The sequence below is a fragment of the Vulpes vulpes genome, chromosome 8 (genome assembly GCF_048418805.1).
Source record: "Vulpes vulpes isolate BD-2025 chromosome 8, VulVul3, whole genome shotgun sequence".
In the NCBI taxonomy this organism is placed as follows: Eukaryota; Metazoa; Chordata; class Mammalia; order Carnivora; family Canidae; genus Vulpes; species Vulpes vulpes.
In genome coordinates, this window is record NC_132787.1 from 57,922,611 (window position 1) to 57,994,142 (window position 71,532).

The window sequence follows — 71,532 nt, forward strand, 5'->3', positions numbered from 1 at the left end:
GGGGTGATTTTGTTGCTACACAAATCCTACCGTGTAGTAAGGGGCCTGTTCCATCTACAGAGTGACTTTGGGTGGGAAGACCTAGTATATAACAAGAAAATAAGATGTAAACATAAAAGCATGTAAATGAAGGAGCAGATCTGCCCACTGCAGGAAATCCACAGATGTTCTCTAACACCATATAAGTCTCATTGATCAGAGAAGGCAGAGAAAGCCTATCCACATAGAGTGATCTGAAAAGAGCCCATAGTCCATCTCTATGCTTAGACTTCTGGGTGATCTAGGTGAGGCTAAAGACCTGAGTTCTAGTTTTTGCTCTGCTGCTTTCCAGCCCAGAAGCTCAGTGATCTAATCTAGGCCTATGATTTTCAAACTTTGTCCTCAGAGCTCGAGCCCCTTAGATGTGGGATAGACACAGGACTTGGGCTTCAATCTGAACAGCTCCACTTTAACCTGCCTTGGATATTGGATGCCTGCGGTTTCCTATTGAAAAAAAGAAAACGTTTTTCTGCTAAAAGAAAGCTTGAAAATCATTGCTAGAGACAAACCCCACACCCTCTTCTACAGACCAAATCTTCAGACTTATTATTTCACTCCAAAATGTAAGTTATAGAGAAATAGTAGAATATTTGTCCTTAGAGAGCAGCATCAAGACAAGACCAGTGCAGCATCAAGACAATGTCCCAGTCCATTCAGGCTGCTATAACCAAGTATCATAAACTGGCTGGCTTATAAACAACAGAAATGTATTTCTACAGTGCTGGAGAATGAACCTACCTGGATCGAGGTGCCAACATGGTTGGGTGCTGGTGAGGGTTCCCTTCCAGGTCACAGATCAACTTCTATCCTCACATGGCAGAAAGAGGGTGAGATAGCTCTCTGGAGTCCCTTTTTTAAGAACACTAACCTTATTCATGAGGCCTCCAACAACAATGACCTAATTATCTCCCAAAGACCCCCAACTCCTAATACCATTACATTAGGAGTTCAACTTATAAGAATTTTAGGGAGACACAGTCTATAACTAGGACCAAGGGTAATTTGTGTGATAAGTTGTACCAGTGGCTTCCTCTTTGTCATTGCTGTTGAGTTCTGCCTCCCTGGTAAGTGACCCTTTGGGATTGCTAAGGAAGGGGAATTGCCTAGTGTATGAGTTCCCTTATGGCTGCTGTCGACAAATTACTCTAAAGTCAATAGCTTAGAACTATATAAATGTATTTATAATTTTGGGGATCCCTGGGTGTCGCAGCGGTTTGGCGCCTGCCTTTGGCCCAGGGCGCGATCCTGGAGACCCGGGATCGAATCCCACGTCAGGCTCCCGGTGCATGGAGCCTGCTTCTCCCTCTGCCTGTGTCTCTGCCTCTCTCTCTCTCTCTCTGTGACTATCATAAATAAAAAAAAAAAATTAAAAAAATGTATTTATAATTTTGTTGTCTAGAAATCTGATATGGGCTTTTCTGGCTTAAAATTAAGGTGTTGGCATGGCTACATCTCTTTCTGGAGTCTGTAGGGGACAATATATTTCCTTACCTTTTCCAGTTTCTGGGGGCCACCTATATTCCTTGGCTTGTAGCCCCTTCCTTCAAAGCTAACATTGGGTGAAATGAATACCTTTCACATTACATTTCTCTGATCGTTTTCCATAGCCACACCTCTCTGACCCTCTTCCTCTGCCTCCTCCTTCCACTTTTAAGGATCTGTGTGATGACATTGAGCCTGGTAAGATAATCCAGTATAATCTTCCAGATAATTCCAGTATAATCAAGTATAATCGTTATTTGAATATCAATCTTAATTCCTCTTTGTCCTGTAATTATGTAGTCACAGATTCCAGGTATTAGGATACAGACCTCTGTGGGGACCAAACCTGGACATAGGTGTCATAGTGGGACAGGTCTTGTGAGGGTAAGAAGGAGAAGTGATACAAAAGTAACCACAGAGCTGTAAATCAGCCTATTCTGAGTTATGGCTTATCCCCATATTATTGCTAGATGATGTCTATTACACAAGGGACCCAGAGAGTAGCAAGCGAGTATTTCATGGGGGATTGAGGTCACAGGTCGGACTCCCCTAGATGACAGAGGTTTCCACGAAGGTTATTTATTATAGAGTGCTTTGGGGATCAACATCTTTGGAAGGAAAGGGAAGTGAGAAAGATGTTTTGGGCAGAGAGAGAAGTTGGTTTGCAAAACAGTCTCAACAAAGGCCTCAGCTAATCTTCTAGGTAAGTCTGCTAGTTCTGGGGGGGGGGGGGGATTTGGGTGGTATATCACAATGCCCACTATGGCTAGACTGAGGACTCTATCTAGTGTGGGGTGGTTATCAGTGAACCAGAAGAGACTCTCCAAGGCCTGAGAATAGGGAGAGTGCGTGTAGGAAGAAATATAGGGATTTGCCCAGCCAGGCACAGAATCAATTCAGAAGGGATGTTTCTCATTGCCTTTCCACACCCCTATTTCTCTAAGACCCTTAGGCTCCCTGCCCACTGAGGGACAGCTTGTCTGCTAGTCACCTCCAGTTCCACTGGAGATAGATAGAACAAGTGGTGGTGACATTGGTCTGAATATTCTGAGCAATGAGTAGATTTTTTACAGAGTAAACAAGAAGCTTCCCTGACCTTTGGCTTGATTTCTCACTCCAGAGACCCACACACTGACACCAGAGTCAACTCAGCAATATTTATGTGCCTTAGCAGCTGGTGCACATGGTGGCTGTTTGGGGGCATTATCCCATGATCACACGTTATTACTCTCTGTTATCTTGTCATCTGTAAGAGGAAGGATGTGGTTATTGATAGTTTGTGGATCTGTGAATTATTTCACTTCTCCCAAAGTGAACTGTCTCCCATAGACCTTGTGACCCTTGGACTCCATCAGAACTCTCTGCAGTGGCTAGGAGTCAAGATTAGCATTAGGCATAGGCAGGATAGGTGGCCACCTACTCAAGGTCACCAGAGAAACTCTCTTATCCCCAGAGAGCTTCCCTAACTTGCCTTTGGATGCCTAAGGCCCAACGTTAGGCCTTTTCATTTCAAACTCTGGTCCTGGTTTAAGTGTAGATGCTCTCAGAAAGGGTAACTAGGGGTGCCTGGGTGGCTCAGTGGTTGAGCATCTGCCTTCGGTTCAGGTCATGATCCTGGAGTCCTGAGATCTTCTCCCTCTGCCTATGTCTCTGCCTCTCTCTCTGTCTCTCATGAATGAATAAATAAAATCTCTTTTAAAAAAAGAGGGGGGTAACTACGTCTCAGTAGAAGCACATTTCAGAAGTTTTCCTGAAAGAAAATCCTGGGATGTAAGTGGTACTGTTCCAAGTATCAAAACCCAAGCTGTAGCATTCCAAGTGCTAAAACGCTCCCATGTAAAGCTATTTGGCAGTAGCACTAAAAGCCCTTATAAACATTCACACCCTTTGACCTAGTAACTCTATTCCTGTGCATATAACCTAAAGAAATTGGTCTAAATACCAATAGGACTTTGTACACAAGAATGTTTGTCACAGAATAATTTATAATGGTGTAAGTTTGTGAATGTTAACCTTAAAAGTCAGTTATTTCGCCAGCAAAAATGGGTTTATTCAGGATCAAGAGAGCATTGCAATTCAGGACATGCAAGCTATGATAAAATGATAGGCAAATCCAACAAAGGAAAGAAACAGTTGTTTTATGGAGAAGAGGAGGAAGTTGGGAGGGGTTATTCTGAAGAAAAGTCCACTCCAGGAAAGCACAAGTCCTGATGACAGTTTCTCACTGCCCGAGTTTCAGGGCAGTTCAGCTCTTGCAGAGACACAACCCACACCTCTTCCTGCTGGGACCTGTAATGGATGGCTCTTTCCTGCAGACAGTTCTTCTATGGGAGTCTATAATTGACAAGTCTTCCTGTAACTGACCTGAGTGGTACCCACTCCGCCTTCCAGCCTCCCCTTCTCCGCTCCACCCTCCCCTTTAATGAAGATGCCTTTAATTACATTTCAGAGGAACCACCTGAATACTAAACTTTTGAAAATGCCCTGGTAAATACTAGTGTATCTACACAGTGCAAAAAATATCCTGTCATTAAAAATGGTAGGGAGTTTGTATGTCAGAAACATGTGTTATAAAACTCAACTGAGGGACACCTGGGTGGCTCAGCTGTTGAGCGTCTGCCTTTGGCTCAGGGTGTGATCCTGGGGTCCTGGGATCAAGTCCTGCATCCGGCTCCCTGCAAAAAGCTGCTTCTCCCTCTACCTGTGTCTCTGCCTCTCCCCTCTCTGTGTGTCTCTCATAAATAAATAAATAAAAATCTTTTTAAAAAATTAAGAAATAAAACCCAATTGCATTCACATTCGTATGTGCATTTTATCATATAGCTTTGTAAAAATAAATCCCTATGCATACAAAAGGAATGAAACCCAATATATGCAAATAGTAATAGTGATTGCTCGGTGGTAAAACTAGAGTTCCTAAAGTCATTTTATCGTCCTCAAGATTTTCAAAACTCCCTGGATCCAACCCCGCATTGGTCTCCTCGGGGAGCCTGCTTCTCCCTCTGCCTCTGTCTCTGCCTCTGTCTCCGTGTCTCTCACGAATAAATAACATAAAATAAAGTAAAATAAAATAAAATAAATAAAATAAAATATATAATATTTTCAAAACATGTGATGACTCTGTAATGCTTCTTCCGTAAGGCACTGGGGTTTTAAGCAGGGTCGGAGCGGGTGGCCACGGGCTCCCAGCAGGACTCCCAGCCGCAGATCTAGGGCGGGAGGCCGCGGTCAGGGGCCGGCCCAGTGCCGGGAGCGCAGGGTGCGGCCCGCGCGGAAGATCCCGGGCTTTGCGTGCCCGCGGGGCCTCGGAGCCTCGATGCACCTGAAGGCCGACCTAGGCTTCGCGAAGCTCCGCCGGAGGACCCGCCGCGAAGCGCACGGCCCTGGACCCTCGGCGGCCGCCGTAGCGCGGGACAAGCCGCGCGTCTGGAGCGTCCTCCCTCAGGGCCTGAGGAGCTCGGCTCCCTCACCTGTGAGGGGGCTCCCGCCCCGCCCCCGCGCCCGCCCCCGCGCCCGGGCGTGTGAGGACCCTGTGGGGCCTGCGTCGGCAGCGATAAGGGGCTCGGCGTCGCCGGACGCAGCCCCGGTGTGGGCAGCCAGCTCAAGGAGGAGGTGTTTTTTGCTTGTTTGTTTGAAGATAGATTTTATTTATTTATTTGTTTGTTTGTTTGTTTGTTTGTTTGTTTATGAGAGACACACACACAGAGAGAGAGAGAGAGACACCGGCAGAGGGAGAAGCAGGCTCCGTGCGGGGAGCCCGACGTGGGACTCGATGCGGGACCCCGGGGTCACGCCCCGGGCCACCCAGTGCCCCCCAAGGAGGAGTTCTTAGCTGCGCTTCATTAGGCCTCGGGAAGTGGTAGCAGTTCCTTCCTCGCTGCGGTGAGCCATCCACAAGCTGCACCTCCGGACACGCACACCTGCTGCCTGGGGTGCTGGTGGGCAGGGTGGGGAGCCCGAGGGAGCCCTCAGGCCCAGGCAGGCAGCGCCGGGCCGCGGGCGGCCTGTCAGCACCCTGGCCCGCCTGCTGTTTCGGGCCGCAGTTCCCGCAGTTGCGGCACCCGCGCCCTGAGGCCAGACCGCAAGGACGGCCTGTCCTGACAGCAAAGGCAGCGCAGCACACACTCCTAGCAGTGTCCCCGCAGCCCGCAGGTGGAAGGTCCTGCAGCCTCCAGGCCAGTGAGGCCCTCCGGGGTAGCTTCTGGGGAAGAGCCGATTCAGGGGCCTGCCCAGGCCCTCCCGCCCTCCGGTCTTCAGTAAACCAGGCCTTCCACAGTACTGCAGAAAAGCAAGTTGGCATGCCTTCATCCCGTTGTCCAGAGGAAGGTGTTTCACCTGCATTTGAAGTGAATCGTACCGGCTCTGTTTATACAGCTCTTTCACTTTACACTCATTGTACTAAGTGCTCTGTAATCTCACTTAATCCAGGCAGCCAACCTCAGGATGTTCTGTCCACTTTGCCTTTGGGAAAGCTAGGACTCAGAGTTTGAGAGGCTTGTAAGTCACCGCGAGAAAGCAGCAGAGCCAGAATTGTGAATCTGGGTTGATCTTGACTTCAAACAGTAAGCTCTTAATAACGACACTACGTTGGAGGTGAAAATAAAGATCTTTTATCTCTTCAAAAAAAATAATAATGACTACATGACACTAGATATTTGTATTTTCTGCTTTAAGTAAAATGCTTTCTGGCCCTTAATTTTCAGGGCCTGTAATAAAGCGTTTCTCAGAGCACATTTTCGGTTCGCCTCCCCTCCCCCTCAACCAGGCTTCCTTCACTAACCTCTTATTCACTGTAAGCACATCATAAATGTGGGCTGACTTTGTAAGCTCAGCAGTGGGCTTAGCCGACTTTGCGTAGGGAAGTCAGCTGAAAGCCACTTGCTGCCCGGCCAGACTCTCAGAGCAAAATCCAAGGGTGCGAGGACCTTGGATGTGCCGTAGTAGTGGCTTCATGATATGGCCTCCTTGGGTCTTGCCTCAGAGACCTTTCCATCCACCTGTTCTAATGAATGCACTTCCCCTTCCCTGCAAGTTATTGGGACAGAACGTCCTATGCTTTCACCTTTCTGTGGCTTCAGATGTTTGATTTAATTAACAAAAATTCTGCAGCAGAAATGTGGCTATGAGTCAGGGATGTGTACGTGTGTGCTCGCCTGTGTGTGAAGCCAGTCTCTCAGCACCAGCTAAAAATGTGAAGCAGCCAGTCAGTGCCGGGAATTGAGGACACCATATGCTGGCATTTCTAGGTCTTCCTAAGAGTTACATAACTGCCCCCAAAGCCAGGGGGCAGGAGCCCGGCCAGCCGTGGGAGATGTTTCCAAAGAGGAATGCTGAGGAAGGTCTGACCTTGAGAAGACAGGGAGCTCGCCAGGCTGTGGAATGTTCCCAGCCTCGGGGCTCAAACAAAAACTGTATTCAGAGAGTGAGTGCTCTGTTGAGAACAAGCCTGGTCTGTCTCCCCGCTTTGTCTTGGGGGTTTATCAAGGTGAGCCCTTACCCTGTGGGCCACTGGATATTGAATTTAGAGCTGGGCACAGCTGCCAGACCAGGGCCCTGGTAATCCTCCCAGCCATCTCTAATTAGCAGGCTTTGGGGCCCAAGCATCTTGAGGGCCAGGCAAAGGTGAGATAAGAGCTCTAACCTCATCTGTTCACAGAATATGGCTCCAGAGAGGCATTGTTGAGAGAGAACTGTGGGAGGGGACAGCCAGTCAGCAAGGGTTTATCACAGGTTCGCTCCGTGGTCATCTTTGGGGGAGGGAGGTATCTGATTGGCCCCTTGCCTCCTAGAGCACTCTCCTCACCACCCTCCCTGCCCCCTGTCTTGCTTGACTAAAGCTTATTTTTCTTTCAGACTTCAATTCGGAGGTCTGAGACCTAGAGCAGCATTTTTCAGACTGGGGGTCATGACCATTAGTAGCTTGTGTCATCCATGTAGTAGCTCACACCCAGCATTTAAAAAAAAGGATGAAGAATAAAGTAGTTTATTCAAGCATATCAGATATGATAAAGTACGTGTTGTTTCACTTATGTGTATGAGATTAATTCTTCTTGGTGATCGTGGTTAAAAAAAAAAAAAAAAAAAGGAAAGCTTCTGGTTTAGAAGCTAACTCTGTCCCTGTTCTTCTTTATTACAGCATCAGAAACCCTTGCTCAGTCTATTTTAGACAGGAAGGGCGTTTATTTTATCACATAAAAGGAAGTTTAGAGATGGAGCAGGCCCCAGGGTCATTGATACAGGCTTCACCATGCTGCCAAGGAGACCAGGCCTTTGTGATGGGTTTTAGCCTCAGGCTGGTAGCAAGGTGGCTGTAGAAGCTCCACCTGGCATCCAAAGAACATCCACAGAGAGGAGAGACTGGCTGTCTTGTGTCTCTAAAGAGTGAGGAAATCCTTTCTATAAGCCCTCCGGCTGCCTTCTCTCTGTCAATGGAGAATCATTCACAACTCTAGTCTCAGACCCATCACTGACAAGGATGGGAGTCCACAAATAGATGAGACTGAGCAGGATATCCCGCTAGAGCTGGGGCCGGGAGGGAAGGAGGCATATTTGATCAGAAATAGGGTTCTGGCCATGTACTAGAAGGCTGAATGGGAGACGATAATTTCAATGTCTAAAACTGACAAGTGACTGAGGGCTAGAATACCCAAGAAATTCCTATGAGTCAAGAAAAAGAGAGCAACCCCAACAGAAAAATAGGCAAAAGATATGCAATATTTATGGAAGAGTTAATCCTAAAAGCTAACAAGCTTGACAAGATACCCAGTCATTATTAATCACCAAAGAAATGTGATTTAAATGGGGCTGTACACTCATTAGATTAACAATTAGAAAACGGGGTAACTCCAGTTGTTGGCAACCCAAACACATTGCTCATGAGAAGGTGATTGGTATAGCCATTCTGGAGGGCAGTCTGGTCTTGTCAAGTGGTGCAAATGCATATACTATGTGACCAGTGATTCTGCTCCCAGGGAAGTTCTGCTCCCAGGGAAGTTCTAACAAAGGCCACATGGGACATGATGTTCCCTGAAGCTTTATCTGTGGTGGAGAGGTGTTGTCCACAGCTCTGCTCTCCATCACTGAGAAGGAAAAGGTCAGATGTGATGGATACACCAACAAAGCACTATGCATCACCTAGAGGTGATCTATTAGAAGTACCCATGGCAACATGGATGGATCTTAAAAACCAAGTGTTTTTTTTTTTGTTGTTTTTTTTTTTAATTTTTATTTATTTATGATAGTCACACAGAGAGAGAGAGGCAGAGACATAGGCAGAGGGAGAAGCAGGCTCCATGCACCGGGAGCCCGATGTGGGATTCGATCCCGGGTCTCCAGGATCGCGCCCTGGGCCAAAGGCAAGCGCCAAACCACTGCGCCACCCAGGGATCCCTCAAGTGTTTTTTTTTTTTTTAAAGAATCTACTTAGTTATGAATTTTTTAAAGGTTGTTTTTTTTGTTGTTGTAGACACAAACTGTAGCATTTCTGGGTGAAATGACATGATGTCTGGAATTTGTGTTAAAATATTCCTGAAAGAAGTAGTTGAGCATGAAGAAGGGAGATTAGAGGAAACAAATTTGATGAATGTTTGTAATTGTTCAAGCCTGGTGGTGGCTATGTGGATCTTTGCTATATTGTCTCTACTTTTTCGTACCTTACAGATTTTTCATGACAAAAGCTTAAAACAACACTCTGAGGGCAATGCCTTTGCTGTAAGAACATATTGAAATAAAAACATGCACATTAAAGTGGTACCCATAAAGTAGAACAACACAATGGAAGATGGTTATGGCAAATAAAAGGGAAAAAAGAGAAAATCTTTGATGTCCCATGTGGAAGGCTAAGAAGACTCAGGATGGCTATCGGCCTCCCTTGGACCATGGGATGAAGAAGCACACAGCATTTGTAGGCCATTGAGATCTGCTCAGTGCCCACCTTTATTTCCTCCAGGAGCCTCCTTCTGATCCTCAGGGCTTGGTTAGGCTCCTCTAGTTGCTTTCTGCAGCACTGGGGCTCTCTGATTCTGGCATTTACTTCACAGTGTCTTACCACACCATCTTCCCCACCAGATGTAAGTAACAGGGCCTGGGACTGTGTGTTGTGTTTTGCGCAACAGTGTATCCCCAGGGTGTGGCACAGTGTCCACCACATTGGATGCACTCTGTAAAATCTGTTTAATGGAAAGCAGTAGCCAAGGCTTATTGAGCATTATCTCATTTTATTCCCACAACTCTGTGAGGTGGGAAGTAGTACTTTCCCCATTTGATCAGGAAGGCAGTGGAGGCTCAGAGAGGTTAAGAGACTTGTTCAAAGTCACACAGCTAAAGCATGGCAGAGCCAGGATCCAGTCAGACGTTCTGCCGTGAGAACCCAAATGCTCAGTCACTGTACTATACTGTCCTGAGGAAGGGATTGCAGCCCCCAATGTCAAGAGGAGAAGCTAACATACCTGAAGCATTTTGAGAGCATCAGCAGGTACTCCCAAACCCAGAGCCAAAGGGGGTGGTACAGGCTCTGGTGTTGAGAGCATGGTTGAGAAGGAAATGGTGTGATCAGGGAGATGGGAAACAAAGGAAAAGAGCTTGCTACAGACAGCCACAGGAGGCCAGCATGTGATGGAATCCAAGAACACTTTCCCTAAATTGTACAGGGCTAAAACTGGTGGCTGAGACCCAACCCTCCCCGATGGTTTCTGTCTTCCCTTCTAATAGTTTGCAATCTGTGGTTCTCACCCCCGGGGGTGGTTTTGCCCTCGGGGATCATTTGGCAATGTCCAGAGAGGGAAGGGGTGATGAATGGCATCTAGTGGGTAGAGGTCAAGGGTGCTGCTAAACATGCTACAATGCACACGGGACAACAAACCCGCACCCAAAACAAAGAATTATCCAGCCCCAAATGTCAACAGTGCCAAGAACGGGAAACCCTGCTTTAAACCTGTAAATTGCTCTTAGCCTGTAAGATACTTCTGACCATTCACCCCTTTTCTTCCTCCAGTCCTCCTCTCTCAGCTTCCAGAAGCACTAAATGTAAGGACTTGGCAAAGACTGCATGTTGTCAGAAGAAGCCTGAACACTGGCCGGGCCTTGGGAGTTTCGTGTGTTGGTGGCATCCTCTCCTCTGATTGTTCCTTAGAGTTCAGGACTGTCGCACCATGCTGCCTTCCCGCCCTCTGATTCTCGGGCCTGGTTAGTGTTTAACAACCACCTCTGGGAAAACAAGCCCCAGTTTCAGTGTTTGATCATTTCCATGCTGTCAATACTCCAACCCTGGCCAATTTCAAGCTACCTGTGGGAGGGCGGTTGGCTTGCAAAATACCTGAAAATTGAACAGACAAGCTGGCAGGAGCCGGCTCTCACACACCACTGCTTAGACCCACCTTCTGATCTTCCATATTCTGTCTTCACAATGTTTAACAAAAGTTTATTCCTCACCCTTCCAACATGGGTGTTTCTGATACAGCTCTCCTATGTGGCCCTCCAGGCAGCTCGGGACCCACGCTCCTTCTAACTTGTAGCTTACCTTCCTTTGGGGAAGCAGTGGCTCTCACCCTTCAGCATGCATCAGAATCTGCTAGAGGGTGGACACTCAATTCCCCAGGGCCCTGATTCAGCAGCTGGGAGGGGGTGATGAGGAGGGCTGGTAAATGGGCCTTTTCTCACAAGTCCCTAAGTGATGCTGGTGGACAGGGCACACCTGCTGAGAGCCACATTGGAATCATCTGGAGAGCTTTAGCAACTCCTGATGGCCGGGTTCCCTGTTCTGACATCCTGATCTAATTGATCTAGTAGGCAGCCCAGGCGTGGAGATAGATAGGAAGGTTCCCCGGGTGATCTCAATGTACAGCCAAGAAGGAGAACCACTGCCTTAAGGGCCTCACTATACCTTCTTGCATTCAGCAGATGGATGTAGAAAGCGAATGCAAACTTTATGGGGAAGGCTTATGGGCCAGGCCTGGAGATGATCTGTTTATCAGCTCACATCGTGTTGCATGGCTGCATCTCACAGCAGAAGGCCAGGAAATATGGTCTTCCTGGGCACTTGGGTGGAAAGGGGGCACAGTTTTTGTTGAACAACTAGCAAGTTGCTGCTATACTTATCCCTAACTATGACTTTGGAGCAGTTGTACCCAAGATGGATGCCCATGTGTGTGGTCACAGAAGTGTCAATGAGTCTATGTGAGTGTGTGGGAGTTGCTGGCTTTAGGGTGTGTGGAGTTAAAAAAAAAAAAACTAGCAGTGGCAACACATAGGGTGTATTTGAATCCCTAGAGGGAGGCAGCTTGATGTGGTGGGAAAAACCAAGGCTTGCAGATCTGTGCTCAACCTCTTCCTCCATTACCTTTTACAAATTACTAATCTCTCCAAGTCTCAGTTTCCCCTCTGTAAAGAGGGAATAATTTGTACTTTAAAAAAAAAAAAAAGATTTTATTTATTTATTCATGAGAGACATAGAGAGAGAGGCAGAGACAGGCAGAGGGAGAAGCAGGCTCCATGCAGGGAACCTGATGTGGGACTCAATCCCGGGTCTCCAGGATTATGCCCTGGGCTGAAGAAAGCGCTAAACGGCTGAGCCACCCAGGCTGCCCTAATTTCTACTTCTATCTACTTCATAGGAGTAAATGAAGTAAGCATGAGGCTGCAAAGAGAATGCTGTAGGCAGGCACACACAGTACATGTTGCACAAATGTCGGTTCCCTTTCCCTCAGAAGAAATTGCCCTGTTGGCACCAGAGCTCAGGGAACTGGAGCGGATGACCCACATAGACTCTAGGCTTCTCTCTTGGCACATGCATGAAGAGCCGAGTATGCTGGCTAAGGACTAGCTGGCTTTCAGTGTTCTGCTGTCTGTTCTTTGGGAGAGAAGGGACCCACACCTGGCCGATTCTCACTGTAGTAGAGGATGAAACTGTGTTTCTGGGACAATATTTAGTTGGCATTAACATCCTCAGATGTCTGTCATTTTAGGAAAAATTTAAGACCTTGCAACTAGTTTTAAATGGAGCAATTATTTATACTACAAGAAGATCCTTTACATTACTAAACTACTTCTTTCAATAATTCACTTTCCAATGCACAAATTACACCAAGACAGTCCTGACTGCAGGAGGTGGGGGAATCTTTGCTCCCTATAGAAGGCAGTGCCAGGAAGGACAGCGTTAGAATCCCTGGCCACTAAGAGCAGTCATTAACACTGAGGCTGCAGGAGGTAAGGGACTTGCTACCCTCCGGCTCACAGCCCTGCCACTGCCTGGGAAGCAGACCTGGGAAAACCACCACAGAGCTGGCCTGGATTAGAGCCACCAGCCTTCACGCTTCCCAGTTACACAAGCTACAGTTCGGTCACCCAGCAATTCCTGGGGGCAAATCCATTTGAATAACTGCTCAACAGCAGGTGCCTAATTTCCAAGAAAATTTCTGTGATCGTATGTTTTAACATACTCTAATCTTCCCTGTTGTTTTTCATAAAACCACTGCCTTTCTCTGATTCTTGACACCAATATTCACCCTCCACCGTTTTGCCAATGCTTCCCTGGCACTTGCTTGTAAGTACCAGGTACAAAGTTTGAGGAGCCTGGACTTGGAGCTCAACTGCCTGGGTCTGAGGCAGACTCCCCCATTTCTGCCACTTGCTAGCTGTGTGACTTCAGGCAAGTTACTTCACTTGGCTGAGCCTTGCTTTTCTCATTTGTAGAGGACTGTGGTTTAGGACATTGCTGGGCACAAATGGCTATTTCTGTGATGGGGGAACACTGTACGCTCTCCTAGGTTTATCTTCAGGGGACACTTGGAGCACAGCTGTGGTGGAGATGTGTGTAGAGATGGGTGTAAGAAGTGGGTCACCCGTTAATGAGCCCTTAGGAAGAGCCAGGCGCAACGCCAAGCCCTTTCCATGTTTGACTTCACTTAATCTTCACAGTACCTCATAAGGGAGGTATGGCAATCCCCTTCGTTTTGCAGACAGGCTTGGAGAATGTAAATGCCTTGCCCAGATTGCCTACCTATTAATCTGAGGAAGCAGCCTTCCCAGACCACTGCTGAGACGGCTGCTCTCCAGGCACATGAGGTGAGGGGGATTGAGGAGTGGAAATGGAACCCCATGCAGAAAACCCTGTGGGCCCACGCAGCCCTGCAGCAAGCCTGAGCCTGGCCAGGAGGCCCTCCACCCTGCAAGCCTCTGAAGCTCTGCACATAGGGGTCTGCCTCCAGGAGGGCAGGAAACAAAAGCCCTCAAAAAAACCAAATGATTTTATCGTCATTTTTTAAAAATTGAGGTATAATTGAATTACATATTAGTTTCAGGTGTACAACATTTATTTTTGTTTCAAAATCAGAAGTCTAGTTGATATCTCTCACCATATGTAGTTAATTTTTCTGATGAGGACTTTTAAGATTTACTCTCTGAGCCACTTTCAAATGTTCAGTGCAGTATTATTAATTGTCGTCACCATGCTGTACATTACATCCCCAGGGCTTATTTATTTTATAACTGGAAGCTTGCACCTCTTGAACTCCTTCACGCATTTTGCCCACCCCTTAACCCCTTCCTCAGGCAGCCACCAATATGTTCTCTGTATCTATGAGCTTATTTGTTTTAGAATCCTTGTATATGTCAGATCATACAGTATTTGTCTTTCTCTGACTTATGTCTTACAGAAATGCTCTCAAGTTCTATTTATGGGGTCACAAGTGGCAAGATCTCATTACTTTATGGCCAAATAATATTCCATCATACACCACATCATCTTTATTCATTCAGTCATTTGATGGACATTTAGGTGATTTCCATATTTTAGCTCTTATAAATAATGCTGTGATGACATGGGGGCACAGATAGCTTTTTAAGTTCTTGTTTTCATTTTGCTTAGATAAATACTCAGAACTGGGATGCCTAGATGGCTCAGTGGTTGAGTGTCTGCCTTTGGCTCAGGGCATGATCCCAGAGTCCTGGGATCGAGTCTTGCATCAGGCTGTCTGCATGGAGCCTGCTACTCCCTCTGCCTATGTCTCTGCCTCTCTCTCTCTCTCTGTCTCTCATGAATAAATAAATAAAATATTTTTAAAAAATAAATAAATAAATACTCAGAACTCAAATTGCTGGATCGTATGGTAGTTCTAGCTTTAGCTTTCCAAGGAACCTCCAAACTTTTCCAAAGTGGTTGAATCAATTTATAGTCTCACCAATAGCACACATGTTCTCTTTTCTTTACATCCTAGCCAACACTTGTCTTTGGGGTAATTGGCATTCTAACAGGTATGAGGTGATACCTCATTGTGATTTTGATTTGCATTTCTCTGATGATAAGTGATGTTGACCATCTTTTTTTATGTACCTTTTGGCCATTGTATGTATTCTTTGGAAAAATATTCAGATCTTCTGCTCATTTTTAAACCGGATTATTTATTTTTACTATTAAATTATGTGAGTTCTTTATATATTTTAGACATTAACTCCTTATCAGATATGTAATTTGAAAATACTTTTTCCCATTTTGTAGGTTACGTTTTTATTTTGCTGATGGCTTTCTTTGCTGTGTAGAAGCTTAGAGTTTAATATAGCCCCACTTCATTTTTGCTTTTGCTTCTTTTGCTTTTGGTGTCAAATCCAAAGAATCATCTTCAAGACTGATGTCAAGGAGCTTATTGCCTAGGTTTTCTTCTAGTTTTATGGTTTCAGGTCTTACATTCAAGTTTTTTTTTAATCTATTTTGAGTTCATTTTTGTGTGTAGTATAAGATAGTACTTCAGTTTCATTTTATAGGTGGCTGTCCTGTTTTCCCAACACCATTCATTGAGGAAACTGTCTCTATTGTATATTCTTGACTCCATTGTCATAAACTAACTGACCATATATACATGAATTTATTTCTTGGTTCTCTATTCTGTTCCATTGATCTCAATGTCTGTTTTATTTTATTTTTTTAATTGAAGTATAACAACGATGGTATATTAGTTTCAGGTATATGGCATACTGATTTGATAATTATATACATTAGTCAGTGCTCACCAGGAAAAGTGGAGCCCTCATCTGTCACTGTACAGTGCTCTTACAATATTTTTGCCTATATTCTGTGTGCCATACTTTTCATAACTGAGAGTTATTTCATAACAAACTGGCACCTCTTAATCCCCTTATTTTATTTTGCTCATCATCATCACCCACCTCCTGCTGGCAACTACCAGTGTATTCTCTGTATTTAAGAGTCTGATAATTTTGCTTTTTAGATTCCTTATATCAGTGAAAGCATATGGTGTTTGTCTTTCTCTCTCTGACTTATTTCACTTAGCATAATACCCTCTAGAACCACCCATGTTGTCACAAATGGCAAGATTTCACTCTTTTTTATGGCTGAGTAATGTTCCATTGTATATATACACTACATCTTCTTTATCCATTCATCTATTGATGGATACTTGGGTTGCTTCCATATCTTAGCTATTGTAAATAATTCTGTAACAAACATAGGGGTGCATATATCTTTTGGAATTAGCGTTTTCATTTAAAAATAACCGGTAGTGGAATTACTGGATCATATGGTAATTATATTTTTAATTTTTTGTGGAACCTCCATAGGTTTTGCACAGTAGGTTTACCAACTTATATTTCCATGAATAGTGCACAGGGTTCTTTTTTCTCCACATCCTCGCCATCACTTGCTATTTCTTATCTTTTTGATATTAACTGTTCTGACAAGTGTGAGGTGACATCTCATTGTAATTTTGATTTGCATGTCCCAAATGGTGAGTGATGTTGAGCATATTTTCATGTGTCTATTGGCCATCTGTATGTCTTTGGAAAACTGTCTATTCAGAAAAGGCAACTTATGGAATGGGCAAAGATATTTGCAAATGACAATATCCAATAAACAGTATCCAAAATATATAAAGAACTTATAAAACTCAATACCCAAAAAATAAATGATTCAATTAAATATGGACAGAAGACATGAATAGACATTTTCCAAAGAAGACATACAGATGGCTAACAGACACATGAAAGAAGATGCCCAACATCACTATCATCAGGGAAATGCAAATCAAAATTGCAATGAGACATCACCTCATATCTGTTAGAATAGCTAAAATCAACAACACAAGAAACAACAGGTGTTTCTGTGGATGTGGTGCAAGGATGTTGGTGGGAATGCAAATTGATGCAGCCACTGCAGAAAACAATATGGAGATCTCACATTTAGGTATTTAATCCATTTTGAGTTTACTTTTGTATATGGTGTAAGAAAAGTCCAGTTTCATTGTTTGCATGTTGCTATCCACTTTTCACAATACCATTTATTAAAAAGAATGTCTTTTCCTCATTGTATATTTTTGCTTTCTTTGTCATACATTTATTGACCATATCTGCATGGGTTTATTTCTGGGCTCTCTATCCTGTTCCATTGATCTGTATGTCTATTTTTGTGCCAGTACCATACTATTTTGATTACTACAGCTTTGTAGTATATCTTGAAATCTTTTTTTTTTTTTTTTTAATTTTTATTTATTTATTTATTTATGATAGTCATACAGAGAGAGAGAGAGAGAGAGGCAGAGACACAGGCAGAGGGAGAAACAGGCTCCATGCACCGGGAGCCTGACGTGGGATTCGATCCCGGGTCTCCAGGATCGCGCCCTGGGCCAAAGGCAGGCGCCAAACCGCTGCGCCACCCAGGGATCCCTATATCTTGAAATCTGGGATTGGTTTTCTCCAGCTTTGTTTTTATTTCTCAAGATTGTTTTGGCTATTTAGGATCTTCTAGTTACATAGAAATTTTAGGAATTTTGTTCTCATTCTGTGAAAAATGTTGTTGATATTTTGCTAGAGATTGTATTGAATCTGTAAATTGCTCTGGGTAGTGTGGACATTTTAATGATATTCTTCCAACCCATGAGCATAGAATATCTTTCCATTTGTTTGTGTCATTTTTAATTTCTTTCATCAGTGTTTTATAGTTTTCAGAGTACAGGTCTTTTACCTCCTTGGTCCTTGGTTAAGCTTATCCCTAGGTATTTTATTCTTTTCGGTGCAGTTGTGAATGGAATTGTTTTCTTAATTTCTCTTTCTGCTACTTCATCATTAGTATCTAGGAGCAATGCAACTGATTTCTGTATATTAATTTTATATCCTGCAACTTTACTGAATTCATTGATCCTAATAGTTTATTGCTGGAGCCCTTAGGGTTTTCTATGTATAGTCTTAGGTCATTTTCAAACAGTGACAATTTTCCTTCTTCCTTACCAGTTTGAATGACTTTCATTCCTTTCCCTTGGGTGATCTCTCTGGACAACACTTTCAGTATGATGGGTAAAAGTGGACATTCTTATTCCTGATCTTAGAGGAACAGCTTTCAGGATTTTATCATCAAGGATGATATTGGCTGTGAGTTTGTCAAATATGGCCTTTATTATGTTGGGTGTATGTTCCTTCTGAACCCACTTTATTGAGAGTTTTTATCATGAACAGATGTTGAATTTTGTCAAATGCTGTTTTTTGCATCTAATGAAATGATCCTATTATTTTTATCCTTCATTTTATTTATGTGGTGTATTGTATTGATTGATTTGTGGATATTGAGCCATCCTTGCATCCCCAGAATAAATCCCATTTGATTGTGTTGAATGGATCCTTTTAATGTTTTGTTAAATGCAGTTTGCTAATATTATGTTGAACAGTTTTGACACGATGTTCATAAAGAATCTTGATCTGTAGATTTATTTCTTTATAGTGTCTTTGTCTGGTTTTGGTATCAGGGTGATGCTGACTTCATAAAATGTATTTGGAAGCTTTCTGTCCTGTTCTATTTTTTTGAATAGTTTGAAGAGAATAGATATTAACTCTTCTTTAAATGTTAGGTAGAATTCTTCTGTGAATCCTTTTCATCATGGACTTCTGTTTGTTGGGAGTCTTTTGATAACTGATTCAATTTAATTGTTGGTAATTGGTCCATTTAGATTTTCTATTTCTTCCTGATTCAGTTTTGGGAGGTTATATATTTCTAGTAATTATCCATTTCTTCTATGTTATCCAATTTGTTGGCATATAATCTTTCATAGCAATCTCTTCTAATCTTTGTGTTTCTGTAGTGTTGTTACTTTTTCATTTCTGATTTTATTTATTTGGATCCTCTTTTTTTTTTCTTGAAGAGTCTGGCTAAAGATTTACCCATTTTGTTTATCTTTTCAAAGAACCAGCTCTTAGGTACTTGCATCTCCTATATTGTTTTTTTAAGTCTCTATTTCATTTATTTCCCCCTCGATCTTTATTATTTCCTTTTTTTCTACTATCTTTGGGCTTTGTTCTTCTTTTTCTAATTCCTTTACTTGTGAGGTCAGAGTGTTTATTTGAGATTTTTCTCAGTTCTTGAGGCAGACCTGAATTACTATAATTTTCACCCTTAGAACTGCCTCTGCTGTGTCCCAAGGATTTGGGACCATTATGTTGTCATTTTCATTTATCTTTTGTATGTTTTTATTTACTCTTTGATTTCATTGTTGACCCATTGGTTGTTTATTAGTATGTTGCTTAGCCTCCATGTGTTTCTGTTTTTTCCAGTTTTTTCTTCTCATAATTGATTTCTGGTTTTATATTGTTGTGTTCAGAAAAGATGCTTGATATGATTCCAATTTTCTTTAATTTATTGAGACTTGTTTTGTGGCTTAACCTGTGATTTATTCTAATGAATTTTCCATGTGCACTTGAAAAGAATATGTATTCTCTTGTTTTTGAATGACAGAATATTCTGTATGTATCCTTTAAGTCCACCTGGTCTAATGTATCATTCAAAGACACTTTCCGTATTGATTTTCTACCTGGATGATTGATCTATTGATGTAAGTGGGCTAGAAAAGTCACTGTTTTTGTACTCCTGTCAATTTCGCCCTTTCTGTCTGTTAATATTTGCTTTATGTATTTCAGTGCTCCAATGTTAGTTCCATACATATTTACAATATGTTGGATTGATCCTTTTACCATTATGTATATATGGCAGTGTACAGATAGCTCTTGGGTTTTTTTTATCCCAAGAAGAGGATAAGTCATCTATGTCTTCTGATTGGAGCATTTAGACTATTTACTTGTAAAGTAATTAATAGGATTTACTTATTGACATTTTATTAATTGTTTTCTGGTTGTTTTGGTAGTTCTTCTCTGTTCCTTTCTTGTTCTCTTTCCTTCTGAATGATGACTTTGAAGCTGTGCTTGGCTTTGCTTGGCTTTCTTTCTCTTTTTTTGTGTGTGTGTATCTATTATAGGTTTGTGATTGCCGTAAGAGTCATATATAACATCCTAGGTACATAGCAGTCCATATTATCACTGAAGTTAGAACACATTCTAGAAGAACTTTATTTTTATGCCCCCTCTACATTTTATGTATATATTATCATATTTTACATCTTTTATTTTGTGAGTTTAGTTAAATTTTTATATATAATTTTTACTTTTTAAAAATCTTTTTACTAGCTTATAAATGATTGCTCTGCTACCTTTACTCTGTGTTTGCTTTTACTCACGAACTTTTTTCCTTTCTAATTTACTTTCAGTTATGGTCTTTTCTACTTAAAGTAATGCTTTTTACATTTCTTATAAGTCCATTTTAATGGTGATGTACTTATTTAATGTTTGTTTGGAAGAATTCTTTATTTCTCCTTCAATTCTGAATGATAACTTTCCCAGGTAGAGTATTTTTGGTTGTGGGGTTCCCTCCTGCCCCTTTCAGTATTTCAACTATATCATGGCTCACCAAGTTTCTTTTTTTTTTTTTTAAGATTTTATTTATTTATTCATGAAAGACAGAGAGAGAGGCTGAGACATAGGCAGAGGGAGAAGCTGGCTCTCTGCAGGAGCCTGCCCAATCCAGGACCCTGGGATCATGCCCTGAGTCAAAGTCAGACACTCAACTGCTGAGCCATCCAAGTGTCCTGCTCACCAAGTTTCTGATTTAAAAAGAAAATCAGCTGAAAGCTTTATGGCATTTCCTTTGTATGTAACCACTTACCTTTATCTTGCTGCTTTAAAAATTCTCTTTATTTCTTGACATTTGACTTAGTATGTGTTATGGTACAGAACTCCTTAAGTTCATCTTTCTCGGTCCTCTCTGTACTTGCTGGACCTGGATGTCTTTCCTTCCCCAGGTTAGGGAAGTTTTCAGCTATTATTTCTTTTTTTATTATTAAAGATTTTTATTTATTTATTCATGAGACACACACACAGAGAGAGGAAGAGACACAGGTAGAAGGAGGAGCAGGTTCCATGCAGGGAACCTGATGTGTGTGGGACTCCATCCCCAGACTCTGGGATCACGCCGGCAAACGCTGAGCCACCCTCTGGTATTATTTATTCAAATAAGTCTTCTGTCCCTTTGTCTCTCTCTTCTCCTTCTGGGACTCCTATAATGTGAATATCTGCTTACTTGATGTTATCCAAGGGATCACTTAACTTATCCTCATTTTTTTAAAAATTCTTTTTTCTTTTTGCTGTTCAGTGTGAGTGCTCTCTGTTCCCTTGTTTTCCAAATCATTGAATAATTCTTCTGCATCCTATAATCTACTGTTGCTTCCTTCTGTTGTATTTTTCATTTCAGTTTTTGTATTATTCAACTCTGATTGGTTCTTTTTTTATATTTCTTATTTCTTTCTTGAAGTTGTGAGTTCTGAGTTCATCTACTCTTCTCTCCAGTCTGGTGAACATCAACTGCTTGAATTCTATTAGATAGATTGGTTATCTCCATTTCATTTAGTTCTTTTTCTGAGGTTTTGTCTTGTTCTTTCATTTGGAGCATAGCCCCCGGTCTCCTAATTTTGCTTGATTTTCTGGGTTTGTTTTTATGCGTTAGGTGGAACAGCTACTTCTTCTAAATTTGACGGAATGCTCCTATTGTGGTCATCCCCTGTATAGACTGTGTATGCCCAATGACTTTGGCTGGGTGGATGGGTAGAAATGTGGCTGGCATGGCCTGAGGGTCCTGCAGCACTGTGTTGGAGCTGCCCTGATGGGATGGCTGGAGCTGAAGTGGGCATGGGCCAGGGAAGTTCCAGGGCTCTGTGTAGGAGACACTCTGTCAGAATAGCTGAAGCTACAGTGGGTGCAAGCCAGGGGGCCCTGGGGTTCTCCACATAGGGGTACACTGGTGGGGCAGTTGGATCTGAGGCAGGTGTGAGCCAGGGGTTCCTGAGGCTCTCTATGCTTGGGGCTGCTCTGGCAAGTCATTTGGAGTTGAAGTGGTATAGGCCTTGGATGTTCCAGGGTGCTTTGTGTCTGTGTCACCTTGATGAGACAGCTGGAGCTGTAGTAAGCACTGAGAGGGATATCCTGGTGTGCACTGTACTGAGACCATCTTAGAGGTGGGACACCTGGGGCTTGTGTGGGCTAGGAACTGGGGCTCACTAAAGTGGCAGGCCAGCTAAGGTGCCTGAAACCTGCTCCTGTCCATGTAATCAAGGTGGAAGGGGAATATAGCCCATAGTGTTTGCCAGCCCCTCTGGCCCACAGGGAGTTCCAGGAGCTCCCCTACCATTTTTTGAGGTTCTAGGCTGATTTCTTTATATTCTAATTATACTTTTAAATGATGGCTTTTTTTCCTGTGCCCCAGAGTAGACAATTCTGCTCATGGTCCCTTGGTGTTATCCCTCCCCACTACAATTCACAGTGCTGGGGGTGGAAGTTCCTTTTGTTACCATGTCTCCATCTCTCTTGCCATTCTCTGTGTGGTCTCTCTATAGTTGTGCAGGAGCTGTTTGGTCAGCCTTCAGTTCTTTTTCAGGGGAATTGCTCTATAAGTATGTGTAGATTTGGTGTGTTTGTGGAGGAGGTGACTTCTGGGTCTTCTATGTCATCATCTTGGACTGGAATTAATCTTGCTTCTTTTTCTTAATTATTGTGGCCAGGACTTCAAATACTATGTTGAATAAAAGTGATGAGAGTGGGAATCCTTGTCTTGTTGCTGATCTTAGATGAAAAACTTTCATCTTTTCACCCAGTGTGGTATTTGCTGTGTGTTTGTCATATATGGCCTTTATCATGCCGAGGTATATTCTCTCTGTACCTGCTTGGTCAAGGGTTTTTTTAAAAAATCATAACTGGATGTTAAATTTTGTCAGATGCTTTTCTGTGTCTATTGAGATGGTCATAAGATATTTATCTGTTAATGTGGTGCATCATGCTGACTGATTTGTAGGTTTTATACCATCTTTACTTCCCTGGAATGAATCCCGTTTGACTATGGTATATGATCCTTTAATATATTTAATGTAATACATTCTATTTAACATATGTATATTAATTATTGTTTGCTAATATTTTGTTGATTTTTGTACCTATGTTCATTAGGAGTATTAACTTGTAAATTTCTTTTCCAGTGGCACCTCTGTTTGGTTTAGGTATCAGGGTATTGCTGGATTCATAAAATACATTTGGAAGCGTTCTCTCCCTTTCTGTTTTTTGGAAAGGTTTCAGAGGAATTAGCATTAATTCTTTTTTTTTAAATTTTTTATTATTTTTTTTAAATTTATTTATGATAGGCACACAGTGAGAGAGAGAGAGAGGTAGAGACACAGGCAGAGGGAGAAGCAGGCTCCATGCACTGGAAGCCCGACGTGGGACTCAATCCCAGCTCTCCAGGATCGCGCCCTGGGCCTAAAGCAGGCACTAAACCGCTGCACCACCCAGGGATCCCAGTTATGGTTTTTTTTTTCCTATTTCTAAGATCTGCCACCATGGTTTTGATAGGAACGTTAATTCTTCTTTAAATGTTTGCTAGAATTCACCAGTGAAGCCATTGGGTCCTGGACTTTGTTCTTTGGGAGGTTTTTAATTACTGATTCAATCTTACTAGCAACTGGTCTGTTCAGATTTTCTATTTCTTTATGATTCAATCTTGGTAGTTCTGTTTCTAGGAATTTATCCATTTCTTCTACATCGTCAAATTTATTGGCATATAATTGCTACTAGGTATTTACCCCAAAGATACAAATGTAGTCATCTGAAGGCGCATCTGCACCCCAATGTTTATAGCAACAATGTACACTTGAAAAGAATATGTATTCTGTTGCTTTTGGATGGTATATTCTATAGATCAGATAAATTTAACAGATACGTAATGTATCATATAAGTCTGATGCTTCCTTATTGATTTTGTCTGGATGATCTATATCCATTGATGAAAGTGCAGTATTGAATTTCCCTACTGTTACAATATTGCTATCTGTGTCTCCCTTTAGGTCTGCTAATATTTGCTTTATATATTTAGCTGCTCCTACATTGGGTGTATAAATACTTACAACTATTAAGTCATCTTGTCAGATTGACCCCTTAGCATTATTATAATACCCTTCTTTGTCTCTTACTACAGTCATTGTTTCAAAGTCTATTGGTTGGCTACAAGTATAGCTACACTAACTTTCTTTTGGTTTCCATTTGCATGGAATATGGAATATCCTTTTCCATTCTTTCACTTTCAGTCTGTGTGTGTCCGTACGTTTGAAGTGAATCTCTTGTAGGCAGCAATAAATGGGTCCTTATTTTTTTTTAATGGTTTCAGCCACTGTCTAATTATTGACAGATATATACTTACTACCATTTTGTTCATTGTTTTCTGGCTATTTTGTTTTTGAGGCTTTCTTTTGTGATCTGATGAGTCTCTTTAGTGGTATGCTTAGACTATCTTTGGTGTATATTCTATAAGTTTTTGCTTTATGGCTTTGCTTTTTGCTTTTGCTTTGAGGCTTACACGTAGTAACTGATATAACAGCATATTTTAAGTTGGTAAGAACTTAAGTTTGAATGCGTTCTAAGGCTCTACATTTTTATCCCCTCCCCACCCCCACAGTTTATGTTTTTAATGTCACATTATATATCCATTTATCTTGTGCATCTGTTAACTGTCATAGTCTTTTAACCTCCACACCAGCTTTAAATTGATTGATCCACTATCTTTACAATATTAGATTATTCTAAATTGTACTATATATATACCAGTGAGATTTCTATTTTTTTTATTTGGTACTTTCTTATATTTTCTATCTCTTTTGTGAAATTTTCACTGTGTTCATCCATTCTTTTCTTGATTTTGGTGAGCATCTTTTTGACCATTATTTTGAACTCTTTATCAAATGAGTCATTTATTTCTGTTTCATCAAGTACTTTTTCAGGGTTTTATCATGTTCTTTCATTTGGAACATATTTCATTTTCTTCATTTTCCTTGGCTTCCTGTCTTGGTTTCTACACGTTAGATAAAACAACCCCTCTCCCCATCTTTAAGGCGTGGCCTTATGAAGGAAATGAACCTTAGTTCAACCCTGCTCTAGCTTTGGGTTATCTTGAACCTTTGTGATTGTCCAAGCATTATTTTTGGTGGCTTCCAGTAATTGAGGGTGTGCCACGATCTGTCAGTGACCCAAAGGGGACTTCAGTCAGCACCTAGGTTCAGGCTGATTGGAAGCTAGACCTTTAGGCAGCAACTTTTAAAGAATGCAAATATATACAGCACTGTGGGACTGCAAGCTTAAGTCCCACTGGACACCAGAGCCAGGCAATCTTGAGGTAGCCTCTGGGTAGTAGTCACATAAATTACAGTGCCAGACAAATGTATGAGTTCCGTTCTGGGAGATATTTGCAATCTGGAGCAAGGCAGAGGGACAGGGCAAAGATGGTGTCTACTGGCCTCCATCCCCAAAGTGCATCTTAATAGGTACCAAACCAGAAGCCTGCCCCTCAGGCTAAAGCTCCTGAACAAGCAGATAGACCTGTCACAGAAAAACTTGGTGTGTCTTTCAGTCTGTCGTCTGTGTAGTGCCCTGAAGGTGACAACCAGCCAAGAACCATCCCCTGAATTGTTGTAGTCCCATGGGATCCATAAACACAAAGCTGCTGGTCACCAAGTGCCAGATGATCTATGGGCAATCCCCTGAGTGACAGCCATAAAAGCTGGGGCATCAGACACATGTAGAATCTCCTCTCCAGGAGACACTGGCACTCTGGAGTGTGGCAGAGGGAAAGCGAGAGGATAGCACCCACTCTCAGGTCCCTGGAAAGGATGACAGTGAGGCTTTGTGTGCTTCATTAGAAGCTGATCCCTCAGGCTGATGCTCTAAAATCAGTAAATAAGTCTCTTACACATAAAGTCTGGGTGGTTCTCAATCGGCTGCTTCTGTGCTGGTTGTTGGGAGCAAGTAAGTCTGTGCACAGGCTTTTTAAGAGCTGTTTTTCAGTTTGCTATTATAGCCTTAAGGGTCTCATGGGCATAAACTTCATTGGTTCTCAACGCTAAATGTTTTGGGGACTTGCGTCTCAGGTGAAGGTCTTAAAAGCTGGAGTGCGGGCAGCTCGGCGGGGCGGGGGAGGGGGGGGGGGCGGCTCAGCGGTTTAGCACTGCCTTCGGCCCAGGGCATGATCCTGGAGACCTGGGATCACGTCCCACGTTGGGCTCCCTGCATGGAGCCTGCTTCTCCCTCTGCCTGTGTCTCTGCCTCTCTCTCTCTCTCTCTCTCTGTGTGTCTCTCATGAGTAAATAAATGAAATCTTAAAAAAAAAAAAAAAAAAGCTGGAGTGCCTAGTGTGGAGTACAAAACCTTTGTTTCTCTCAGAGAAAAGCTCCAGGTTTTGAGTTCCCTCCAGTTGTGGGCGCTCGTGCCACAGGCGGGGTTAATGGCAAGATTGTGTTTCATTCTCTCACACCTGCTGCAGTGGGAGTTTTTCTTATTTGCCTGATGTGCAGGCATCACTCTAGTTTCTAGGGTTTTCTTCCAGAAGTTGTTCCATATACAGGTGTAGATTTCACATGTCTGTGGAAAGAGGTAAGTTCAGGATCTTCCTAGGATGCCATCTTGAACTGGAACATGCCTTTCTCCTTAACATAGGGAGTACTGGCTAACTGCTGAATGCCAACTTCTCTTTTTAAGGCACTGAGTTGAGCATGAGGGATAAAACGGAGAAGACAGGCTCCTGGACCACACAGAACTTACAGGTTAGCAGGGGGAAATGGGTATTAAATTAGTAATTACATAACTGAATAACAGCATTGTGAATTCTGTGAAGGGGTAGAAGGGCAGTGCCAGGAGAGAAAGGGATTTATTATTGAGCACCAGCCACTGCTCTGGTCTCCACATATAATCGCAGTCCTTTCAACAATTCCCAAATGTCACCCTTATTCTAGAGTAAAGGAAGTGCAGAGAGGCAAAATTCTGTGCCTATGGCCAGTAAGTGACCATATCTAGGCGGAGACAAAGCCTGTTTTCAGCCACACTGGAATTGACAGTACTTGGTGATTGGCTGCGTGCTGGTGGGGCCACGGCAAGTAAGGGAGACCAAAATTTCTTGTGACTTCCAGCTTTCTGACTTAGGCAACAGGGTGGTGTAGGTCACTGCCTAGAACATGTTCATTTTGAGACCTCAAACTTGGGTTTGTCTTTGGAGTTTAGAGTAGTGTGTTAGGCTTTCTGAACAAATATAGATATCCGATAGATAACTGGGGGCCCAGGAGAGAGGACCAGCCTGAAAGCATCATGTGGGTGATGTTATGAAACCCCAGGAATATGAAGCAGGCAGAGGGAACTTCCTGAGGAAATGAACAGTCAGGGAGCATGTGAAGAGGAAGCTGAAAGCTAAGGAGTAGGCAGCGATGATCGTAGAAAGATAAGAGGTCTGATTTCAGGAAGCGTGTGATGGAGGCATAGATGCTGAGGCATAGATGCTGCAGAGGCCAAGTAAGGGCTGGGATGTGCTGCCAGACTTCATAATCAGGTCAGTGGCGATCTCAAACAGGACTTTAGAGGATGGGTGTTAAAGGAACAAACAAGAGGGGGTGGAGGGGTCAGTATTCAGGAGCTGTTTCTATCATTTTTCTGGAGCCATACTTAGCTCCACAGAAAGAGCTAAAGGGAGAATCTGCATGTGAAGTAGAACTGAGCCCAGGCATTCAGTCTTTCTTTTAGAAAGCTCAGAAAGATCTAGCCCATTAGGTCTGGTTTTGGTACCAGTTAGATGCATCACTTAGCTGCTTCCTATAGAGCAGGAAGTTTTGGCCCTAAATTTTTTATTTAGAGAATTGTCAGGAGGTAGAACTCTTTTGGTGGGAAGGGGATAGAAGGTTCAATCCTCCTCTGGTCCTGCTCTACCCTACTCTGGGTGAAGTCTGGGGCTGCTAAGAGCTGTGAAAAGCCCTGGTCTGGCAGCCAGCTGGGGTCAGCCCCATCTACTGTCAGGCTGCTGACCTTCATCATAGTAGTGTGTGCTCACCAGTCAATTCTCCAGGGGTCCCAGAAAGCAGACACACAGGGAATATGGATGGGGGCAGCCAATCTGACAGTGCTGTGTCAGTTTAAGCACATGGCAAGGACCCTGTTACTGCCATCACAGCAATGAAGTGCAACATGTCCTCAAGCAGCTAGTTACCACCTGTCTCATGGTCCAATAATCCTGACAACTTTCTCTTCATTTTCATCCTAGTTCCCTTCTGTCGGGCTGAGCAGATGGCTCTCTTTAAAGATGACTTGTGTACCAGTGCAGAGATCACCCCAGGGGAAAGTGCCCTGAGGAAGAAAGAACTGGTAGGTTAGACTAAGGGCAGACCACCCAGCTCTCCCAGTTCCTCCAGCTGGAGGGGGTATTACAGTGACAGCCCATATGTGAGAATGCCATCTCCCTTCCCCTCCCACCTGTGTAGCTTAGAAGTGAATTCAATTTGTCAGGCAAATTGAATTTAAATTAAACTGTAAAAATAAATAAAAATAATAATAAAAAGAAGTGAGTGGCAGGCAAGAGGCACAGGCAATGAATTAAACTTTTAGAGGAAAAAAATACTTGAACTCATTCTATGATCACCTGCAAACCACAATCACTCTGGTGCTAGCAGTAAGGACTCTGGATTGTTGCCTGCTTGAAGCAAGGACAGCCTTGGAGCATGGCTAGTTAACAGCACTCAGGCTGGATTACTGAATCAGGAGACCAAGGGGGGGTGGGGTGGGCATTTTATACTCACTCATTGAAAGCAGGCATTCTCAGACTTGCCCCCGAAGTAAACAGATCTCTTACCTTTTTTTAAGTGCCTCTGGCACATAACCACTTTCTGAAATGCAGCTATTTGATGCTACATTAGGAACAAGCAATGTGAAAGGGAAGCACTCTATGATACATACACATGCCATGAGACTACAGATGTAGGTTCTGCTGCTCAGACAAACCTAAGTCTAGAGAAGCTTGAGGCTGTTGTCATGGGGACCTGAGAAATGGCGAGTGGCCTGCAGGCTGGGACCAGATTGGTGAAAGTTTTATCTCACCAAGCAACTGAATCTTTCACAGCACATGTTTTGCCATCAAGAAACAGGTGCTAGATATGTTGGCAAATTGAATTTAAATAAGTAAAAATATACTTCATAAATAAATAAAATTTTTTTTTAAAGTAGATGCTAGGCAGCAGATAGACCACTCACCCAGAGGTGGCCCACAGGAGAATGGGTCAGGTAAGCTCCTCTACTAGAAAAAGAGGGTCTGGGCAGTTTCCTCTGAACACTGGTTCACAAACATGAATGCGACTCCAAATAGCCTAGAGAGCTGATTAAACCAGATGGCCGGTTGGTTAGCTTTGGTTCAGCAGGTCTGAGTTTGCCAGGCTCAGAAGTTCCTGGTTGGTGCTGATGAAGCTGCCAGCACCGGGATGCGCACTCAGAACAAACATCTGGACAACAGAAGTGATGAGGCCATGAGACAGATTCCATTATAATAGCCATCTTTATTTGTAAAAATCCAGATATAAAATGTATTCTTTCAGTCTTTCCAAGTTTTCCTTTTTACAAAAACAAAAAGGCACATAAAAACCATCCCCACTGTCATTCCCATAGACGATGTTTTTCAGGCAGCCCTCCCCCCTCCCCCCCATATAGCTACATGCTTCATTCCAGGACGTCTTGCTTCCCCCACATGCTTCGGTGCTTTCCTACCAGGGTAGAGTTCCGAATTCCAAGACTGAAGTACACAAAGAGGGGGTGGGTGGTGGGTGCAAAGTGTGTGGCATGATGCTCCACGACGTGCAGGACACGGGGGTCTAGTAGTAGGTTTCTTTCTCTACCCAGCCTGTAGGCAGCAAAGAGAGACAAGACACACTGCAGTGAGTCCTCCTGGCTCTAGTGCACAGTGGGAATGATAGTGACAAGGAATGACTTGGGGGTGACAAAGTCCAGGGAAGGCGGATGGTTCACCCAAATTCAATACTGGACCTCAACTGTTATTTAAATGTTTTTAGAAAGAATGTATTAGTTGGGAGGATGGTTGAGGTTTCTGACCAACTTTCTACCGTATCCTATTGGATTTGTAGTTTCGCCTAAAATATGATTGGTTCTGAAACCTTAATTGAGATCTTTACTCTGGGGATGAGACTGGCTGTACCCAGTTTCCAGCTGGCCAGGCCAGTGGCCTTAGCCAACCAGACTGATCACAGAGGGAGCCCAGACACTTCAGAGGAAATAGAAGCCACAGAACTACGGCCTCTCCCACACCCCTGCTAAAGCTAAAAAGGTATGTAATTACCGCCAGGGCGTCGCCTGATGATGAGTTTTCGGACTTCGTCGTACACGAAGATGAGAAGAGAGTAGGGAAAGGCACAGAACCACCAGGTAGGTCTGGAAACAGAAGCAGGTAGCAATTTACTCATGAACACAATTCGAAGGAAAGAGATGATGAACTAAGCCTGGGAGGAGGAGCCACATACAGTCACCGCTAACTACTGAGCCGTTAGCATGGAACACACAGAATGGTCTTAAGAACAGAATGTGGCTCCCTGTGCTCAGGGCCTAGAGGGACTTCATGAAGGAAGCCCCTTCCCACCTTCAGTTTGCTTTTTATAATCTGTAGTGTGAGTTGAGATTTTTTTGTTGACCATCCGACAGCAAATGGACATTTCCTTTCCTCCCTTTCTAAAGTTTAAGAAGCTTGAGTGTGCAATATATCTATGTCCTGGCACTTGAAGGTCAAGAACTACCAGGTTTATCCACCCCTTGAATTCAGTCACCTGTGTATTGAATCCCAGCGCCAGGGAATGAATAACGCCGGGCCCTAACAGAGAGTGGAGGCCTTTGGGAATGTAGCGAGCTGCCGCTTCAGCCCCCAGCCTGGAGACAGGTGCCCCAGGCAGCCTTGGTGGAGGGCTCTGCTTCCCTGACTACCAACGTCTGCAGTCAACACGTGAGGGCGGCTGTCCCAGGGCAGAAGCCTGGCCCTCGGCGATCTCCTCCGCAGCTAAGATACGACCTCATCTGACTCAGCCACCCGAAGTAACTAACCCACCTTCCAAATTGGGTAGAACCCGTTGGGAACAAGTGATCTGGTCCTAGCAAAACATGTCCTGAGGCACTATTCCATTTCAGGGTCATGCTCCATCTCAGCCTTTTAGACAGCTAGGCAGTTCTCCTACCCTCCTCTTGACAAACAGTGACTCAAGCTGATAGAATTCAACTTGGACAAGGCTTTGCCCCTTATTGTATACCAGCTCTGTGTAAGGGGCCAGGGCTACAAAGTAAAAAAAAAAAAAAATTCCTATAGCCCATGCCTTAAAGATTATAAGCTAGTGGGGAACAGAAATGACAAGTAATACCAAAGAAGGGGTGCAAGTACACCAATCCAGGAGGGTGAGATCACATGGGACAAGCTCCCGGGAAATCAGTCCTGAAGGATTATCCAAACTAGTGGGGTGGGAGGAAGCATCCTTACCAAAATATGTATGTGGGGAAAGAATACTGAATTCACCCAACAGAAGCTTGGATGGCTACAAGAGAAGGCTAGAAAGATCATTTGGACAATAGTGTAGAGACCCTAGATGCCAGGCTACCCTTGCACACAGGGGATATCTGTATAGACCCAACAAGATGCCAGGGAGGCTCATGGGGCTTGGCTACTTCAGGGATGGGGTCAGTGGAAGGAGGTGATGGCTACCACCCAGGTAGGATGGATCTGAGAGCAAGGCTGGGGAGAATTTTTTTTTAAGATTTTTGGGGTGTGTGTGTGGGTTGGGGGATGGGGGGTGTGGGCACAGTGAGAGAGGGAGAATCTCAAGCAGACTCCTTGCTGAGCACAGAGCCCTATGTGGGGCTTGATCCCATGACCCTGAGACCATGACCTGAAATCAAGAGTCAGACAACTAACCAACTAAGCCACCTAGGCGCCCCAAGGGTGGGGAGACTTTTGAATCAAAAGGTCATGTTACAAGGGTGCCATATTTTGTACTTTAGCATCTTTTAATCAAGTTACAACTGTTTAACCTCAACCAGCTAGCGGATACCACCAAATACACTCTTTTGTTTCAAAAAGCTACTGGAGGGACGCCTGGTCTTCAGTGGTTGAGCATCTGCCTTCAGCTCACGGCATGACCCTGGGGTCCTGGGATTGAGTCCCACATTAGGCTCCCTGCATGAAGCCTGCTTCTCCCTCTGCCTGTGTCTCTGCCTCTCTTTCTGTGTCTCTCATGAATAAATAAATAAAATCTTAAAAACAAACAAACTACTGGAATTTGCACTTGTGATAAACCTGAATTTTTCACATACAGGGTTTACCACAGAGTCCTTCACTGTGTTTAAAAAAAGGCTAGTCTGATCCTGAGCAAAGACTTAGTGGTCAGCTTCCTTTGGTCTACTCTACTGTGATCTACTTCAAGCCTGTTTCTCCCACCTTCTTCCTTTGAAAACAGAGGATTCCGAGGCCCAAAGGTGGGGGCCTGTGATAGGACACACAGGAGCTAGGCAAGTAAATCAAGATTTGAACCTATTCCAAGCCCTCGGCCTCTCTGGTCTGCCTCTAATGACAACTAGACAGTTGCTGAAGGTGGCCTGAGCACTGATGCAGTTAGCTGGTGAGCAATCCCAAGGTACCAGAGCCTGTCTGGCCTGATCCCAGGTAAAGCCTAAAGACCATGGTCAATCCTTCCTAATTTCCAGTCCAGAGAAATTCTTGGACATGCCACCCCAAATTCCTAACAGTAATAGTTACTAGTGCACATCATGAGAGAAGTTCCACTTTTCTCTCACACTTTGCGGAGCTGGAAGAGGAGCAACTTACTTGAGGGGGTACATCCTCAGGGCAACACCCATTCCAGGGCAGTAGGACAGGAAAGCAGCAAGGGCCGTCTCTTCAAAGAGGCCAAATATTAAGATCTTGTTCCTAAAATCAAGGGAAGAAAAAGCTTAAGAATGCAATCAGATGTTTCTCTTCTAATGCTATGTGTTAAAAGACAGATCAAGGTCTTTATGTGTATAAGTCAGTTATGTGTACTTAGGAACTTGCGGGCAGATGAAAAAAAAAAAAAACCCCCGGAGAATCACATCTTGCTTCCTAAATCTGTTCCAAAAGGGGGGATTTCCAGAAACTGCCATGTATTGGGTTCGGGGAGGTTAGAGATCACCAAGATGCCTCACGTGAGGACCCTGAGTGTCCTCTACTCACTTCATCCCCTGCTGGAAGACTGAGTTCCTCCTGGTCTTACAGATGACCAAGTCAGCCCACTGCACCACCACAATACTGACGAAGAAGGCCGTGTGGCAAGTGAACTCCACGATTTTCCTCTGTTCATAGGTCTGAAACACAGAAGGCAGACAGGTGAGCTGGCTCTTGGCCTGCATGGCCAGAGGCTGAGTGGCCACTGTCCTAGGGGCCTAAGGAGCTCCCACTGTTTGGGCCCTTACTCACCCACTGCTGCCCATAGCTGTCCTCCACATCGTTGATCCAGCGGTCATCCCAGTCCACTCGGAGGCCCAGCAGGTGGGTCGGGAGGAAGCCGTTCTCAGCCAGAATCACAAAGTAAGTGAAGAAGCCCCCCAAGGCCTGGATCATACCTGCAGGGGTGGAAAAACAATTCTAACCTGATTCCAGGGCATCTGCACATACTTCATCTGAGTGCTGTAGGAAGCCTGGGAGGGGACTTAGGGGCGGCTGTCACTGGTTGAGAGAGGACTAGAAGGATGGAGGATCCCAGGGGCATAGGGTGCCCTCTTCTCTTTTTGAATCACTTTTTAGAGCTTTAAAAGGGGAAGACACACAGGCCTTACTCTGAAACCTCCGAAACACCCACTGCTATTACATGATCGTGTATCTCTATGGGGGCAGAGCCTTTTTAGGGGGAAAAAATTCATCCCTATTTTTTAATCTCTGATACAACATGACTATTTTCCCATCTCAGTTTTCACACATTCAAAATAGTGAATTTTTTGACCCAACCCTCCTCCTCCTCCTACCACTTTCAGGACGCTTCTCCTCTGGCCTCTGATCTCACACCACACTTCCTGAATTCCTCAGGGCAGGATTTCTTTCTATACTCTGGACCTAGTCTTCCTTGTTAAACTTAGGTCTTCCTGGCCAGTAGCCAACCTCTTCTCAGCAACTGTCGACAAGTCTCTGTCCTATTTCTACAACGTACTCATCTGTTCCATTTTACCCAAGTGTTCACAGTGCTACAACCTATTAATCCAAAGGCCTGGGCTGCTCACAGTGGCCTTGCCGGCTTCTCCTGAAGGCCAGTAGGCAGAGCATTTAGGATCAAAGGGCATTTTCACTGCCCACCTGTTAGAGGTCATGTTCCACTGTTGATAGAGCAGGAACCAAGCCCTGGGGGTGGAGAGTTGGGGTGCAAGTTCACCAGCAGCAGCTTACCGATCTGTCCATAGGCCATGCTGATCAGCCGCTCATTCACAAGCTTGTCCGTTTTGGGGTTTCTGGGCTGTCTCTTCATAATGTCGCTCTCAGCTTGCTCATAAGCCAGGGAGATAGCAGGAACCTGGAGACGAGAGGCAGGAGTATAAAAGTTGTCAGATACCAGGAAGCTGACACTGTGAACCTTCCATTATAAAGTCCTTGCTCTTTCCCCCTTTATTTTCTTACTTTTTAAAGATGTTATTTATTCATGAGAGATACTAGAGAGAGGCAGAGACACAGGCAGAGGGAGTAGCAGGGACACAGGCAGAGGTAGAAGCAGGCTCCATGCAGGGAGCCGGATGTGGGACTCGATCCTGGGACTCCAGGATCATGCCTTGAGTCCAAAGGCAGATGCTTAACCACTCAGCCACCCAGGCGTCCCGCCCTTTCCCTTTTAAAACTGTTTTTCATACCATGAGATGCTATTACCAGTCCTATTAAAAAGTAAAAAAAATCTTCCCTTTCATATGTTGCTATCTGACAAGTATTGACAGTTGCCCTAAAGACTAAGAATGCTGCTTCCTAGGGGCTGAAGCTGTGATGCACACCGGGTGCCACTAAACCCGGTCTGACCAGGTGTCGCAGCGGCGGGTGAGTGAGGGCCTGAAGCCCTGCCAGTCACTTACCATGTCTGTGCCCAAGTCAATGCAGAGGATGGTGACAGTCCCCAGTGGTAGTGGAATGTTTGCAATAATAAATATCAGGAAGGGGGTGATCTCTGGAATGTTACTGGTGAGGGTGTAGGCAATGGATTTCTTCAAGTTATCAAAGATCAGACGACCTGGGAAAGCAAGATTTTGGTTTTGTTTTTGTTTTTTACTACAGAGCTAAAGGGGATGGGCAGGCTAAGAAGTAGATACAGATGGGAAGTATTGGGATGAGGTTTTAGCGAACGCTTTGAACACAGTGCTCTCTCACCTTCTTCTACTCCAGTCACAATTGACGCAAAGTTGTCATCTAGAAGAATCATGTCTGCAGCTTGCTTAGACACGTCGGAGCCAGCAATCCCCATGGCAACCCCAATGTCTGCCTTCTTCAAGGCTGGAGAGTCATTCACGCCATCACCAGTTACAGCCACAATAGCCCCCTGCCAGAAGAAGGGGAATGGGTCTGTAAGAGCCACTCCATCCAGGGGTGGAGACACAGGCCTCAACTTGCCTCTCCTCACTACAGACCCCGCCCCTTTCCTAGGAGATTCTCCGCAGCAGGCTCAGAACCGACTCAGCTAAGAAGCCACCCAGGTACTATCTGACCACAGAATTAAGGAATGATGATAAACATATCCCCTCCCGTTACAAACAAGGGCTCCTCAAAGCCATGACTTTGGTGAGTGGACCTCTGTACAGCCCCATTCCTGTAAGGTCTTTTCAAGGGATGGGATGACAGTCTCCCAGCTATTCACATCCCCAGTGTAGACATTAGGAGCCTGCACTATTCCAGGCAAGCATGGAGCCTCAGACTCTGGGAGATGGTGAAGATGTGTGTTGTCAAGTGTGTGGCTCTGCTAACCCATTATCAAGTTCCTCTTCCCTCTGGAGCTTCTTACTAGCACATATGCAGTGAGTCTCAGAAAAGCTGGGCCACGTGTCCAGCACCGGTGTTGTGTTTTCACTGGCACTGTGATCACAGAGGTCACCAGTGCCTGATAGAGCCTGGCCCTGGTTGCCCGCTAACCTGTCTCTGGCAGCCTTCCACAATGATAAGCTTCTGCTGAGGAGAGGTCCTGGCAAACACGATCTCCGTGTGGTACTTCAGAATGTCATCCAGCTGCTCGGAGGTCATGTCTTTCAGGTCGCTTCCATGTACCACACAGGCCTTGGCGTCTCTAGGATCAGGATGGGAAAAAGGTCACCCATGGCTTCACCAGCATGATGCTTATCTCCAAGAGGGGCTGTTTTACACAGAACACTTTGTAAACAACACAAAGCCAGAGGAAGTTTTTCCTCTCATGTAAGAGCTATCATCTCCGCAGTATCCTACAGGTTACAAAGCACGTTCATAGGTCTCATCCAAGACTCACAACCACCTGCAGGCAGCGTACCTGTCATCTTTCTCGATCTTTAGAGGAAACACACTGAAATAACATGACCAAGTTTCAAAGAAGAGACCCAACCCTTTGATAGCCCCAAAGTGGGTGAGCCGCCCCCAACTTTAGCAAAAAAAAACAAAAACAAAAAAAAAAATACTTCTTTGTTTTTGTTACCTATTTTACTTTACTGCCAAAATTCATTTTTGGTCTGCACTACCTGGACAAGCCCTGGAAATGGACTCGGTGCTAGGTGTTAGGTTGTATTCTTTGTGGCTGACAGCATGAAATTGGACACTCGACTGCAGAGCATATGACAAAGGCTCAGCTTCCCTGCTCTGCAAAGTGGGACCACCACCTCCCTTAGCAGGTTAGCACATCAAGGGCTTAAGACTATGTGAGCACATCTAAGTGTTGGCAATGATGACTTGCTCTCATTGAAACTGTCCCCTGGAAGGACAAGGTTGCCTTCTGGAACTGTAGGAGCATTCCCCATTCAGAGCAAGCCTAGAAGCAAACCATCAGAGAGCCAAGCTGATGACTCTCAACTACCACCATTTGCACATTCAAGGCAGACCAGCTTTTGAGCTTCCTGTCTTACCTGGGGTTCACCTGGCTCACTGGGATGTTGAGACGGGCAGCAATGTCTTCCACGGTCTCATTGCCTTCTGAGATGATACCTACACCTTTGGCAATGGCTTTGGCTGTGATTGGATGGTCTCCAGTGACCATAATGACCTGGAATAAGAAACAGGGCAATTTAGTGAATGCAGCTGCCTCAGGAGGCAAGAGTAAATATTAAGGATAATTCATCTTGGAATAACAAAGGACAGAAATGCAAACCTAAAAACTGATAAACATTAACTAAAAATATAAATGCCTGTTTACAGAAAACAGAAAGCAACCTCCAGATTTTATCTTAGTACACAATCATGTAAGATACATAGCACCTACTTTTCCTTTTACACAGTCATAGAAGAAAACTCAAATTTACCAAAACTGGCAAAAAGAAAAAAAGAAAAGGTAAAAATGTGATGCTGATCAGACTTGAGGGCAAAGATGCCACATATTGTTGGTCAGCACTCCCAAACTGGCCTAATTTGGGAAAGCACTGAGTATGTAAAAAGAATTAAAAATCTTGTTACTACTTTTTTGAGCCAATGATTATATTCAGAAGACTACACTTAAGAATAGAGTCAAAGTGGTGGCGGAATAATTTTTGCAAAGCTCTTCAGGGCAGTGTTACTAACGAGGATGAGAAAGTGGAAACAAATCAGACAGCTAGCACCAAGGGAGGCTAAACAACCACCCCGTTATCAGTGCATTTGAACAATGTTCCGTGACTTAAAAAGATAGATGCAGAAGACACCAAACATTCATTAAAAAACCAGTTAAGTGAAAATGGAGAAGAAAGCTACTCACTGCACGAAGTGAATCAATTTAGAATGCAAGAATTTCAAATCTAAAACCTTATGCCACGTCTTTTTGCCCTTTTCAGTTATTGTTTATGTTCCCATTTCCTTTCCCAAAATGTGTTTTCTTTTAAACCCCTCATCTGCTGCTTATGCCAACATTTTAGTACCATTTGGCCTTTTTCTGGTGGTAACCAAAGCTGTAGTGATAAGAAACTAACCCTCCAGGTAAGTAAATAAGCTGGCTATGGGACTCCCATGGGGCCACATGACTAAGCAGGGTACCCCAAGGCACTAAGATGATGCCAAGGACCAGGCACTACCTTAATTCCAGCACTTCGGCATTTGCCCACAGCGTCAGGAACAGCAGCCCGCGGAGGGTCAATCATGGAGATGAGCCCAACAAAGCAGAGGTTCTCAACAGGGAAATTCACATCATCAGTGTCAAACTGGAACCCTTCAGGAAACTGTTCATCTGGCAGGAAAAGGTGGCAAAAACCTGCAAGGAAGGCACAGCGTCTGTGAGCCTGATGATGCAGGTGGTACAGGAAACAGCAGCTGGTTCTTTGGATTACCTCGGGCTCCATGGTTACTTTGGGAGTATTTCTTAAAAGTCTAGTTTTAAAACAGTGAGGCTTTATTTAACATGTATAGATGCTATGGAGTCAGGAAAACCCACACTAGTGACAGAAGCCATCACCACGCCTCCAAGGAAGGCCAGGGCTTCTGAGCATCAGGACCTCAGGGTTCTAGACCTGCCTACTACTTAGATCTGGCAAATCATGAAACTGTATTTATCTCTGCTTCTTTCTTTGGAAAAACCGAGTCCCCATCATCTCTGCTCACTATTCATTTACCCAAAATACATTACTGGGTAGCAGGGAGGCCCATCATACAAAGTACTCTGAGGATAAATACAAAGCAGACACATTCTGCCCAAGGGGCTTATCACATAGTATCATTACCACCAGGATCACGACATTCAGGATGTTCTTGCAATGCTGTAGGAAGGTTACGATGTTCTTTAAAGTGGTAGGAGGTGGCACATGGATTCAGGAAGAGAGAATGCTCCTATTGTGGACTGGTAGACATGGGGAAGCAACACTTGACAGGGATTTTTCAGTGGACAGAGTACTTCAGATTAGAGGAGGGAGCAGGTATGAGCCAAAGTATGGAACCAGGCAATCAGTTCTGAGTCAGTAAGCTAAGTGGAAAAGAATTACATCAATAACGACTTTTTATCTGCCTGCCTGCAAAATATCACGAAGACCACTTTCTCAATTACATTATACAGTGAGTGTAATGCACCTCTCCTCTGCAGGGACTGACATACTGGGAAGGACAAGCAGCTCCCTAGATGCAAAGTTTACTGTTAATGTCATTTGTGAACTGACGCATGAGCTCCGGTGTGAATTCACAGCCATTCTGTGCCAGTCAGGAAATGGTTTTACTCTTGAAGCCCTGGGAATTAATTTTAATTTCATTAAGCCTGTAGATCATAGTCATAGCAACAAAGGTTTGATAATAAAGTTCTTCTCCCCTGTTTTTTTTTTTTCACCCAGGCAAACAGAACTGACCAGCATGAGACCAAAGATCTAAGTATGAATCAGAAGCAAACCAACAGGATTCTGTTGCTCATGGGCCCAACACACCAAACATCTCTCCAGTCCTTACTCTTTCCCGGAGAGGGGGCAGATCAAGAATTCTTCCGGAAGGTTTAGGAGAGGTAAGGACACCATGCAGATGTGTACCAGACTGCTGGCCATACTGCTGGCTGTTCACATACCCAGCACTCGCTCTCCGAGGCCGCCCAGCTCCAGGTAGGCGTTCTGAAAGGCATCCTTCAGCTCCTCATCCAGAGGCTGCTCCTTGCCGTGCAGGAGGATGGAGCTGCAGCGGTCCAGGATCCTTTCCGGAGCACCCTTCATCACCAACAGGTGTCGGGGTTCAGACGTGTTAGGGTTCTTGTGGATGGACAGCTGTAAAGTATGGTGGAAGTGTGAACGCCAGTGGCTAAGCGTGGCAATCCGAGTGGGTAGCTCAGCTCACTTACTCCTTAGTACATGTCATAAAAACCACCAAGGTCTCCCATTTCTGAACTTTGGTGTCTCACTTTGTAGCATTACTTTGAATGCTACCAAGAAACCCAGCACAGTGGTGATGTAGCCCCAAATCCCTGATACATGTTCATATATAAAACATTTCTGAAGGAAACTGGGAGCAAAGGGATAGGCGCATCTGTGGACAGCCAGCCCCCTCCCCACACACTCCCTCCAAACCACAACTAAGTATTCCAGATGACTTCAACACATTAGGTGAGGCTCGATTTATCCCACTGATACTTTAGCAAGTTAGGATTTTCTATACATAGTCCAGGTTAAAATTTAAAAGCTTTCATAGAGTTTGGAGAATTCATTTAGAAAGCACTTAAGCTTATAATATTTCAAACAGGAAAACAGCTCTCCTTCCAGCTTCCACTCCTCCCTGCCTGCCCCCGGCCCACCCTTGTCACCGCCAAGCCACCGCCAAGCCACCTGGTACTTGTTGGTAGAGTTGAAAGGGATCTCCACAATCTTGGCATATCGATCTCTCATCTCCTTCACAGAACCACAGCACAGCTCGATGCATTTTAAGAGTGCGGACTCTGAGGCGTCACCTGCAACTGCCCGCTGTCAACAGAGACATCTATCTGTTAATCAGCCTGAAACGCTTCACCCAGGCACCAACGAAAAACTGGGAAGTCACCCAGACATATTCTGGTCTCATCAGAAGTGGAAGACAGGGTGGGTGAAGAGGAAGCAAGCCTCCCTCTGCCTCTTCCTCCTCCTCCACCCCACATCCAGCTTCTGGAATAAGAGGGGTGCCTGAAGGGGTCACCCACTCTTGGGAAGAGCACAACAGACTCTTCTAACCTACTTTAGCCTATTTATTTTTAATCTTCCCCTGTTGCAAAGTCTCAAAGCCAACACTATTCCCAAGGACATATTTCTGATTATGAATCTGAAAATATCAAGTCAGAGTCCAAATATTTACAGCAGCTACAATTCAAAAGAAAATCCCTTAGGTTCCCAGGACTGGGGGCAAACTGTCTGTGTCAAGGGCAAAGTAGACAGCTTTAGACATAATTCAATTGTGCAAAATTATCTGGGCCTGATTGGTGTGAACTGAAAGCTATTATTAGCTCCAGCAGTCATATAATCAGCTAACATTTTAAGTTAAAGCCCACACTTGAGGTAACACATATTTCTATTTTGTGAAATATAGTAGGACATACTAAGAACATTTTTAGCTGTAGCCAACTTTTATATAAACACTTTTAGAATTCTGACATGCAGAAGAGAAAATTAATGCTCACCAACAAAGTAGTTCTGTTTAATAAGAAAGGTGGCCAGGTTTGGTAAGAAATGTGAAATAAGTGGAATCATTTTTAACAAAGGCCGGTTATTAAAGCAGGATAGTTGCATGCCTTTTGAGAGAAGGGAGCAGTAGTGTTGCTACTGACATCCCCCCCCCCACCAATACTCAGGAATACACCCCACACTCCCTTTCTGGCACTTTTAAATCAGGAAAGATTTGATACCTGTTGAGCCCTATGCTGAAAGACTAGAAGATTTCCATTTTGAAGTAAGGAAATACATAAAAATAGGCATCTCAAGTTTTATCCCAGGATACATAACATCCTCCTCAAATGAACACCAATTCGATGCCAAGAACTCTTCCTTTAAAGGATACAAGGGTCCCATCTTCACAGGAGAAGCCACCGCAGTTCCCTCTATAGGAGCCTTCTTGCTCTGACAGCTCAGTTTCTACCCAGAACCACCCCCAGCAGCCTCACCGAGAACAAGCGAGCCCAGAGGGCCTCACACACATCTTCCTCATCCTAAACAACCTTGGGTAGCTATGACCTTTCTGAGACTGTCTCCACCGGACAGCACAGTGAAACCTCAGTCAGTTCACATGAATTCCATGAGGCTGAGCTTATTTTTGCATCATTAGTAAGCAAGTAGAGAACAAATAAGATAAGAGAAATAGCTGAGCTATTTTAAGAAAATAAATGGCTTAAGGGATTTACTGGAATCTACTGTATCCTAATATGCAAATACGATTATCGAGTCACAAAAGCAGCCCTCACCGTCTGCTGGGTTAGAGGAGTATCATACACTCAGAGTGGCAAAACCGGGTTTTATTCATTAGGTTTATTCATTATTTATTCACGGTGAAGACTGCCTCCCACCTCTGGCCAGTTTTTACTGTATAAACCCTTTTTTTCTGACCTATATGGACCACAAGGTAATCTTAAGTGCTCTGGGATCCCTGGGCAACATAAGCTACATACACAGAGCATCACATGAAGGGTGTGCTACGAGGACTGGATCCGAACGCAGAGAGCACATGCTCTCTAGGGAGAACACTCAGGTGGTGGTTCTTGTGTGCTACCTACACCCCCGAAGGTGGCCTAATGGCTAACAGGGATTCCTAGGCATACCTTAAGGATAGGCAGGTTTTCCTGGTTAGCCTGAAACACCGCCCTGTTACAAAGACCCGCAATTCTGGACAGAGCGAGCCAGGTGGCTGAACTCTTATCGAACGAGACACCTGATGGAAGCAGAAGAAAAAAAAAGATAGGAAAATAATGCATTGAACTTGGTATTAAGGTCCCATCCAAAGTGAAAGGATACATCTCATTTCCCAGCTAATGAAACGAATCAGGTTTCAGGGCAAAGTCAAGAGAAATCTAAAACCCCATACCCCTTAACTCTTACCAAATGATAAAGACAAACACAAAAACCAACTTAAAAAAAACAAAAACAAAAACAGGGCAGTCCCGGTGGCGCAGCAGTTTAGCGCCGCCTGCAGCCAGGGCATGATCCTGGAGTCCCAGGATCGAGTCCCACATCAGGCTCTCTGCATGGAGCCTGCTTCTCCCTCTGCCTGTGTCTCTGCCTCTCTCTCTCTCTCTTTCTCTCTCTGCATCTCTATGAATAAATAAAATCTTAAAAAAACAAAACAAAACAAAAAACAGGAAGCAATGTGAGCAGGTGAGGTTGAAGTATGGGGTGGGACCTGGCCTCACCACTCTGATTCTCTGTCGTGTCGGCTTCATGGATTTGATTGTCGAACCACATGTGGGCAACGGTCATCCGGTTCTGAGTCAGAGTTCCAGTTTTATCTGAGCAGATGGTGGACGTGGATCCCAAAGTCTCCACAGCTTCTAAGTTCTTCACTAAGCAGTTTTTCCTTGCCATGCGTTTGGCAGTGAGGGTCAGACATACCTAAAAACCATTAGGGACCAGATTACCTCAATCTCAGCATTGTATACAAACTCTGGCTACCTCCTAAACATGGAAGAAGCTAGTCTAAAATTAAACCTGTCCAATCATCCTCCAAAGTCTGAATCATGACCAGAATGTGGATAGAGGGCCTTCCCTCCTCCCATAAAGTAAGAGATTAAGAAAAATTGAAAATAGCCAGGATTTACCACATTGTGGTTCCCCGGATCACCCCCAAATTCTCCTCCTTGGTCACACTGTTGTGGATCATGCAATAAGATCAAAATCTAGGCTTATTCGGGCTTTGGGATGACCATCTTCCATGTAAAAGACATGCTCAGCCTCCTCGCTATCTAACCCCACGCAAGCGAGGGCGATCACACCTGAGCTGGCAGCCGCTCTGGAGAGCACAGTGGAGTCCCATGTGCAGGCTGATCTAAGAGCGAACACTGCTGTCGCCAAGCTGCTTACCGTGACAGTGGCCAGCAGACCTTCCGGCACATTGGCTACGATGATTCCGATGAGAAAGATGACGGCCTCAAGCCAGGTATACTCAAGGATCAAAGAAAGGATAAAGAAGGACACACCCAGAAACACGGCCACACCCGTGATGATATGGATAAAATGTTCAATTTCTGCAGCGATGGGAGTCTGGCCTCCTTCCAGCCCAGAAGCAAGTGTGGCAATTCTTCCCATGACAGTGCGATCCCCAGTGTATACAACAATGCCGCGTGCAGTGCCTTAAGAAAGGGAAGGAGAGGAAAATTGTACCTCGTTTTATCAAAGAAGTCACAGAACTTGCAGTTGCCTGGCATGGTTAAAAAAGAGACAAACCGCACGTTTTTAGGGGCCAGCGCTTTTGTGGGGTATAACCAGAGAGACTGGTGAAGGGCTTTCTATCCAGGAGGACAGCAGCTCCAAATGCCACTGGCAGGTCAGCAAAGCCAACAGAAGAGGCATGTCGGAGGGTGGGGGTTGGGGGGAAGCTGACTGAGAACCCACAGGCTTTCTGAGCCTTCCTGCCAGGGAGCTGACTGCATCTGCCGTGCTTGACCACAGTTGTCAGACAAGGAGCCAATAAAACAAGAACAGAAATTAGGTCTACGGTTTTCATCATTGTTGTTGCTAATGCCCAAGATAAACAGCATGCTATATGAGTAATGCCGTTAAATGGTCTACCTTCCACACAGTTGGTTGAGAAGAAGGCAATATTCCTCGTTTCCAGGGGGTTTTCATTTGTGAAGTCTGGAGATCTAGTCTGGGGCTCTGATTCACCGGTGAGCGAAGAGTTATCCACCTGTCCATGAGACAAGAAAGAGGGCTGTGTATGTGGACACCGGGCTGCTCTGCGCACTGTGCCCGAGCCACAGGGGGCACCCCCGCTGAACCCACCTTGCAGCCGTTGGCAGATATGATTCTGAGATCAGCAGGGATTCGGTCTCCTCCTTTCACTTCCACCAAGTCCCCGACTACAACCTCCTCTGCGTTGATGCTCATTTTTTCACCATTTCGAATCACAAGTGCTTGCTTTGGAAGCAGAAAACAGTTTATATCATTCAATTAGAGAAAAGTGGCTACAGACAAGGATCGGGTAGTGTTCAAACAAGAAAACCAAATTATAAAAGGATCTCTAATGTGAATTATCTGAGAGCACGACCAGGAGGATTATTCTATTTATACAAGTTACAAAAGCTTGTTGGGAGTTATGTTAGAGGTGGCCCTCTTGTTCCCATTGACTCGGAAACCTCAGCTTCACACTAACTCTCATTTGGGGCTGTCAATGGAGAAGGGCAAAGCGAAAGGTACCTGAGGAACCATGTTTTTGAAGGATTCCATGATCTTTGAACTTTTAGCTTCTTGATAGTAGGAGAAACAGCCAGTAATGATGACAACAGCTGATAGTACCACACCAAGATATAGCTGGAAGAGAACAAACAGGTTAGAGCCACGGGCTCTCAGTAAGGAGTTGAAAACATTCAGTTAATTTTTGACAGGTCAAGGCTTCAGAAATAAATATAGGACTCATGTCTTTATATGTATCTTTCTAGAGACTGTGTATAGGAGGGTCAGGGATGAGGTCACAGAGACCCTTGGTCATAACACTTTGACAGACTTTTGGAAATGTTCTAGATGAATCCCACTTTATTAAAACAAAGACATTTTCAAAACAATTTGTGACTTCTGAAGAATGGCTACCAAACATTTCTGGATGTGCATTAGGGGCCAACATTAAAAGCTATGCTCTGCCATCTGGGTGGTGGCTGGCCCCGGGCCAGGACCTGAGTGGAGCTGCCCATTCACAGCAGGGACAGAAAGGCTGGACATCCAGCATGGAAGAGCATCTAGAAAGTGGGAGATGGAGAGAGAAACTGGAAACAAAGAAGGAAGAATGGATGGGCTTTGAAGGCAATGGTTACTGACAGTGCCTTCCCCTTGTGTTTACCTTTAAAGATTTTTTGAGAGAAAGCAGCAAAATTCATTGAGCGTGAAGCCCAACAGGGGGCTCAAACTTAAGATCCTGAGATGGTAACCTGAGCCGAAATCAGGAGTTGGGATGCTCAACCCACTGAGCCACCCACACATCCCTTTCCCTATTATTTAAAACCATCAGCTAACCAGTGGTAACCAGTGGCAAATAAGTGGGTAGCAAAGACCAGGAGGACACCTTACACATACTTGGTAATCTAAGTTAGGAACTACAGAACTCACATTATCATTTTGAGGTTCCTCTTCCGTGGCAGCTTGGATGCCATAAGCTAAGAAACAAAGAATCGCTCCAATCCACAGTAACATCGAGAAACCTCCAAACAGCTGCCGACAGAACTTGACCCATTCGGGAGTGGTGGGAGGTGGGGTGAGGGCATTGGGGCCATCTCGAGCCAGGATCTCAGCAGCTCGAGCAGTTGTTAGGCCCTGAAAAGCAGAGGAATGTAAGTAAGACACATTGCCCCAGAACACACAAACAAATACACCTTGATAGCTGGAGGGCCACAGTAATGGGTTCAGGAGGAAAAAAAATTCCCCATGCTAGACAGCCTATGAAACCTGGCAAGTTCTGATGAAGAAGCCCCTTTCCTGGTCCAGGCACACAGCTGCCCAAACTTCCCAAGGAGCCCACAACATCCAGACTGAAATATATATTAAATGGACCAATGGACAGATCAGAAACCAGTCTGATCTAAGCTGAGGTAAGGGACTCATGCCAAACTGCATTTTTGCCAGAACTTAGCAATGTTAACTCATCGAGTCAGCTTTGCAAATTAAGAGCTTTGAGGTTTTTTTGTATATTGGATCTGTCAGGGAGGGGAAGAAACCCTCTCAATACGTCAAAAAAGGAAAAAAAAAATCTCTGTAGGAATCAAACCTGTGAATGGTTTAATAGCCAAGTTTTCAGTATAGAACTCTATCCTATGGGTGGTAAGTGAAAGGACTATGTGGCTGGGAGGGTTCACACAGGTGCATATTCCTGCTCACCACAGGAACCTGCCAACTTAAAAATATTCACTGAAAAACTCCACAGTACCAACGCCTTGCACTTCTCTAAATGGGCCTTAAGACCAAGATACATGGACAGTACACAGTAGATACAAGGTTCCCGTTACAAGGGGGAAAATGTAATTACTTTCATATTATCAAAATACCCAAGTCAGAGTAGAAAAAACAACGACAAAACTAATTTTTGTCCAAAGTAACCAATATGTAATATGTAATATGTAGTTTGTATTCATTTTATTTTAAATATCTGAATTACACAGGGACTATGGAGAACAGTGAGAAGAAAACCAGGCAGTTAAGGGAGAAATGAGGACTCAGGCCCCTCCTCAAGCTCCTGATGTAACCCTCCCCTAAAGTAGAACAACTGACACCCAACATCTGAGTGCTCTCTACCTGCTAGGCACTGAGTCCAGTGCTTCCCACGAGTTACCTTCATTCTCACGACAACCCCTTTAAGGTATTACTAAAAATGAAGAGGATGCTGTGCTCAGGCAACGGTGATGGTCAGCTCAATGTGGGACTCATGCCTCCCCTTGGAGCCCCGGGCACCCATGCCAGCAAGCTTCTTACTTACAATGTCTTGATCACTTACTGAAATAATGGCTATACACTGGCTACCACTCAAGTTTTTCCCCAGACTTTTTACTTTATGTACAGAAATAACCAACCACGCCCTCCCCTGTTTCCTTTTATATTGTTTGTGTGGCCAATTTAATACCCAACTCCCCCCAGATTACAAGGATATACAACACATACTTGATTGAGAGATTTCAGTTGTGTAAAAAAACAAGTTTCAAATAAATGCTACTAGAATAATCAAGGCTCTGAGATACTGCAAAGGAGCTGGCGGGTCAAAGTGCAAAAGTTGATGTGCTGAAGATTCAGCTCATTGAAATATTCAACTCAATTTCATGAACATAGAGGAATAAAGACAAAGATGTGTAATCAAAAGGTCAGGGAAGGAGCATGGCTATGGAACCATTCAATTTCAAATCCTGGTGCTTCCCCTTATTGGATCTCACCTATTCTAAAATGAGGAAAATACCCTCTACTGTCGAAGTTTCAGGGGCAAACAATGTACTAAAGCAGCACACAAAAGCCCAAGCTCTCCATGTGGCACATTAGTTACTCAGATGGTGCCTGTCATCATTCTCCTCCCAGGGGCTCCAGGGTTAGGCCTGTGACACAGGGAGATGCCTACGGGAAACAGGACTCTGTACAAGTGTGAAATGACAACATACTCGACTCAGGTCTGTTCCATATTTGCGATGAAGTTCATCAAGGCTCAGTTTATGGTCATCCTAAAGGGAGAGAGAAATAAGAATTAAACACTGGACCATGAAAAAAGATTAGGAGAAAGCACTGATGTCACTCATCACTAGTACTACCAAGGCTCAGAAAACAGGCTTTCCTTCAGTGCGGAAGGTGGTAGACTTCTTCCTCCCAGTTGCCTAATGGCTCAGCAACCATACAACCTGGTGCTGAGAGTCTGTTCCTGGAGGACAGTGAAAGCTGTGGGATGAAGCCCCTTCCTGCCTGCCTCATGACTTCAAAAAAGCCCAGCAGTCTCGGAGGTGGAGTAGAACCTTATCTGCCTTCTCTGATGACCAGGCAGGTTCTAGACAAGCTCTGTCTGTGGAAGCCTCCACAGCTGGAGAGGCTCAGGGTCCTCCCTATGTTTGGTAGAATCCAGAAACAGAAAAGCAAAGGCTCTAATATCAACCACAGTTGCTTCTGTGGACCTTTGGTTATGCCAGGGATTGGGGATGGGGAGGGAGGGCAGTGCGAATAACTTTCCCAATGCTCTAACAGCCTGGAAAGTGAATATTTTTTTCTTCTACCATTCGGTAAGATCTAGATTAATAACCACAATAGCTGCTTTACTTTTAAAATAAATTAAGTCTCTGACTGAAGGATTAGAGGGTGGGGGGAAATTAAACAGCCAACAGATAGGATAGAATTAATTTATAAGGAGAACAAAAAGCAACCTGCCTCCTAATACTTACCATAGAAACCTCTTTCTTCAGTTCATCCATATCCCTTTCTTTCTTGGCCTTTTTTTTGTCGCCATGCTCTGAAACAGCTGCAGGTTCATATTTATCACGTCCGACCTAAAGGAAAACGTGGGAGAGATGAGGTTGTATATTATGAACAAACAGAAGATTTTGGTGCAGGGGATTTTAGCAGTTTTTAGCACATCAAACATTTTGAATATTCAATGGGACAATAATCACAGAAATACACATGCATTCACCAGAAGCTAAACAAAAGTGACCCTACAATCCCAACTATCAGAAGCTCAAGACATGCCACCTGCACCCAAGGGCAATAAGACCCATAGAGAACTCATGGCAACCACAGAATGGTCCTGCCAGTCACTTCCATTTGGGGTGAACAGGGAGAGGGCTGTGCTGTCAAATCTCTATAGCACAACCTTCCATCTTCTCCACTGAGAGAATGAAATCATCTTTACATTATTAACTGAGAATATAGCGCTCAGTCCTTTGTACTCTGAACCAGACAAGTCTGAGTTGGACTCCTGCACTCTACCACTTACCAGCTATGTATCCTTGGGTAAGTCACTAAGTATTAAGCTTTCATTTTTTTTCTCCCCCAGCACAGAGAGAATAATTGTGCCTACTTCCAGGTAGTGTTTTCTGGGAGAACCAAATGCTAAATTAAACAAGACACGTAAAATGCCAAGTTACTAAATTCTTAGCTTTGCAAAGAAGCCAATTGGGGATCAAGGTTAAGTATTTTTAAGGCTTACATAAGAACAGTGACCTGTTCATCTTTTATTTAAAAATAAAAAATCAGCCTAAGAATCCTTAAGATCATTTAAAAGACCTCCCCCCGCCCCCGCAAAAGTCCTCTCTCCAGTCTATAGCCTGAAAATAAACTCCTGAATCAAAGTCACTGGAAATGTTTTGACATAAGCAGAGTGTAGGAAAAGCATGTGCATTAGCACACAATTCACAGGATCCACCTACGCCTCTTGAAAACTGGAACAATTTTTGGAGAAAATGTTGATTCTATAGTTTAAATTTAGATTGCTCTGTATGCCCCTCCCCCTGCTCCGTTTAAAATGCTTCAGCTTATCTACACACAGCCTGAACTTGGTGCTCCAGACCTTGGTCTGGAGGAGAGGAGGCCTTCACTCCAAACACCCCCAGCCCTCAAACTGCCTCCGCAACCACCCTCTCCCTGAGAAGGGCAGGGGAAGGAGACAGACGGTAGCATTTTTCTTCAAAATGGATATATAGTGCTATTACTATATTATTTTGTCGCTCTTCTTTACTCCCTTCTAACTTTCAGAAGCACGCTGCCAGCCGTTAAAGCAGTTAAGTGGGAACCTGTGTCCAGAACAAAATCTTACTAGGCTAAAAATCAAATTAAAAAATAAAATAAAATCAAAGGAGATAGGTGGATTTCAGTCATTGCTAAGATGGTTGCAAATAAAGATAATATTCACTGAAATTTAAAACACTGTCTCTTAAGACTCTAAAGAGAAATCCTGCCCCAAAGGAGCTGGTGTTGCCCACAAGCAGAGACATTTATATTATTCATGTTGTTCAACTCCTGGTGGTTACTTCTGCAGTGTTCCTTGATTAACTTCTCCCAACAGAGTGGAGTTCTTTTGTTTCTATCTTATCTGTTAAGAATGAAGCAGGTCTAAAGATAGTCGACATTCTTGAAATTCTCTCCACTGTGGAGCAACCACATTTATAAGTGCCTCTTTGCGTAGAGCCCCTTGGTGCCAGAGTTAAAATGGAAAATAATCACACACGAAAGCAAACACACAAAACAAAAAGAAAGGACAGGGCTTCCACAAGAACCACAGTCTAAAGTGGAATTTCTTTTAATGGGAAAGCACGTCACTTCAAAAATCATTTTAAAGGTATTGACTAGGGAATCTCTAAAAGACTATGTGGTTGGTTTGTATTGATTTTTAAAATACAGTCCACAATTTCTCTTTAAGCAAAAATATCATTAAAATAAGTTTAATTTAAATGCATGAAAATCAGGGGCGCCTGGGTGGCTCAGTGGATTGAGTATGTCTGTCTTTGGCTCAGGTCATGATGGGGGAGGGGGGTGCATGTGCTGGGGGGGGGGGGCGTCTGCTTCTCCTTTCCCCTGCCTTTGCACTCTCCCGCGCTCTCTCACCCTCCCTCTCAAATAAGTAAAACCTTTAAAGGAAAAAAAAAATATATATATGAAAATCAGATTAAAAAAAATCTCTCTGCCTCACCAGCTATATGCTTTATCCTCAGACTTTCAGTATTTTCCACTCCAAAAAAGAGGGAGAATGATAAGAGAACTGAGCTAGGCCCTGGACAGGTTCCAAATTGTAGCCCCTTTTACAGAGAAGTATCTTGCCTCCAGCCTCACAGTTATCAATGGTTAAGCTGGCTGGGAGTTCGATCTCCTAATAGCCTGTGCCCTTTCCTCAATTCATGCTACATAAAGCGTAGTTTTAAGTGAGGACATTTGTGAAAGAAACATGGGAAGGATTAACATGTGGAATTTCTTCTCCTTCAAGATTTTAATTTTTTCAATAGGCAACGTTTGTCCAGAAGACCAGATGGCTTTTACAATTCAGTTCTTCCCTACAAGTAAAACAATGATTTAATATTCGCTTATTGTGACAGGAACTAAATATTCCCTAAGTCCCTATAGGTCTTGACTATCACAGATTCAAAGCAGAAAGAAGTGTGTGTGTGTGTGTGTGTGTTTGGGGTGGAAAGAGTGCAGGGTGGGATGCTAAACACAGGGAGAAACAAAGGTGATGGCAAGAGAGAAACATGGTTTCTCCAATCACCTACAGGAACCTTCCTGCTCCTCTGGGCACTGGGCACACATTGCTACTCCGATCACTTCTCCCACACCCACCATGTTTCCCATGATCCACGATGGCGCCCCTCATGCACCCCGAGGTCTCTGAGGGAAGCTACAATGGAAGCTCAAGGCCCTTCACAAATGGGCCACTGGTGAAAACGATGAAGTAAGTTCAGTTCTGATTTGTACGTTGTCTCTTTTTTTCCCCATTCTATTTTAGGAAGTGGGAGGTCACAACGAGGGCAGGGGCTTGCCCAATGTGACACAGCTGAAAATGGGTCATTACTTCATCCTGTGCTTCCCAGGGATTCCATCCTCTTGAAGATGCCCTGGGAATTTTGCTACTGTTGGAACTGGGCAGAGGGAAAAGGTGCCCTGGAAATGGGAAGAGAAAACTCTTGACAGAAGAAACCAAGGTTAACACAAGTAACAAGGTTCACTCATCTTAAAACGTGGACTGCTCCCCAGATGTGCTCCTCCCTCCCTCTCCATCAGTAGTTAACCAGGTCAAGGGGGTGCAGTGGGGGACACAGCAGGCAGGTAAAATTATTCCTGGGGCACCTGGGTGGCTCAGAGGTTGAGTCTCTGCCTTTGGCTCAGGTCGTGATGCTGGGGTCCTGGGATCAGGTCCGGCACTGGGCTCCCCACAGGGAGACTGCTTCTCCCTCTGCCTGTGTCTCTCTGCCTCTCTGGGTCTCTCATGAGTAAATAATAAATACAATCTTTAAAAAAAAAAAAATCCCCAAATTTACAAAGGCACACACAGAAAGCTGCCATGGCATCTGGGAGATAAGCTTCCATCCCAGAGTGAGATCACTTGAGGTCTGCGGACAGTGAAGCGGCCACAGAGGCCTCCGTACTTCAGGGCTCCACCTGGCATTAGTGCATTAGGGACTTTGGGACGTGCTGGCCATCGCGACCGTTCCTACCCAGCAACAGATGGCCCTGGGAGCAGCGGGAGCTCAGAGTTTTTTTCAGACTTTTGCAATGGCTGAAGAAACCTAGGGGGTAAGCCCCCAGTCATCCTGGCTGGCTGCGGGACCCTGCACAGTCAGCCTCAGCTGCCTGTCCCTCAGATGGCAGTCAACCCTTGACCTGAGGACTGAAGAGTCCAGAAGGCATTCTGATCATCTGATTCATCAAGGGCTGCCATCAAGTCTGAAAACAAAACACATAAAACCCACACACAGACAAAAGCTTTGGACTAGCAAGAGGGGCCAGAGGGAGCACTACACCTTCCTTCAAGTGTGTGTGTGGGGGGGGGGGGGGGGGGGGGGAGGATGGGCTTTTTCCCATCTTCCTAGGATCCTGTCTTAGTAAATTATTGTCACACACAACCATGTATGTAAAGGTACTCTGCACAGCACTGCACCAGGGTTATTATTAAGCCTGGGTTTGAATTAACATAGAAATTAGTGCTATTCCTCACTTACTAAGAAAACCCCTTTCAACCTTAAAAAACAACAACCCATTTGGGGTATTTTTATTTCATCTCATCAATGAAAACTGAAAGAAAATATCAGAAATGATCAAGCCCGGTCATACATCATCAGTTGCACCTAAATGACTAAGTGGTTTAGTTTACGTGCAAGGAATGTTCTAGCCAGGGGATCTGAGGGCCCTGAGACAGCCGAGGTTGAGGGAGGACATGCGTGGCCTTAATACTGCAGCTGCTCTGCGGCCTGGAGCAACATTTAGGTCAGTTAAGGAATGACCAGCTTTCTTCTGCAGAGGACGTGACCCACGGGACCACCGGGCCTTTGTACTCCTTGTCACTCACCTGAACATGCAGCAAGGCTGTAGAAAGAAGGTCATGTGGCAAAGCCAGAGCAACCGGTCTATTTGTGAGGCCAGTTCAAGACCTCCATACTTTGGCTGTAGCCCATCCAGCCAGTGGGGGGCAAAGCAAACAGTTCCAGAGGGTTCCCTCAGCCCAAGCCGAAGTAGGTTTAACCTTCCTCCACAATCTGCTGGGAAGTAAATTCTAAAGGAGTGTGCCAGCCCACACTACCTGCAATGTTGTACACTCATGATCAAAGACAATTCTAGAATGTCTAAACAACTGATATACTTCAGATTTACTACATCTTTTAAAATACGCTGTTTTTCCAGTTTTTTAAAAAACAACAAAAAAGAAAACCTCCAAGCTTGTTTTTTCACTGGGGTTAATTCTACCTCAGATTATTATGGCCCCCGGGCTATTTAGAGTTAAAACTTTCTGCCTGTTCCCTCCATCTGCTGCCCACCTCACCCCTTTTCTCCTTTTGCCAGACCACTCTTTGTCTAGTGCTACTCAAAAGATGTCAGTTTGAGAGATGAAGGATTACTATCTGGCACCAGCGCTGCAAGGGACTGAATCGATTCCCAATCCTCATCGCTCCTCAGTTGGTACCCTGAAGCATAGGGTACAAAGTAAACCAGCTGGTAGGCTGAAGGGGACATAGAGAGCATAAGGCCCCTCAACACAGAGGTCCCCTGAATAGAAACAATAAAACAGATACGGCCCCGTGGAAGCATCACATGGAAGATAAAAGAAAAACACAGAAGGATATGGCCCCGAAGTGCATGAGGGCCCTGGCCATGACGACAGCCTGGAAAGAGAAATCCAACACCAAGACCCACTTACCCCCACACCTGACACTCTTCACTATCAGGCCCACAAACAATAGAAGCCCCAAAGACACAGTGCCAAGCCATCAAGAATCGACTCTTTGGAGCATGAACAGAAAATACCTAGCAGTTGTTACCAAGCAGAGTTTGAATAAAATCAAATACAGAGATAATTAATGTTCAGATACAATTCATTGTAGAGTCACAAAGGAACCAAGGAATGAGGTGTACTGGCCCCAATTCCCACAGCTCAGGATGCAAATGAAACCAGGGAGAAAAACTGCAAGGTGGGTGGGTGGGTGGATGGGGGCTCTATTCTCACAGATAGAATTTGCTACCCAAACATCAGTCAAATAAACGCGAAGAACTTCTTGTGGATTCCTGACAACAGATTTCAGCACAACTAATGAGGTGAGTCATATGCAAAGAACAGTCTCTCTGAGATTCCAGCCAAAGAATACACTTCCTCTCATAAACTCAATTCATAGCAACGTGAGAAAGTTCAAAACTGACTTGGTCACATCTCCTTTTCCAAAAATATAGAAATGAAAAGAGTGTAAAAAAAAAAAAAAATAGCCAGTGGACTTTCAAATTCTCTTTACTTCACATTATCACTTACTGGCCATGTCTTTTCAGAGTAACCCAGAACTGGACAGCTCTGGCAGGGATGGGGAAACGTTCTGCCCAGTGTTGTGCTGTCCAAACGCAGCCACTCTGATTACTGTGAGCCCATCTGATGTGACACTCGTGTTTCTTCTTCTGGCCTGCTAGCTGGCAGAGAGCCCTGGGCAGCTAGAAGGCACCGCAGTACAAATGTTCACACTCCCTCCCATCAGAGGGCTAAAAAGCATCCCCCCTACTTAACCATGCACCTTTTTTTTTTTTTGCAAGACTTTTACAAAGACTTTAAAGAAAAATAAAAGATGAAAAGTGAAAGTAGATGAAACCTCAAAGATGCAATTAAGTTAGGAGGTCAGTGATGTCAAGGGATACGTCCACTTGGCTTTCCTCTGGACGGCAATTAATAGTATTTCCTACTATTTTCAATCCTCAACGCTTTTTCAGGTGAAAGAAAAATTCTTCTCCGGTTTTGAAGTGTTGAAGACTAACTGATGAACAGGAAACCTACAGGTTCTAAAGATCTGATTTTCCCTCAGTGCCAAATCCTTGGGAAGCCTGCCCAGAGCTGTGAGGTTTGCTTGCATCACACACACTTTGGACAGAACAGAGGTGACTTCCCTTGGTCCTCACGGTGAGCAGTCTACCAAAGGGCCAGCTGAGAACCTGCAGCTTCAGGTGCTTTAAAAGAGAAACTTTTTAAAACTTTTTTGTTCTTAAACGAACAAACTAATTTTACATACTTCTGCATACAAATCCCTTGCAATAGTTAAAGCTTTCTTCTCATTCTTAGGTTGGGATATATATTTGAGAGAACACAGACTGATTTGGGCAGGAAGTCACTCAACCTAATTTGTTGCTAAAATAATCAGGAACCAAAGACTTGGATGGAGTGGGCTCGGGTACCAGGTCTATTGCGCTTTATAATCTTGAGGTCACTTTTTATTTTTTTTTAAGGCAATTTAGCAGTCACACGTCCAGAGGTCTGCAGGTTTTAAGTCTCAGCCCTTACCTGGATGAACGTTTACCCAATTTGTTATCATCTCCCCTGATGAGGGGGAGGGCGGCAGGGGTTGGCCTATTCTCAGCCTTCTCAGATGGATGAGACACACCTCCCCCTTTCCTACCCTCCCACCCTAAAGGTGAGTCACTAGAGTGTTACAAACTTACTGGCAGGGAACACTACAAATTAGCAAACAGAAAGTTACCAAAAGAGGATACACCCTCAGAACAGGGTACAGAAAGAACCCTGGGCCGGGAACTGTCACGCTCACACACTGAACACTTCCACAGGCAAGAAGGGTGTGATGCAATCCGGGCCCTCTGGTCCGGCCCCAGGGCTGGTCTACAGTTCCTCCTGTCAGTGCTCCACTTGCTCCTGGCCAGGCCTGGGCAACTTTCCACCCTTGAGGACTCTGCCTTACAGTGTTTTCAGTCTAAAGTACTAGAGCTTTATAGCAGCCAGAGGAGATTTAGTCACACTTTCAAGTTGAACTCCAATAGGGCAGTTGATAACATTCCCATACGAACAGGATTTCTGCTGACATGCGGATCCCTTGTAACCTTCACTTCAATCTTTTTCCCTCGGCTCCTCTTGAAATCACCACCCATAGGCTAGGATTTATTTTCTAGGTAACTAAGTTAATATTCAAACAATGGAGAATCGCACTGAACGACCTGGTGATATCCTTTCCCTCCCTCCCCCCCCCCCCCAGCTTTTGTACACTTGAGAAAAGAGAAATTTTGTGTACCCTTGGTGAACCAAATAGTTGTGGGTGGCAGGCGGGTTGCAGATTTAAGCCAAGTCACTGGCAGCAACACCCAATGTGAAAAAAAGGCACAAAATCCTATTTCACCCAGGAATGATTCAGCAGGAGCTGTTCCTTCATTTTCTTAGCAAAAGCTTAGGAACTAGACTTTTTAGGGAGCAATAAAATCACCTGAAATAGCATCAAAACCTAGGCCCCCAAGGCAGTGGGAAGAGGGGGGGAAGAAATTAACAATGACCTTAAAAAATTAGCTGCCAGCACAGGCTTCCTGGTTAACCAATTATCAGCAGGGCTTTAGTCACCACTCCACCCACATTTTAATCCCCATGTGGAAAAATCCCAACATTTCAGCATAAAATTTCCTTCTGAACGTTTGGACCATCACAGTAAGTCACTGGGGACAAAGGGGATATAACTTTATCCTAGCAGAATTGCCACGCACACATCTATCTCCCCCCCGCTTAATGTTCAATTTATCAGAGTCCCCAAAACACTATGACCCAGCAGACAAGAGCATATCCTCCTGTGAACCAGCCATAACTCAATTTTGTGTTTGCCAGCCATTGATTGGCATTTTATTAAGGGTCTGTGTAAGACAGGCTGGTTGAGCCTCCACAACCCAGGTGTGTGAGATCTTTCACCACTCTCACGCGTGTGTTCGGTTATGAAAGACACATACAGACATGTGGAAGGAACTTACTCAAACATCTCTCGGTTCCACTAATTCAATATCACAAATACCCCAGTTTCACCTGAAGAATAAGCCTGGAGTTCTACATATAAGGTGATGCTAAGGGAGTGAGTGTTCAGGCTGGGGAGACCACAGGCTGTTCAGGAATCAAGCCTGTCTGTTGTGTCACTAACCAACCATTTGACCTTGAGCAAGTCACTTCACCTTCCTAGGCCTCGGGGAAGTAGCCGTGATCACTACACCCCCAAAAGCAGGAATGTCCAGCTCTGGATTATCAACTTTTTCCCTTTTTGAGGGAGGGGAGATGAAGGGGTGAGCTTAAAGGGCTTCTTTATGGCAATGACCTCGGGTTTGATGGTGTGGTACAAGCACAGGCCACTAACCCACTTTTTATATCGGGAGTACAGAGGCTGGCACTCAGCTCTTCGCCTTCGGCTCTGTAACCCGGAGCAGCCCTCCAGGATCTGGGCTTTTTAAAAGCTACCAGGGTGCATTCCACTTCTCGCCACTCTCCCTACCGGGCCCAGGCCTTTCCAATGACCTCCCTCAAAATCCAAAATTCAGAATCCCCAGAGATGCACCCTGCCTCCTCCCCTACCACTCAGGCCACACTGCGGAGCCCTGAAAACCTCCAAAGACCTCCTGGAAGCCCGCACTGTGCAAGCCCTGGACATAACGGGGCGGCTCCTCTCCTACCCGGGTCCTCCGGCCTGGCCATTTTCTCCCACGAATTGATACGGGGGTGTGTGTGCGGGGGGGGGGGTGTTTTATCGTGTATAAACTTTTCTCAATTTGATTTGGGCTCCACCAGGGTCTGAGACCCGGTCCTGGGCTGCGGCTACGGGTCACGGAAACACAGGGGCGAGCAGCGGCTCCGGTGTTCCCGGCGTTCCCGGGCGCGGGGCGCGGGGCCCGGGCCTGCCCTCCCCTGCCCGGGGGACCCCACCGCCGCGCACTGCCCGCCGCCTGCAGTCCTCTTTCGGGTTTATCGCACCCTGAGGCCCTGGTGGGCCAGCCTGTCCTCCTTCCAGGCTCATCCCTCAAAAAGCAAAGCAAAACAAAACAAAAAAACCCCAACCCCCCTACACACCCCTCCCCAGCAGGGAAATGCCCACTGCAGCCGCCCCAGGGCGCATCCAGTGCTACGGGGAGCGTCCCACCAAAGCTCGCAAAAGTATACCTTAAAGGCCATCTTAGGGCGGCGAAGACACACCCTTTCTGGCACCAGCCAGCACGACCGGCTCCGCAGTGAAGGGAAGCCAGCTTTTTTTTTTTTTTCCTCCTTTAGGGGAGGGCGGCGGGCGCTGCGGGGACCTGGCTCGGCCCCAGCGCCTCCGGGAGCGGGAGCGGGAGCGGGAGCCGCAGCCCCCGGGGCCGCCCCCGCGTCGGAACCCCCGCGGGCGCCCGGACCCCGGCGGCGGCGGGGAGGCGGCCCGGGAGGGCCCGGCGGCGCGCCCCAGGGGAAGGGGAGGAGCGCGCCTTTCCTCTGGGCACGGAGGGCGGAAGGAAAGGGAAGGCGAGAGATGGGGAGGTGAGGGCGGGGGGGGCGCCGGGGAGGGCAGCGGCTCCGGGGATGCCGCGGCCGCCGCCGGCTCCTCCCGGGCGCCCCCGGCCCCGCGCCTCCCGAGCGCCGCCGCCCGGAGCCCCCCGGCCCGCAGCGCGCCGGGGCCGCCCCGGGGTCCGCCCCCCCCCGCCCCGCCCCGCCGGCCGGCGCCCGCTGCCGCGCTCCCTCCATTTCCAGAGCGTCGTCTGTGAAGCCCGCCCGCCGCCCTGCCCGCCCGCCCGCCCGCCGCGCCGCTTCCTCCGCCGCCGCCTCCCGCCGCCTCCCGCCGCTGCCGCCGCCTCCGACTTCCTCCCCCTCCCCTGCCCGCGCCCCCGCCCCCGCGCCCGCGCCCCCGCGCACTCACCCCCTTCCCCATGGTGGCGGAGGTCCGCGCCCGGCGCCCGGTGCAGTCGCCGGAGAACCAGGGAGGCGAGGACGGAGCAGCTCCCGGCCGGGCTGGGGCCGGGGGAGCGCAGAGGACGAGCCGGGGCTGCCGCGGGGCGGGAGGGCGGGAGGGCGGGAGAGCGGCCCGGGCCCACGCCGCCGCTGGGGCTGGGCTGGGCCGGGCTGGGGCCGGGCTGGGGCCGGGCTGGGGCCGGGGCCGGGGCCGGGGCTGCTACCGCTGCTGCTGCCACGTGTCCGCCTCCTCCCGCCGCTGCTCCGCGCCCCAGACCCAGCCGCAGCTCGAGCCCGCGCCTCCTCCTCACTTCCTAAAATATGCAACCTGCGAGCTCGCCCCGCCCACGCCGCGGCACGTCACCGTTACCGGAGCAACCTGACACCGGCCGCCGGCCTGGCTCCGCCCCCGCCCGGCCCCGTCCCCGCCCCCGCCCCCGCCCCGGCCCCGGCCCGGGCGGCCCCGGCCGGTCGGGCTCGGGGCGGGAGGGCGCCGGCCGGGGCGCGCGTGCCCAAGCCCCGGGAGGCCGCGGCCGTGCGGCTGCCGCGCCCCTCCTCCCGCCGCCCTGCGTGACCCGCCCGCCCCGTGGCCGCGCGGGGCTGCGGTGGGTGCGGGGACGCTTCGGAGCGGGCTCCCCGAATCTCCGCAGCCCGGGGACCGGAGCCGGGCGCGCAGGGGCCTCGGCAGCGTGTCCGCGAGCTGCTCTGGGGGCTGGGGGCGCGCCCGCCGGGGTGGGGGTGCGGTGGGGGTGCGGGTGCGGTGGGGGTGCGGGTGCGGGTGCGGTGGGGGTGCGGGTGCGGGTGCGGTGGGGGGGCAGCCCGCGCCCGCGGGGGGGACTCCGCCTCCCTGCGCAGTCCCCGCCCGGCGCCCACCTGCCGGTGGCCTCCCCGTCGCCCGGCGCCTCCCGGATGCCTCCTCCGGGCTGGATCCGCGTGATCCACTTCCCGCTCGGGCCCCAGGAAGAATGGGTCTGAGCGGCCTGGGGAAGGTCCCGGCGCCCTTGGCCTGCTTCCCTTCATGACCCTGATGACCCCTCACAGGACTTCCAATGAATTTATTCCCGCTGCTGTGTGAATAAAACCCGCTTGCCAAGAAGCCCACAGGAATGCCTGTCTTCAGCAAAAGGGGCTGACTCGACGGGGAGATGTTCCAGCACCTGCCTGGAGCCTGTCGGTGCCTCCCGCCCGACCCGGCAGCGCCCCTGCCAGCGCAGCCTTGGGTGCTCTGGGGGACTCTGGGCCTGCTGTGCGGTGATAAGCCCAGGAGCCCGCAGCGCGCCCTGGCCCGGCTGCGCTGTGGGTCTTCCCTCCCATTAGAGCTTCTTAGCAGAGGCTGCTACGGTTGAAGGGCATTTAGAAAGCAAAGTATTATTATTATTAACAATGCTTTCAGCAAGTCAGATATACTCTGGGAAAGCCGAGATTCGCAGGAGAAAGTCACTATGACTCTCTGGGAATTCCTACAAGAAACAAGGAAAATATTAATTTCCTAAGCAAGTTAAAGCCAACCCTGTGAACTCTCAAGTATTAACATGAACAAAATAAATAAATAAATAAATAAATAAATAAATAAATAAATAAATCGAACAAATAAAGATACAAAGCTTAAAAGACATAGGGAGGGAAGGAAGGAAGGAAGGAAGGAAGGAAGGAAGGAAGGAAGGAAAGAAAGAGAAAGAAAGAAAGAAGAAAACTAGCAAGTGTATTATTAACAGTTCAAACATTCGTGTAATTTTTATTCTCAAAAGATACTGTTTCTTACATGAGTCTCTTCCTCTCGCCCCAGAATGCATTGTTAGAGGCTAGTGCCTCCTCCAGCCATCTTCAGGCTTTACATCTGTTACATCACTCCAGGTGACAAAAAGCAGAGGAATTATAACCTGTATTCAAGTTCATGACTGCTGGGGAAAGAGCCTTTGAGTCCAGAACAGAGTTCCCTATGCTGCTAATTCAAAGACAGTTGCAGAGTGTTATCAGGGCTCTGCTCCAGGGGTCTAGAAAGTGGTTCGCTCAAGATCCCTTATAGCACCCTCATTACTGCTCACCCCTAGAAAGCCTTTGCTTGCTAAAGATCCCTTGACTTGTTTAAGATTAATCATCTCTAAGGCCCTGGTCTGAATGGAAAAAGTGCAGCAAAATAACACATTGTAGAAAGGAAAAATCTGAACACTGTAGATTTTTCTTGCCAGTGAATCTCCTTTCTCTCCCTTCCTAAGTAAAATTACCTTTTTGCCCCCCACTCAAGAATATAACCTCAATAGGTCAACGCGTTTGTCTTTGTCTCTAGAGCTGTTTATTTGGCCGCTGGAATATTGCTGAAGATCCCTCCAGGAGGGCCTCAAAGTTCTAGCTGTCTTCCAGAGTAGGGGAAAAGGCATACAAATATAAGAAATGTTAACTAAAATCTGTAGGTTGCCTTGCCTTGCCTTCACAAAGCACCTTTCCATATCACAGCCCATTGGACTGTCACAAGTCTGGAGGGTAAAAGGTTCTAGGTATACTTTACAGAGTTGGAAACTGGAGGCTCAGGGACTTCCTTCTCACAAAGCCATTCAGTTAATGTCTGAGGGAGCCTGGCTCAAAATTGCAAAACGGGAGCCATCTTCCTACTTCTGAGCAGAGAACCAAGGAAGTTAACAGTGGGGGAAGAGCAATTGCTTCCAACACTGCTATCCTCACACTTTCTACATGCTTCTCCTCTTGCAACCAAGAAGACCTCCCCTAGAGCCTTTTCTCCCCCAGCCTCACTCCTCTATAGTCTGCTGCGTGGCATATAAGGCAGAGAACCATTATTCTGTAGAAATGCCCTATGTAGGTCAACACATGCCACCCCCCACCCCTGTTCTGACCCGCCTGATCCCCCACCAGAGGCAAATCCCATTCCATCTTCCAGGTATTTGATAGTGTCATCTTCCATTGCAGTCTTGTTAAAAGAAACATAATCCAATAAAACAATTTCAGAATGTCAGGAATGGCTTCACTATGACTCCTCTAAAGTTGATGCTTTTTCTTAACAGTATCTCCCAAGTACTGTGGTCTAGGGACTTCTGGGCAGTCTTCAGGGGTGTTTTTCAGAGTAAAGGTTATTGCCGCGGGTTGATGGCTAATTTTAAGAGGTGAAGGGAAAAAATATGGTCAAGAGGCAAGAGTTGCAGATGTCTAATGGGAAAGAGCGAGGGAAGGAATACCTGCCTGGTTGTAATATGGAGCCCTGGACAGGCTGATGGAATGAAGACAAAGGCTGGCATAGCAGGGCTGAGGTGTAGACAGCTCAGATTTCAGAGAGGTATCGTCAAACATAGGTGACTAAGAGGGGAAGAGTCCTTTCCTTGGGAAAGCCTTCTTTTTTCCTCTTGGGAGAGGATTCTGAACGGAATCTTAGAGATCGAACACTCCCCTCATTTTTTAGTGAAGAACCCAAGGCCCAGGGAGTCATTGACACTGGACAGTCCTGGGAGAGCAGCTGAATTTTGTGCACCTTTTCCAGCTCCCAGAGCAGTGCGGCAGATAAACAATACTTCCAGAAGAGAGGGCGGGGCAAGTTCTGCCTCTCTATTCTATCTGCCTCTTGTCCTATCAGCTCTGTTTAAGCTCCCAGTTCAGGACATAATTAAACTGATCGGCCCAGAGACTCAGCCTGCACAGACCCAAGGCTGCCAAGTGTGGATGGCCTCGAGGAGGATTTGACACAACCATGGAGGCTTGGCCCAGCCATTGTGAATCGAGTCAGCAGATGTATGAAAAATATGATGCAAGTGGGTATTTTGAGCCAAGAATGCTAGCGCTTTGAACAAGCACTTGCTGAATTGAATAAACACACCATTGCAATTAAGGGCTTTAGAACATGAGTTGGAGCCTACACCAAGTTAGCATTTTCCACAGGGAGCAAAAATTGGGGTAGATCAATGAGCCACGGATCTGGAAGGACAAGGCTTTTTGGCCCAGCTTGCACTATAGAGCCAGTGTGGAAACAATCGTGAGCATGCATCTTCATCTCTCACTATTTCCTAGGTCCCCCTAGAAAGCCACTTAGCCACCACTGCCACTGTCACTACATTAAAGCCAACTCTTCGCACTGTCCCAAAGTTCCTCCTAGACCATGTCTGTCCCACTATTGCACATCTGCTTTCTCCTGCCCAGCAGCAGATTATCTCCTGGCTTTTTTCTTTTTAAGATTTTATTTATTTATTATGAAAGACAGAGAGTGAGCGGCAGAGACAGGCGGAGGGAGAAGCAGGCTCCCTGCAGGGAGCCTGATGCTGGACTCGATCCCAGGACCCTGGGATCATGATCTGAGCCAAAGGCAGATGCTCAACAACTGAGCCACCCAGGCACCCCTACCTCCTCCTTTTAAAGCACAGTTCTGTGCACATGACCAACATCTGCAATCTCTAGGTTAAATACGTCTGACCACCCTCCCCCCTCAACTTTTTTTCCTCCCGGCCTCTGTTTTCTGCTCATCTTTTAATTTCCTTTTAAGGCTCTTTAGTACTCTCCTGAACAGATTTCCTTCTGTTAATGATTTTTGAAGCCCTCAAAAATTTGCTTCTGGAAATTCAGAAAAGTCAGCATTTCCTTGGTGCTTGTCCTGGGAGCTATGATCAACCACGCAGCATCAAATCCTCATTCTTCCCCTTCAGCATCCCTTTCATTCGACTGCCATTTAAATCAGTGGTTCTTATGAAGCAGTCTTTGTAAGTAGGATGCTAACTGGTTTCCGTGGCTTTTACACAGAATCCTGAAATTCAGCGTCCACTCCCCATACACATCTGTCCCCTCACTCCAATGCAAAAACCTACTGAGTGTTACAATATCCTGACAAAATCAACAATCACTGGGGCATTGCAAAAAATGGCAACAGAGGAAGGATCTAGACCGGAAAATATCCAATTGCCGAGTCCCATCTGCACTGAAACAGCAGAGCTGTGGCATTCGGCAGGCTTACAAACCAGTGTGGGCAAGCCCGCCCCAGAGGAGGCAGCAGGAGATCACTGCTGTGTAACTCTACTTGTTCTCAGGGGGATACAGTCACAAGCGCTATCATTGGGGTGGACAGATTTACTATTCCTGGCCTTTAAGTCTTCCCGTGAAAAACAATTGAGAAAGTTCTGTGGAAGATGGTTCTACTGAGAACAATACTCTTCCCTAGATGCTTTGGCCTAAGAACTGGGTTTCAGGGATTCGGCAGATTTTCCTTACAGTAGAGTGAAAAGGAAAGAATATAAGGCCATCGAAAAGTGGTTTGGTTCATTTACAAGAACTCCCAGAGTTTTTCTACAGCAGTAGAAAGTAACCAAAAAAGTAGGTCAGGTACAAAAATAGTAACTAGCTTAATTCATTTTTAGCAGCTCAGGCTTTACTCTAGAGGCTGCCATATTGGTTGATGGGTGACCTCCACATGTAGACTCCTGCAGAAAAGCTCCTAAGCAGGTTTTCCTCTCTTTCTCCCCATTTCACAAAGAATCCCTCCCAGCCCCTACCTCTGGCCTGCTACCTTGTTTACACTGTTTAACCAAAGAAAGAGCTAGTTCATGAAAACACCCGGACTAACCCTTATTGGGCATCTACTCTGAGCCCAGCACTGTGCCTGATGCTCATGTCTAAAGATGACCAAGATACATTCCCTACCCTCAAATAGTCCACCAACTGCCATAAAATAAAGACACACAGAGATATTAGTAACACGGTGAGAGGTGCCCTATCTGTGTATTGTGGGGGGGCGCATGTATCTATCAGGGAAGAAGTGGTCAGGTCTGTCTGCAGAGGTGGAAAGGCTACTCTGGCTGGCTCTTGAAGATGGGGAGGAGTTCAGGAAGTGGAGCAGTATGTGTTGGGGAGGATGGGGGTGGATGTAGGAGGGTGGTTCCAAGCAAAGCAGCAGCATAGGCAAAACCCTTTGGGACACGAACTTAGTATGTTGGAGTTCTGTAGTTTAAAATGGCTAGAGCATGGGTCGTGAGGGAGACGGCAGCCGGAGAACAGCCTGGAGGGTGAGCAGGGTCCAGACTGTGGAGGACTTGGACGCCAGTCTAAGGGCCTGGACTTTATCCTGTAGATCATGGGGAGATACTGCAGGGTTTGGAGCAGGGAAGTGGCATGATCTGATTTGTGCTTTGGAAAGATTTCTCTGGCAGCCCCAGGACACCAGGATAAGCCTTCACAATCAGGCCATTTATCAAAGCTCTTCTGATTGTATGATTGAATTCAGATTTCCAAGACATCTATGTCTCCCCATATATTGTTGAGATGGCACACTAATTTTATTTTCTTTCCTGTTTGTGCACACATATGCATGCTTAATTCCTATAATACTTCCCATTATCCACCACTTCCCCCCCAAACCGGAACTTTAAAATTGCTGGATATGACAAAAACTCGGATTTGGACATAATTCTAACAATCTCTTAGCACACGACAACCCAACCCTGGAAGATACCTCATTTAGCTGGGAAGGTGCAGGCATCTCACTCCGTTTTCCTAGTGGCTTTTGTAAACTTGAACTCCAAATAAGCCGAGGACTTGCTTGGCTTCCGCTTCTGTCTAGACCAGTTCTTTTTTTTTTTTTAGATTTTATTTATTTATTTATTTGGGAGAGACACAGAGAGAGAGAGGCAGAGACACAGGCTCCCTGTGGGGGGCCCAATGCAGAACTCGATCCCAGGACTCAGGGTCACCACCTGAGCCAAAGGCAGATGCTCAACCACTGAGCCACCCAGGTTCCCCTGTCATAGACCAGTTCTTGGAACAATTCCCCAGACTAAAGAAAAGTTAAGCTACCTGGCTCCCAAGGCCACATGTAGAGATGGATACAAGAGAAGATAAAGAGAACAGTGTAAAAGGCCAAGTTAATGAAAGCTTTGGCTTCCATTGTCCAGATAATTCAAGTAAAAGATGTTCCTGTATAAACGAATCTCAGCTCTTTATACTTTTTTTGCACAGATCTGTCCATCTGACATTTAGCATATGGTAGTGGACATGGCAGGAGAAGAGTTGAGTACTGGAGGTGATGGAGGGGAGGTAGTGGTGGTCGGGGGGGGCACTTGGCAAGATGATAGAGGTGCTAGATCTAGAAAGTTGATGAGAAAACAGGACCCCATCAAATGCCTCTTCTAAGCAACAGCATTTTCCTGTTCACATGAAACTTTTGAAATCTTTGTTTCAGTAACTGTATCACTAGGCTGCCACAAGGCTCATTTGACATGAAACTTAAATGATTAAAACATTGCCCGCCACATAGTAACTGTTCAAAACATATGGAATTGTCCTGATTTCAAATTCCTATTCAGTCTGGGAGAAACAAGACCTAAAGAAGGATGAAGACATCCTTAAAAATTCGCCGAGACGAGAAGGGAGTGAGAACAGAAGCTATTTGATGCTGGCTTTTCTCTTTCCCCTGCCAACCTCGTTTACCCAACAGCAGGCCTGTCTGCTGATGCACAGCCAGCCTGTGACAGCAACCAGAGTGCAGGAGTGGGGCGGGAGGGGGTCAGTCACCACTCCACCTGCCTGAATTGGCTACCCCCCAAACCACAGGTGAGGACCAGCAAATGAGCCCACTAACACATGGTAGCACCAGCCCCGCAGGGACATTTTCACCATCAGAATAATAAGCCTGAATAACCATGTTCTGAGCTGCAGGGACTGATACAGCATAGCCTCCTTAGGAAAAAAGAAGGCATTGTCTCCAAATGCAATTTTCCTTTTCTTATTTTTCCTTTTTACTTAAAACAAAAACAAAACAAAACAAAACAAAACAAAAAAAAGAGAGAAATATACCATCTGCTAATGCACTCGCTAATTAGCAAAGGAGAGTTCTTATAGCTTGCTAAGAACAGACCCAGGGGAAAAAAAAAAAAAGAACAGACCCAGGAGGAGGCAGGGCTTCAGGACCATCACTCCTGTTCCTGGAATAAGCAGCCGAGTCAGCCAGGCTCTGTGCTGCAAGCCAGCGCTGCGGGGAGCTGGCACCGGCCAGGGATCCACTTCCCTATCATGCCTCTAATCTCATAAACCAGAAGTGCTCAAACTCAATGTATTTTCTCCCCCTCTCATTTTTCATAATGGAAAAAAAAAAAAAAAGAAGGCCATGTTGTTAAAGTTTTGAATTAAGAAACAGTTGCCATCTGGGTAATTGAATTCTGCTTGAAGCAGGCCACCTGCTTCACATCAGCAACTCCTGGCAGGTATGGAAGTGTCAGCTAAGGTCCCGCACTGACTTCTAAACGCAGGCCCACAGTCCAGGCACAGTGCGGAAGCGCTGCTTTCTAAATAGTGCAAGTCATTTTATATCAGGTTACCTCAATGCATGGTGGATTTCTGGGGCTGCAGACATTTGAAATTACAGCGGTATCATTGGTCTGGTCTATCCCCACCCCACGCTGCCTTGACAAAACAAAAACCGAAAAGGCTGTTCCCTTTGGTTTCCTGTTTGGACATCTGTGTCATAGAAATATGTGTGACCGAAATCACCTTGTTCTCCTGGAGGACTCAGGAGACTGCTCCCAACTCCTCAGATGGTGGAGAGAGGGGTGTACAGCCTGGGAGCAAAGCCCAGCGTCTACCTATGGGCCCCATGCCACATCTTACCCTTCTCTGCAGCTTTCTGATTTGCTAGCCACTTTTATTCCCCAAAGGGGGAGGACACCGTTGAGTCGCAGTCCTATTCCCCAAACTTAGACCCCTGCATACCAAGAGAAAAAGAAGCAGGAGCATTGCATGCACCTTGAGGCCAGGGCCCTGTGGGCCAACTGTGTCCTCTATGTGCAGAGACAGAGCTGGTGTTAAGGGGCAGGGCTGGCAAGGACCAGATATGGGAAGACACAGAACCACTGGGAACTTGGGATGGTCTTGAGCAAGTCCCTGGACTTTCCCTTGAGCCTATTTCCCACATATCTGAAATGTCGACAACAGAACTGAGAGCAACTGAGCAACATTTGGTTCTTGAGTCGGTGGAGGAGCAATGCAGTGGATAGGGTTCTTGCTTACAGGCTGTCTGGGTTTTCCAAAGGCCACTGAGCTTATGGGATGAAAATTCTCCACCAGAAATAACCTGGTCTGACCTCCTCTTTTACAGAGTGGAACTGAGGCTGGGAGGGTGTGTGTGCCTTCCCAGCCTCACAGGGCTCCTGCTCTGACATCAAAGCAGAACCCCAGCCCATTCCACTGCTGCCACACTGTGCTGTTTCTCAAGGCTGAGGACCGCTAGAAGAGTCACCTCTAAAAACAGAAATGCTTTTCTTCCAAACAAACAAACAAAACAAAAAATGAGGTTTATCCCAAACATGTAATTCAAAGGAACAGCCCTTTCAAAATAGAGTTCTCCATGGTGCCCTGGGTACTCATATGGGTTCATCTTACACACCCCACTCGACCTCTTTTCCTCCTTTTCTCAAGGGAGCCGTAGCTGAGCACACACATCCACACAAACCCTCACAGAGATGTATACATGTGTACACACGTGTACAAACCCACATCCTCACAGTAACTGTTTGGAATTTCAGAGAATTCAAGGAAGCTTCTTCCCTTTTGCAAAATGGCACCGAGGGAACATTCAAATAAAATCTCTTGCAGGCCTCTTAGCTCCAGAAGAGCCCCCCTCTGTTTCTTTCGTGGGAGGCCTCTTCTTTCTCCAGTGACAGTCCCTTGAGCCCTGTGCCACACCTGTGTGGGGTCTCCTCAAGCTACGAGGTGATGTCGCCCAGCAACACTTCATGGCCATATGGGCTCCAGTGTCCTAGGACTTTTCTTCTCCCTCTGCCAGCTGACAGAGGAGGAAAATTCTGAAGAGAATATGGAGGCTGGTATCTAGGGGCCAGGAACTGAGTGTGGAGTGAGGGGGTTTGAGGTGGTGTCAAGGCAGCCTCAAGTAGCCTGTTCCAGTTCCCAGCAGGCTCACTTATATGCCTTTGGCTTCAGATCTCTTTACTTAATCCACTCAGATGGCGCTTGCCTAAATCTGAAAAGGTGCCATAAGATTATTTTATCCACAATATCCTGTCCTGAGGTAGCTAAGTTCACCAATTTCCTCTTCCAAACTCGTTTCTGAGAGGGCTCTTTTGATATTGACCTAGAATCATAACTAGTTTACAGCCCCTGAAGTATTACCATCTTTTTACGCTCCCCTTTCTTGCCAAATGGACAATGTCTCAAATCTCCTAGCTCCTTCACCCACTCTCATTTCTCTCTCTGCTGCTACGTCTCTGCCTTTACACAGAACAGCCTCTGCCCCTGGCTCCTCTGAAAACTACTCAGAAAAGACTCCATCTTCCAGCATCTGGATCCATGCATGATGTGCAGAAGATGAGATCCCCACACTGCGGAAGAGAGGGCTGGTGGTAGAGAAGTGCTGATTCTAGATCCTGTTGTAGGGAGGCTGGAGGCACCTGGGAGCCCTAGCGCCCTGAGGGTGAGGGTTGCTGGCCTCAGCAGCAAAATGCTCCCCTTTAAACACAGGTGTCAGAGATTCCTCTGGTAACTGCATTTTCCTTCTTAAAGGCTGCCCTTCTTGCCATAAATCATCTCCCACTGGTAACAAAGCCTTGGCTTTTTATAAGAGGCCTGCTTCATGATTTTTCCTATATGTTGTCCCCAGCCTCTAAAAACACAAAGAAAACAGATTTGGTGAAATATTGGCAGTTTTCTGTCTGAGGCAGGGAGTGAGTGACTGATAGCCATGCCCACCCACTTTCGCAGAGGTCCGGTCCTGCCCAGTCAGTTGCTCAGCCTGCGCCCTCAGGTAACTTCCTCCTCTATGCTGTACTTGGCCACTCCTGCAAGTCAGCTCAGCCCAGCTCTCCTTGTTTCTCTATCACTGGTGGATGGCAGGTTCCCATGGCAGCCACACCTCCTCACTCCTCCAGGGAGGGCTGAATCTCAGCCTTGGTGGTGGGGAAGGGGACCCTTTTACATTTCCAAGGGTCTTCACTTATTCACTTATCCCACTATCCCCACTTATCCCATATTATCATTTATCCCCACAATCCAGAGGGAGTCGTTACTTTCGGCAATTGCTCCTTCTGTACCCTTTAGAGTCATCCTCTACCCTTTTAAATAGATTTCTATCTTTTTACTGGTTGTATGAAGTCACACATTTTTATATTAAAGTTTCCCTATGCAAATGACGGGTCTGGTTTCTGTCTCTTCACTGAACCCTGACTGATACAAGACCTAAGTAAATTCAAGAAGAAAGATTGTTCATGGTTTGGAAGACTCAAGACTGCAAAATAAGTCATTCTCCCTAGCTTGAACTATAGATTTAAGAAAACACATTTCTCCTCGAGAGTGCTTCTTTTGAGGGTACCAGACAAATATAAAGTATCCAACAATACTTGATTGTTGCTGCAATACATTTCTGGAAACCACATGGAAAATCCTAAATATGATCTTACCCATGGGATCTGTGTTATAATTGGATGTTGCATTCTTGACCAAAGACTTGCCATCCAATAAATCATAGATGCTAAATATGTCATAGAGTCAAAAATTCAGAGTTTAAATTAATAGTCTCAACCCTGGCTCAGCATTAGAATTATCAAAGTAGATTTAAAAAAATACGAATGCCTGGGCTCCACTGGGGATCAGTTGCAGTGAAATCTCTATAGGTGAGCCCAGGGAATCAATTTTTTTTGTTGTTGATATATCAAGAACTGTGACCAAAAGAAAGAAATAATTGTCATTTGACACTTCAAAAAATTAAAAGAGTCACTTGAAAGTACATCAGAAGATTTATCGATTCTCCAAATGGAAACTTAGAGCTCCCACGCTGATGAATGAGTCATCCTAACAAGGTAATAAGACGTTATACACTGTCCACCAGGTCTGAATTTGAATTAGTGCCCTCAAGGTACAATGTTCTAAGGCCAATGGTTAATGAGTTAACGAGTATTTAGCAAGATTACACGACAAGTGTAACGTCTCTGTATTGGGAATTTGGCTAGGAGCCTTTGGAAAAGAATAGACAAGGTCTCTGTTCTTAAGTGTTCAAGAAGAGAAGGGCACAATGTGTCTAAAGTTAGGCTTCTGGTAATTTAGGAAAATGGAAATGTTGTTCTTTGCTGACAATAGTATTTGTATCTGAAGTCATCTCAATCAGATAGAGCCAGTTATTTGGAAATTGTGATAATCGAGAGATATGTTTCAGGATTCTTCCCTTCTCTTGGCAGAAGGCTGGAGGGAGTTGACCCGGGAAGGGGAGCCTCAGCATTGTCTCTGGGTCTCCTCCACATACAGTCTGAACAGGGAGGAAGGATGTCCTGAGAACCAGCCACCAAGAGACTTGGAGAAGGGACCAGCCCTCTGCATTTCTCACCAGGTTTATGTAAGTGGGGTCAGGACCAAATCCAAGAAGTTGGTTTCTCTTTCAGATTCTAGTTCTTAGTCATGAATTCTGTGATTTGTGGCAACGCACTTCATGATGCCTCAGTAATCTACTTTAAAATAGAAGAATTGTGTCTATTTCCTGTCAAAAGTTACCCTCAAGACAAATTAATCAGAAGAATATCTGAAAACTTATATCATTTTTTTCCTGATTATAAGAGTGGCATTTATTAAGAGAATTCGGAAATTATATAGAAGAGCCACATAAGAAAATAAAACCAACCTATAATCCCATAATCATTATTTTAAACATTGAAAAATACAAATAAAGAATATTCTCTAGATGTGGTTTTGTATATTGTTATTTAATAAAA

The 71,532-nt window shown here is 45.6% G+C and overlaps 1 protein-coding gene across 3 annotated transcripts; it reads right to left on the bottom strand.

Moving 5' to 3' along the window:
• Window positions 1–29,214: 29,214 nt before the first annotated feature.
• Window positions 29,215–59,132, bottom strand: ATP1A1 (ATPase Na+/K+ transporting subunit alpha 1). Of its 3 annotated transcripts, XM_072766794.1 has the most exons (24): window positions 59,056–59,132; window positions 58,812–58,993; window positions 48,387–48,491; window positions 47,622–47,681; window positions 45,595–45,798; window positions 44,692–44,805; window positions 44,278–44,412; window positions 44,065–44,182; window positions 43,357–43,625; window positions 42,690–42,888; window positions 42,102–42,211; window positions 40,150–40,284; window positions 39,402–39,594; window positions 37,939–38,114; window positions 36,805–36,941; window positions 35,852–36,002; window positions 35,096–35,264; window positions 34,804–34,958; window positions 34,136–34,259; window positions 33,176–33,321; window positions 32,933–33,063; window positions 32,549–32,650; window positions 30,029–30,120; window positions 29,215–29,575 (listed from the first exon to the last, which is right to left on the bottom strand). In XM_072766794.1, the coding sequence occupies exons 2-24, from the start codon at window positions 58,821–58,823 to the stop codon at window positions 29,547–29,549; spliced, it is 3,066 nt and encodes a 1,021-aa protein (XP_072622895.1). In that variant the 5' UTR covers window positions 58,824–58,993; window positions 59,056–59,132; the 3' UTR covers window positions 29,215–29,546. The 3 variants fall into 3 exon arrangements, with proteins under 3 accessions (XP_072622895.1, XP_072622896.1, XP_025850417.1); XM_072766795.1 differs by lacking the exon at window positions 59,056–59,132 and having other exon boundaries at window positions 58,812–59,036; XM_025994632.2 differs by lacking the exons at window positions 58,812–58,993; window positions 59,056–59,132 and adding an exon at window positions 58,085–58,312.
• Between the last annotated feature and the right edge of the window lie 12,400 nt (window positions 59,133–71,532).

Coding starts and splice junctions, on each gene's coding strand:
- ATP1A1 (XM_072766794.1), bottom strand. Junction 34,959..35,095: donor TGTGACTGGAGTAGAAGAAG/GTGAGAGAGCAC, acceptor TTGCTTTCCCAG/GTCGTCTGATCTTTGATAAC. Junction 34,260..34,803: donor TTGACTTGGGCACAGACATG/GTAAGTGACTGG, acceptor TCTCGTCTCCAG/GTTCCTGCTATCTCCCTGGC.